The sequence below is a fragment of the Choloepus didactylus genome, chromosome 14, assembly GCF_015220235.1.
Source record: "Choloepus didactylus isolate mChoDid1 chromosome 14, mChoDid1.pri, whole genome shotgun sequence".
NCBI lineage: Eukaryota > Metazoa > Chordata > Mammalia > Pilosa > Megalonychidae > Choloepus > Choloepus didactylus.
In genome coordinates this window covers 77662673-77734761 of record NC_051320.1, presented here as the reverse complement: position 1 = coordinate 77734761, position 72089 = coordinate 77662673, and the positions used below count along the sequence as shown (strand labels likewise).

Here is a 72089-nt window from a genome sequence, read left to right as displayed (position 1 = left end):
ATGCATTAATGAAGAATTTCAAACACGCAAAATAAGCAACTATGATTCCATTCATATAATGATCAAAAAACAGGCAAAACTAAAAAATTCTGTTTGAGGATATATTCAAAGGTAGTAAAATTATAAAGAAAAGCAAGAGAACAATTAGGAAAAATATTCAGGGTAATGGGTCCTCCCTGGGAGGAAATAATGGGGATGTGATTGTGAAAGTTGTCCACATAAGGCTCTAAAGGTATTGGCAATTTTCTATTTCTTAATCTGAGTTAAATGAGTGTTTAATCTATCATTATTATCTAATCGGTATACACACATTATATATTCTCTTACATATGTCGAATGTATTTCAGGATAAATTAAATGCAACAACAAAATGAGGATTCAATGAACACTTAAAAGTCAAGATGGTAAATTATTATGAGAAAACAAGCCTGCTGATGTGAAAGAAGCACAGAAGAATGTATAAGGGGGCTGCCAGAAGAAGATCCTGGAGATAGGCAGGAGCCAGATCTAAAAGGGTCTTGTGTGCCCAGGGAGGAAGTTTGAGTTTTGTCCTGAAGATGATGCCTCTTAAATGATTCCCCAGGATACAGGCTCTTGTTTCACTTTGGCTTATATGCATCCAACAATTTATCTTCTGTATCAGTCAAGCTTGTATCAGATAAACAGTTAACACAGTGATTACAACAGTGTTGGAAGGTGGAGGGCGCAAAGGAGGAGAAGGTTAGATTACTGGTAGCTTAGCAACTGAGTAAAAATGCTATCCCTCTTGGCTGCAGGAACAGGCAAGGAGCTCCAGGATGCTGAGCCAATGGCCGTTCATTCTGAACTTCCGGGGTAGAGATTTGGACCTCGCATCTGTGACTGCTGTTGCCACTGGAGTCCCTGCTGCAGTGGCTGTGCCACTGCTGTCACCACCACCTCCTCTGTTGTTCCCACCAACTCTTTCAGGGCTGTTTTACAGTCCCTGCTGCTGCTGCAAAGGTTGCAACCAGAAACTGAAAGGAGGAGAGTTTTTTTCCTCCCATCCTCCTGATTTCTAATCACTTGCCAGTGCCTCCCAGCAACGGCGTCTTAAAAATCATAGGTTACAGGGGCCCAAACCCTCCTAAATACTGGCACACCCTCTTAAAGCACAGTTCCTGTTAATTTTTCCCTAAACTTCTGATTTCCTGCTTTACCTGTAAGTATGCTCATAGTCACTGTGGTGGTTTGGAACTGTATGTACCCCAGAAAATCATGTTCTTAAAGCTAATCCATTCCTGTGGGTGTGAACCTATTTAAGTACAACCTTTTGAGGAGGTTACTTCAGTTAAGGTGTGGCCTAGGTTGGGTCTGAATCGTTTTAATGGAGTCTTTTAAAAGAGAATGAAATTCAGAGAGAGAGAGAAAACTACAGAAGCAAGATGCCAAAAGCAAGGAAACCCCAAAGAGAAGGGAGAGACTAAGCAGATGCCACCATGTGCCTTGTCTGTGTCCCTTGCCATGTGGCAGAGGAACCAAGGATCTCCGGCAACCGGTCTTCAGGAAGAAAGCATTGCCTTGATGATGCCTTGACTTGGACATCAACTGTAGATAATAAATTCCCCTTGTTTAAAGCCAATTCATTTCATGGTATCTGTTTTCAGCTGCCTAACAAACTAAAACAGCCTCCTACCTGTGCATTTGTAACCGTGCATCCCACCTCTCAAAGCTTCCTTCAAATAATGTCTCAGCCATAAGATCTTCCCCATCTTGAAACTCATCTTTCCTGTCCCTGTTCACCTACTAGTTTTTGGATGATCTCTTGCAGATGCCAATTTGGCCCACATATCTCAACAAAGGGAACTAAATAAACAAGGTCTGTTCCTTTACGGAGATTCAAGTCTATATATGTAAAGAGTCAGAAAACTAAGGAAGCAATTAGTGTGTGTCACTTTTTATGTCAAGTGTATCAGCTATGATTAAGTTTAGTGGCATATAAGAGGAAAACCCACAAAGCTTTAAAAAGATATAAATTTGTTCCTCTCTCATGTAAAAGAATTCAGGATGTAGGATAGTCCAGGTCGTGTGTGACATGCCCACAAAGTTCTGAGGGATCCAGGATCCCTCTATTTTTCTGCTTTGCCACCTTTAGCATATACCTTCCATCTTCAAGGTCAAGTCATGGTCCAATCTAACTATTGGATCCCCTGCACATCTACAAGCTAGGCCACAGCAAGGAGGAACTTGAAAGGATAAAAGAACTCCTCCCAACCAAGTCAACTCCTTTAAGCAGCTTTCCTGAGTGTCCCATACAGAACTTACACTCACATTCTCTTGGCCAGAAAATAGGCACATGGGCACATGTAGCTGCAAAGGGTGATGGGAAATTTGTTATTCGTTTGTGCACACAGTATTAGCCCAAATGACATTGGAATTCCATCACTAAGAAGGAGAGACTGGATATATGTTGGCAATAAGTAGTGTGTCACAAATACAGAGGTTATGGGTGGCCAGAGGAGAGGTCAGAAGCCCAAAATCAGGAGGGCAAAGTAAGATTCTTAGAGAAAATAACTTCTTTCCTCACCACAGTTAGCCCTGATTTAGAATTACATGTGCATATGCTTATCTGTCCACGTGGCTGTGAGCTCTGAGAGAGCAGGCACTCTGTCCTCTACTTATGCGTAACCCCGCAGGGAGAAGCTTTTTACATAGCAAATCCTCAGCATTTCTTGCATGAATTGAGGCAGGTGATAAAATGTTTCTAAAGAGCTTTGCTAGAAATGTCACTGTCTTTTATCTTCTCAGAAATTGCCTCAGTCTTTAAATCATAAAGGCAACTTATATAAATAATACTTTGGAACATTTGCAACTATGTAACCCTTAAAAGGTCTCCTTACTAATTGCTAATCCAATATTTAGTCATCTCAGTGAGCGGAACTTCCCCTCTCTCCCTTCACCCCTTCCCTGTCCTAACATGCCCCAGAGCCTTAAAGACCAGCCAACTCCAGAATCGCATTTGATCATAGGCTTTCTGTAGGTTAGAAGCAGTGACTCAGGTTTACAGAGACCATGACTCGCTGTCCTTTCACAGAACACAGCTCTTGAATAGGTATGACCACAAAACCAACATTTGGACGTAGGTCGTCACCATAACTGATTCCCAGATGAATCACATTAGCCATTTCCGGATTTATGGGGTTATCTAAAGTTGAACACAGTAACTGCTACTTTAAAGAGTCTAAAACCTAAACTAAGAAATCCCAACCACCAGGAGAAATTTAAAAGCAGCTGCTAATCCACCTTCTCTTATTTCATCCTATTTGTTTTACCTGGTTTGAGATTATGCACAGAAAGAATGCCTCTGTGAGTTGACTACTGATTTACCCAGAAATGAAACATAACCTCTAACATCTAGTTACCTTCCTGTTTAGTTCTGTATTCTGTTACTAAGGAATGACAGTCTATGCACGTGTTAATTATGGCAGGGCTGATGGAAAGTTGGCTGCCTGGTCTAGACTCTGGCTGAGGCTACATCTGGCTAGAGACCTGGTCCAGCTTGAACCTGGATTATATCTTGACCCCCTGAATTGTCTGTTCCCACTTTCCAGTTTTGAGAGCCTGATATAGGCATGCCGCCAGTTGCTCTGACTCCAGCCTTTCCGCATTATCTATCATGGGGTGTGCAGGAGAGAAAGCAGACTGCACCCCCTTCAGATTCTGCCGGGTAGATATGGAGAGTCATGGTGGAATGTGGATTTCCAATGCAAGGATCCGAAGATGCGCTCTTAAGCACCCTTCAACAGATGAGCTTCTTAGAGCTTTTTCTTATCTCTTAGGGATAAGAAATTATTTCCTCTGTTACATTTCCAGTTTTCACATGTGATGATTTGAGAGGAAGCTACAAAGTCATGAGGTCCAGGGTACTGTTTAGGACAGCAGAGTTACTAAACAGGGCAAATTGATAAGCTGCCAAAGTCAGGTAACCTAAAGATAACTAGGAGCTTCTCATTCATCTCTGCAGCCCAATACTTATAATAAACAGCACCTCAAAGGAGGAAGGAGAGAAGCTGCCCTTGAAAACAGAAAGATGCTCCTTTCTCTAGGCAGGTCTCCAGAAATCACAGGTTCAGAACCTGAAATCCAGAACTCCTGATCTGTTGATGTGTTTAGTCGTTTCAGAAATGGATGATGGAAGCTGAGAGTGACAGATCACTAATCTCTGATGGACCTTAGATTTCTAATCCAACACTCTCGTGTTATAGATGATGAAACCAAGACACAGGCAGATAAAGTCAAAGGTTTCAAACCTGGTCCAATATAATGATTTGTTCATAAATAGGTCCTAACACAGTTTTTCATTGCCATCTTTAGCAGAAATGAGGCTGCATGTTAACTAAAACACAATTTATTTGCTTTTGACTAGAATTTATATCAGCTCAGTGTGGTCACATTAATTTCTTATGGTAAAATGAAATAACAGTATCTAATGAATGCAAAGTGACCTAATGGAAAGAGTATGAGTTAAATTCTGGCTCCGTTAATATTCAGTAAATTGGGCAAATTACTTAAACTCTCTGAGACATGTTTTTTTGTTGTTCTTGTTGTTTTTAATCTATAAAACAGAGTTAATTCTCACCTTGTAGGGTTGATGAAAATATTCCAAACGATGTATGGAAAGGATCCAACATGGTGCTTGGCACTGTTTGTGATCAATAAATAGCAATTATTATCGCTATTTTTATTAAATATAAGGAAGAAAAATTGCCAAGTTAAAGTTCAGAGGGCAATCTATTGAATCATTTCATTATAGATTGTGGAACGACCTATTGCTCACATTTGCAGAGAAACCTCTTCTCTGTTTACAAAGAAATCCTAGCTTGTCCATCTGGGAGCTCCTAATCAAGCCTCACTTAAGCTCTAGAATCCCCCAAGGAAATGCCCTTCAAACCTGCGTGGCCTGAAATACACTGTGTTTCTGGATACTCCTGCATCCACATACATTTGTTGTGTTTTGAATGTTTCTGAGGTTGCCATGGTATCTAATATTCGTTTCTAATCTGCAATAGAATGTCTGAACTGCAAGGTTGTCAGCTAAAGGGAGGGGAGGGGCAGAATTCAAAGCTTCATATGTAGTCCCAAATGATGAGTAAAACCTTATTTATAAAGCGGAATCATTATACCTGCCTCACACATTTGTTGTGAGAATCACGTGAACTAATGTATGTTAAAACATGTAGCATGCAATACATTAAGAGCTTATTACTTATTTATATTTTTTATCCCCTGTATATTGCATCAAAACCTTCTATTCCTACTAGTTTGGGTTATCTCACCCTTCCCTTGACACACAGATATCTCTACCTCTTTCCTCTGTACTCTTCCCAGCAAGTTCTCCTTTCTTACCTTTTTCTTAAACAATGAATTATGTGGAGTTGTGGCAAAGAATAAGGGGCCTTTTATAACTTTTTTTTTTTTTATTGCTACCCCCACCTAAACTCAGGCCAATGAGATCTCTTGATGAGAAAGAAGAGGCCCCACGAGAGATGGACTTTGTCAATCTTACTCATCTATGTAATTCTCCAGTGCCCACCATAGAGCCTGGTCTAGAGAATAACATCACTAATGAACTGGCTCTAGAATCTGCATTTGCAGTCTAAACTCTTCTCCTTGCCACCTTCTGATTACAGGCAAGTTTCTTAAACTTTTTCAGCTGTATTTCCTCACTTGGAAAATGGAGATAACAATAGAAACTTCCTCAGTGTTGTGTTGAGGATAACATGTAAAATGCTTAGCACATAATAAGTGCTCAATAAATGTTATATATTTATCAACAGTTATAATAATTAAATAGCAATTAGAATATCTCATGGGGCTAAAATAATTGACCAAAAAAAGTGCAAGTAATTTGATATACTCTTCTCTGTTGATCAAAAGTTAGAAGTGCAGTGAGCCCAGGGCCTCAGGACCTTCTGACCTTTTCACAAAAGGGCACTCAAGGCAAACTGCATTATCCCTTGGCCCCCAAACACGTGCCACATATTGCTATTGTGATCCTTTTGTGCATGTGTTTCAGTCCATTTTGAATGCCTCCTCCTTTCCTGTCTTTAGAAATCCTGTCTGTCATTCACAATACAAATTGAATACTAAATCCTCCATGATTTCATCCTGGTTCACCCGTTACCTCCCACTCACTACCCCCTCCTTCAGAATACAAGAAGTTTCATGTCTCCCCACCCTGTTCCTCCTTGGCAACCTGTTCACACCTCCCTCACCCCACCAGACACAATTGCCTGGCTGGCTCCGATGGTTTACCCCATTAGATTAGGAATTTCTTGCCACCAGAGTTTTCCTTTTTTTTAAATCTCCCACAGTGTAAGGAACAGAGCAAGCATCAGTTGGATTCTATTGGATCACACACAACTGAATTAGTTGGAATTGACAGCAGTTTATGAAATCATTCGCCTTTGCTGCTTCTCACATCCTTCTTAATTTGACAGTTACTCATGTTTCCTCTTACTGGAATTGTACTTTCAGTTTAGTTTCTTGAGATCTGTTTTAGTTTCCTCGTTGCTAAAGCAAACACGATGCAATGGGTTCACTTAAACAATGGGAATTTATTGGCTCATGGTTTTGAGGCTAAGAAAAATCCAAAGCAAGGCCTCATCAAGGCTATGTTTTCTTCCCGAAGACTGGCCTTCTGGGGCTAGCTGCTGGTGATCCTTGGTTCTTGGCTTTTCTGTCACATGGCAATGCACTTCGCAGCCTCTCCTGGTTTCTCTCTTCTCTTCTGGGTTTCACTGACTTTCAGTTGCTGGCTGCTCCCTCTGTGTGTTTTTTTCTCTCTGTGACCTTCTCCATAAGGCACCTAGTAATAGGACCAAGACACATCCTGAGCCACACTTTACCTGAAGTAACCTCATCAAAAGGTCCTCTTTACAAATGTTTACACCCACAAGAGTAGATTAAGTTTAGAACATGTATTTCTGGAGTACATAGCTCCAAACCACCACAAGATCCAACTACAACAACAACAACAACAACAACAACACACACACACACACACACACACACACACACACACACACACACACACGGTTGGCTGTGTTGGAGCTGCTTTAGGAATGATTATAAGGGATTTAAAAGCGGTACTGTGGAGACATGCAAACCAGTACTAAGAATCTACCCACTTTATTCTCAGAGTTTTGTAAAGCTCATATCCTTTTCTTTTAGAAGGAGTCAGCCTGAAGAACTGAGCACAAGGGTTGGTTTAATCAATAAGCTGAATGGAATACATATGAAATCCCCTCTCTGAAGAACTTTAAATTTGAAAGTATCTTCTGGGAGAGTCTAGCAGTATTCATAGGTTTGGTTTTGAGAGTCAGAAGCATGAAATGAAGTCTGCACTGTTCATCTGTGCTTGAGTTTATGTGCATATAAAAGTTTTTTAAAGCGTTTTTTTAAAGAGTTTTTAATATGATAATCATTTTTGTAAACACAATACCAAAAAAGAAAATGCTTAATGATTAAAAGATTTCTTAGGAAATAGACTCCCCCATTACATTTCTAAAAAGTATTTGTACATTAAAAATATCTCAATGCATGTTGGTACCATGCATTATTTTTTTCTTGAAAACATATTGACCCCTTTTATGATGCTTTTAAATATTCCTTAAGGCAAATATAACATTTTTATTAATTCCATACAAAGTTCTATATAAAATTTCCATATAATTTTAGAATTATATATCAATTCACTTAAAATACATTTTACATTGGGAAAAGTATAAGCCACATTAAAATTATGCAAATAATGTAAATGAATTTATCACACTTGAAGATGCCATGGGCTTTGAAGGCAGTTAAACTGTGGGTCTGTGCCCCTTCTTTCACTGTCGGTCCTTCGATACGCTCTCAGTCTCTCTAAATTTCCAATTCTCTGGGTCAACCTCCCTCAGAGGACTAATGTGAGGATTAAAATAGAAAATGCACGTAAAACACTTAGCAACAACAAATGCCCGGCAAATATTTCATTTTATCGTTAAAAAACATAGATTAAGTTCCACTCTGTTCTAGGCACCTTACCAGGCTGAAATGATATAAAGGTAGAAAAAGATTCCTGTCCTTACCTCCACTTCCTTGAGAAGAAACCAAGGAAGTTGAAAGAGTTAAGATTATCTCCTAACTAGTGACTCCAGGAAATTTGGACACTGGGAGTAAATAAAAATCTTTATATTTCTGAAACTCCAGCTGAGCAAAGCATTCAGTTAATTTTGATACTTAAAAGGCTGGAGATTCTAATTCCCAAAAGAAATGTATAGTCGAACAGTGTTCAATAAACTTCCAGTTTGAAGCTCAGATAGACTGGAGTTTACCCATGAGGAGGGTAGATAATTTCATTCTTTGAGTGCACTCTCTTAGATTGGAGCCTTTTGGACAAGCAATTTTCTCATCCTCACTTTGCCTCTCTCTTTGTCTTCAAAGCAATTCCTACTACCCTGCAAAATCCAGTTCAAAAGTTATCACCTCTATTTTTTTCTATTAGCCCATACACTCCCAGGGATAAATTGTTTTCTCTTGAGTGAAACATTTCCATTGCACTTTATTATATACCTCTAGTGTAGTGCGTAATATAAAATAGTTATACAGAAATGGGTTTATTATTATTCCCTAAAGATTAAAATTTAAGCTATTGCTTCTGGTCATATTATTATGTGTATCCTCACTAGATGATGTTTTGTGGGCATTTAATATGGACTGTCTGTTGAGGAGCCAGTGGACCTAGGTTTTGACTCTGTCACTAATTGTGTAACCCTGATCAAAGGAGCTAATTCCTAGACTTTAATTTTTTTAGCTACAAAATGTCAGTTTGGATTATATAACTACTAATATCCTTTTTGCTCCCCAAAATGCTATACGTTTGTAAATCAAGTAAAATAACTTGAAATTCTGTTCTTCCTTCATTTCAAAAATTAGAAAACTAGAGCTCAGAGAGTTTGAGTGATGTTAATGGTATTTAGGAAATAGAGCTTGGTGTGTCAGAGTGGATTCTGGACAATGCCTGGGTTTGAATCTTTCCCCCACTGCTTTGTGACTCTAGGTAAGTTGCTTAAACTTTAAGGGCCCCCGTTTTATTATCTATATAATGGGGGTGATAACTGTATTTATTCAATTTAGTATAAACATTTATATTATTTATTACAGAAATATTAATATTTTCATGGGGTGCTGCCCCAAATCCTCCGAGGATGTTGTTAACCTAAAGTACTAGATTGTTAGATAATATATACTGTTTGCATCGCGTTGTCTTTCTATCATTAAAAACTTCTAAATTCTATTTTCTCAGGATGATGGGAATGTTTTATAACTGTATTGTGGTGATAGTTACACAACTGTAAATTAACTAAAAATAACTGAATTGTATACTTAAATCAGGTGACTTTTTTGGTATGTAAATTATACCTTCAAAGGGCCATTATAAGAAAACATATGTAATTAATAGGAATAATAAGATTAATGAAAGTACACCTGTAATCTTTCAAATTTAGTATCATTACTGACTGTGTTTTAGACTGAAGCAGTGCTTAACTGGTAAAAGGATTTGGCTACTGTCCATATAGTGGTTTGGATTTGTAATGATATATAAGGGAGTACTTCTACAGTTTCCACAAAAGAGGAAGGGGAAAAAAAAAAAAACAAAATACACTGAAAAGAGCAGAAAAGTTAATTCATGAGAAATTAATGAAAAATGAGTCCAAATAGCACCTCTTTTGTTAATTTTTCTTGAATCACCCTACTTGACCAGAATTCATTTTCTCCTCTGAGTTTCCATAGAATTTGATGTCTCTATAGTAATGACTAACACCATGCTTCCAGTCATCCGCATCTGTCATACAGAATAGGAGGCCTCTAGAGACCAAAGATAGTTTTTGTTCTCTCTTGCATTATTCATGGTGCAGAAATGCTTAAAAAGGAATTTAATAAATATCTGAATTACATTGAACAGCCCTCAATAAAAGTTCACACATGAAATGTTTTTTTCTAAGTTTCCAAACATATCTGATCCCAAGGTTTTAACTAAGAGATTTTAGATCATAATTATCACATCACTTTTACAAAAGAAGCAACTGAAAATGGGAAATGTTAAGTTATTTTGGTCAAGAACATGCAGCTATTAAATTGGCAGAACTGGTATTCCAATACATGTCTGACAGACTTGAAACCCAAATCTTCAACTGCTTCTCTTGAAGCTATTTGTACTTGTGGGTACCATATTAACAAATAAGGGATCTTTATTTTTTTTAAAATCCCTTGTGATATATCAATGTTACATAAATGTAAAAATGTGTAACAGAGTTGGAAATTTTCTGAATTTCTTGGATTACAGTATAAACCTACTTTCTTTTCTTCAGAAGTTACCTGCTCTATCAGAAAACTCAAAACTTGTCTCCTCTGTTCAAATTTTAAGCATTACCTAAGTTAAACTCAACAGCCAGAAGTAGATATGCTAGTAAAGAAAAGAACGAAAAATGGAAACATTTCTTTCTAACAGAGTTTTCTCTTTTTATCAAGCTCATTAACAAATTATCTACCTATCTTCTCATGATGCAGTTGGGTCCCAACCATTATGTGAGACCAAAGGATCAACTGGTAGATTTGAAAAGCAATAAATACTGTGCAGTCCAGTTTCCTGGGAAAGATCAAATGTTTTGAGTTTGACTTCCTCTCTATCCCTAAAAACATTTCAGAAGGAAAAGGCTGATGGATTCCTCATTGGCCTTTTCCCTTTGTATGTTTTGTTAGATTTTTTTTAAAGCAGGCTGTGAAAAGTTGTTGTTCATTAATGAAACTCAGAAAGTAGTCAAATCCCTTTGAAGTTTAAGACAGCATCTGTTCCTCTCTCAAAAGAGAGTAGAGAAATTAACATTTCCATCACATGAGTTTCAATGTAATTCAAGTTTTTGCCACCCAGAAGTTGCAGGTGCAAGGATATAGCTAGCTTTGTTTTATGAAGCATATTCATTTGTGTGTGTGTATGCATGTGCATGAAAAGTAAGGATCTGGTCTCAGAAAATGCATATTTTTAAAGTTAACTTGCAAGCACACTGAGTTTAAGTCAAAATTACTCTTCAGGTGGATTTTTCTCAATTACCACCAAAAGCCAATTAGAGTTCAGTCAATGATAATCTAGGTCCTATTGTTGAAAATGTTCTAAGAGACAACTCACATTTTCCAGGCCAGATCATTGAAAAGGATGAGTTTATGAGTGGGAAATCAGATTCAGTCAGTATATAAAGGAAGGTCGGTTATCATCCCCAACCAAGATCAAAAAATTAAACTGAGTATTATAAAAATATTGATAAATATTACATTTTAGTTTTTACTTTGTGTATGTAATGCACATAAGTTTGCCTGTCTCTTCACGTATAGCCATGGCATTGGGTGTGTGTGTGTGTGGCAGGAGGCATAGGTCAACTAATCTGTGTCATCTGTCTTTTATAAACCATATCAGTAATACAATTTGTTTAATTAACAGTTTGGGTTTCCTTAGAGTGGAGCGAGAATCTAAAGACACTTGAGACACAATCTCAGTGAAGAAACCTTCAATATTTTAATAGTCTTTCCTCCTTACCTAATGTGACAGCAATTATTTCAAGCAAAGTTAATTTTCATAGACCCATTAATTTTATCCTCACCCACATGCATGTTTTGTTAATTTATGTATAATTTACTAAAATAAGTAATCACAGTAATAACTGTCAAAAATAAGACAGAGTAAGTTTCTACTTCTGGGAAGATGGAGTGACATACTTTTCCCTATTCCTCCCGTTAAGTATCACTAAAAATCCTGGACATTATATATAAAACAAACATAAGAATACTCTGAAAGGTGGAGAGAAGAAGGAAAACTGGCTAGTGATCTTAGTGATCTTGGGACCTAAGGGATTACATGCTGGTGAGTTTCTGGGTTTTCTTTTAACCTTATAAATTCCACACTTAGCGCTGAAGAGTTTGGCCATCCAGAAAAGCCAAAAAGCTAAGGAAAAAAAAAAGCCCCCATAAGGGCTCTCTCTCTTTAGCCAAAAGAGAAAGAAAGAGGCAGCATAATAAGACAGAAAACCTTTAGACAATAACCACTTTACTCCAGCCAAATAGCACAGACAAGACTATGACCCCACCACTACTGATGCCAGCAAAGGTTGAGTGGGGATCCTAGACTTCCACCCTCATTAAGCTCTTGCAAGGAGCCCTAACTCTCCCAATTCCTTGCAAGGATAGTGCCAGAGAAGACTGAGCAAGGAGCAAGCACTTTTATGCCTCCATGGTGGTAACAAGGCCTCTGTTCCCTGATGTGTCAGTGCAGACAATAAGGAACGTGGACTTCCGCCTCCATCAGACAGTAATGATGGCACCCTCCTACGCCACACTGGAGTGATGCCGGAGAAGGCCCAGTGGAGTGGAGATACAGGATTTTTACCACTGCTCAGTGGTAAGGAGACTAGATACTTCCTTCCCCTAATTGTGTCAGCAGAGGCTACACTGAGAACAGCAACTCACTCACTATCCCTCTTAGCCAAGGAGGTATCAGTGGAGACCTACTAGGGCCCAATAACTCCCACCCACACCAGTAGCAATGAGAAGGCCCTCCACTGGGTGTCAATGGAGGCTGAGTGGAGAACCTGGATGTCTACCTCCACTTGGTAGTAACAAGGCAATGCAAACTCTTTCCCTGCCAGAACAATGTCAGAAAAAAAGCATCTAAAGCCTGACAGAGATGTTGACTTATCTGACAAAGATTTTTAAATCTGTTACTATAAAAATGATTCAAGGAGCAATTATGACCACTTGTAAACAAATGGGAGAAACAGAAAGTCTCCGTAAAGAAATAGAAGCTATAAAGAAAAACCAAATGGAAATTCTAGAACTGAAAAATACAACCCAAATAAAATCCTCAGTGGGTGGGTTCAATAGCAGAATGGAGGGACAGAGTGAAGAATTAGCAAACTGGAAGACAGAACAATGGAATTACCCAATCTGAACAATGGAGAGAACACAGACTGAAAAGAAAAATGAAAGGTGACCTAGGGAAGTGTGGGATTATAACAGAGGATCTAATACTTGTGTAATTGGGGTACTGGAGGGAAAGGAGAAAGAGGGGATTCAGCTGATAAGGATTTAAATAAATAATGGCTGAAAACTCCCCCAAATTGGCAAAAGACATAATACTACAGATTCAAAAAGCTCAAAGAACTCCAAAGAAAAGAAACCCAAAGAAATCCATGCCAACACATATCATAGCCAAACTACTATAAATTAGAGAAAAGAAAAAATTTGGAAAACAGTGAGAGAGAAATGACTCCTTATATAGAGGGGAAATAATAATATGAATGACAGCAATGTCTCATCAGAAACCATGTAGGTCATACATTTTCAAGTGCTGAAAGAAAAGAACTGTCAACCCAGAGCCCACATACAGTGAAACTATCCTTCAAGGATAAAGGTGAAATCAAGACATTCTCAGATAAAGGAAAACTAAGAGAATTTGTCACCAGCAGAATGGCTAAGGGATATTCTATAAACAGAAAGAAAATGAAAACAGAAAGAATATTGGAACATCAGGTAGGGAGAACAACAGAAAGATTTAAAATGTGGGCTATGCAATTTTAAAAATTTAAAATGTGGGCTCGATCCGGGACTTGGGCGCCCAGAAGGCGGGTCATGTAGACTCAAGCTCGGTCCTCTCTCCGGCTCGGGCCATGGATCCGGGACCTGGGGTGACCGCCCCATTCCAACTGGACGAGATGCCACCTCCTCCCAACAACGACGGACAAAGGCCTTAAGGGGCCTGGAAGGTGAGCCGAGCCCTGGACGGCCACGGGTGGAACGGTTAGCGGCCGTAGGGCGGTTAGTCTTTGTTCTGCCAGACCTTGCTTGACATTGAAAGAAATGGTAGACTAACCTGCGACATTTGTCCAATAAGAAGTGCCCACCACCTTTTGGAAAGATTACTGGCCATTTATGGAAGAAGGCCTGTGTATATAATATGAAAAAGCTGCTCTCAAATTGCCCCCCAACCTTTTTAAAGAAAACTTTCGCCACATCTAGGCTTTCTAGATGTCAAGAGGTTGCCGACTTATGATAAGAGTTAGAAAATCACGTGTCTTCTAATGCCGATTTGTTAGGGGGAAAAAAAATCTTAGAAATGTCTTCTGGAAATGACTTTGAAATGGAATTTAGACTGCCTCTGGAAGCAACATCAGGAGAGACACACATCCATGCTTGTTCTGTAGGTTGGAGGCCGAGAAGCAGAAGGCTAAGAAGAGGAAGAGGTTCTATACCAGACTGGTCATATTTAGAAGATATTTTCATATTATAACTATTATTTTGTGTGTGCAATTTATTCTTCACTACTGTATATATAATTGACAATGCTAAGTACTTTTTGAAATATCTCCTCTTCCTAAATGTTCTGAAGTGCCTGACATATGTTAAAAGTAGAGGTAGTAGAATAACACATTTTGTAATTATCTTTTTGTTAAAATTCATATGAAATATTGTGGGGTTTTTTGGAATGGCCAAACCACCTCTGTAAGTTCACATTTTGTACACTGGTTTGCGGGAGGAGGGAGAAGGAAGTGCAAAGGGCTCTATGCCAGTGTGTTTACAATGAGACAAGATTAATCACTGTCCCTATATTTGTACATTTGGTTTTACTTTGCTATGTATATAGTATATATAATGGACGCACATGTCCTAATTTGCATCTAGTCTTCTAGATGTTAAGAGGTTGCCAGTGTATGACAAAAATAGAGTTAGTAAACTAGTACATCTTGTACATCTTGTGTTAAAATTTCTAAGAAAGATTGTCTTCTGAAATTTTGAGCAGTATAGCCCCCAGGGTTGGTGGAGGAAGTATAAAAGGGAAGGGTTCTAGAGTAGAATGTGCATATTTAGAAGACACTTTCTGATTAACTGTTGTTGTATGTGTGCAGTTTATTCAAGACTGTTCTGTATATAGTGGACAAATTAAGTCATTATTTGAAACATCTAGTCTGTCTAGATGTTTAGAAGTGCCCAACGTATGTTAAAAGTAGAAGTAGTAAAATATTACTTTGTAAATACTGTTTTGCTCACATTCATAGGAAATAGTATCTTTTGGAAATGAGAATGTTAAAACCATCTCTGTGAACAGCATACAACTGTCTGTATGCTCATTTAGTGGTTTGGAGGAGGTGGGAGGGAAGCAATAGCAAAAGGTAATATGCTAGTGTGTTCAGACAAAACTTTTTCTGTATGTCCTGTGTAGTTTATTTGGCTGTATATAATGGACAAACGAGTCCTAATTTTGCAGCATCTAGTCTGTAGATGTTAAAAGAGGTTGTCAGTGTATGACAAAGTAGAGTCATTAATATTAGCATGTTTTCTATACTCTTGTGTTGAAATTTATTGGAAAGCTTGTCTTCTGTAAATGACTTTTGGGTATGAATTTGTTCAACTGCCTCAAAGCATTACACTTGCCTGTACTTGTCTGCTGAACTGGTGGTGGAGAAAAGGAAGTCAGGAGGCTATGGTTGGAGACCAAGATGGTCATGTTTAGGCGATACCTCAGATTATAACCATTGTTATATGTGTATGGTTTTATTTAACAATACTATATATGCAGTGAACAAGTAAATTTTTATTTGAAATAGCTAGTCTTTTTTTAAATGTTTAGAAGTACCTGATGTGTTTAAAAATAGAGGTAGTAGGGTAACACTGTAAATAGCTCTTAAAAATTGATGAGAAATACTGTCTTTGGGAATGGAATTGTAAAACCACCTCTGAACATTGTACTTGTTCCTTGGTTTGAAGGAGGTGGGAGGGAAGAAATTGAAAACAGTGTTTTGCTAGTGTGTACTAGAACATTTCTGATCATCCATTGCCCTGTATGTTATGTGCATTCATTTAACTTTGCCGTGTTGTATATATTGTGTATATACTGGACAAATGAGTCCTAATTTTATAATATCTAGTCTCTAGATATTAAAGAGGTTGCCAATGTATGACAAAAGTAGAGTTAGTAAACTAACACATTTTGTACACTTTGTGTTAAAATTCCTAGAACGGTTGTCTTCTGAAAATGACTTTTGGAAATGAAATTATAAAATTCCATCTAAGTGAAAAAAAAAAAATGTTCAGGTAACCTACAGGAAGGAAGGAAAAGGAAAACAGATAAATGACAAACAGAAGAACAAAAGAAAATAAGAAATAAAATTGCAGACTTAACCCCTAATGTATCAATAAGAACATTAAAAGTAAATGAACTAAATGCACCAATTAAAATACTCAGATTAACAGAGCAAAATAAAAACATGACCCAACTATATGCAGTCTAGAAGAAATTCACTTCAAATATAACAGAATAGACAAATATAACAATAACAAAACTAAAAGGGTAGAAAAAGATATTCCTGCCAACATGAAAAGAAATCAGAGTGGCTATATTAATACACAGTAAAGTAGATTTCAGAGCAGTGAAATTTACCAGAGACAAAGAGGTATATCATATAATGATGAAAGGGTCAATCTGCCAAGAAGATGGAGTAATCCTGAATACATATGTGCCAAATAACAGAGCTGCAAAATTTTTGAAATAAAACCTGATAGAATTGAAATGCAAAATAGACAAGTACACAATTACAGTTAGAAATGTCAACATCCCTCTTTCAACAATTGAGAGAACAAACAGACAGAAAATCAGCAAAATAATAGAACTCAACAACACCATCAACTAAGAGAACCTAATTAACATTTATAGAACACTCCACCCAACAATATACTCTTTTCAAGCACCCATAGAACAGATAGGCCATATCCTGGGACATAAGACAAATGCCAATAAATTTTAAAAATTTAAATCATACAGAGTGACAAAGTGTGCTCTCAGGCCATAATGGAATCAAACTAGAAATCAATAACAGAATGATAACAAGAAAAATGCCAAAGACATGAAAACTAAATGCCACACTCTTAAATAATCCTTAATTAAAAAATTAAAAGAGGTGTCTCAAGGAAAATAAAAAATTGCATTGATCTAATGAAAATGAAAATACAACATACCAAAAAATGTAAGATGTAGCTAAAACACTGATGAGAAGGAAATGTGCTTATATTAAAAAAGAGGAAATATCTCAAATCAATCACCTAAGTTCCTACCCCAAGATCCAGAAAAGGAAGAGCAAAATAAGCAAACAGGAAGAAGGAAATAAAAAAGATAAGAGCACAAATCACTGAGATTGAGAACAGGAAAACAATAGAAAAATTCAGTTGAACAAAAAGTTGGCTCTTCAAAATAATATCAATAACATTGATAAACCGCTATCAAGACTGATAAACCAAAATTGAGGGAAGATACAAACTGCCAATATTAGGAATGAAACGGGAGAACACTACAGATCTTGTAACCATTAAAAGTGTAATAAAGGATACAAGGTTGTTTCAAATTGATTTGAAAATCAGTTAATATAATCTAAGATCTCAACAAGCTAACAAAGAAAAATCATGATAGTATCAATCAGTGAAGAAAAAGCATTTGACAAATTTTTAATAAAAACCAGAAAAATAGGAATAGAGAACATCCTTAATTTTATAAAGAGCATCTATTTAAAAACAAAACAAAACAAAACAAAAACCTACAGCTAACATTATACTTAATGGCAAAAGACTGAATGTTTGACCTTTAAAACTGGGAATAAGGCAAACATGCTGTGCTGGTTTGAATCTATTATGTACTCCAGAAAAGTCATGTTCTTTTAATCCAATCTTGTGGGGGCAGACCTATTGTGGGTGGGGTCTTTTTAATAGATTGTTTCCATGGAGATGTGACCCTGCCCATTTAAGGTGGGTCCTAATCCTTTACTAGAGTCTTTTAAGAGAGCTCACAGAGAGAGAGAGAGCTCAGAGAAGCTGAGAGAGACATTTTGGAGAGAAGCTAAGAGAAAAGCTAAGATATGTAATCCAAGGTTTGCCCCCAGGAGAAACTAAGAGAGAAGCCAAGACAGAACCCCAGAGATACTGGAGAAAGCCATGGAAACCAGAAGCTAAACCCAGGAGAGGACCAACAGACTCCGGCCATATGCCTTCCCATGTGACAGAGGAACCCTAGATGCCATAAGCCTTTCTTTAGCAAAGATATTGTCCTTTTGATGCCTTAATTGGGTCATGGCCATACAATTGTAAATCTGAATTAATAAACCCCTGTTGTAAAAGCCAATCCATTTCTGGTATATTGCATTTTGGCAGCTTTAGCAAACTGAAACACAGTTCACTCTTGCCACTTTGTTCTATATACTGCTGGAAGTTTTAGCCAGTGCAATAAGGCAAGAAAAGGAAATAAAAGCAACAAAAATTGGAATGGAAGAAATAAAACCCTTCCTATTTGCAAATAACATGATTGTCTATGTAGAAAACCCCAAGGAATCTATAAAACAAAACAAAAAACTCCTAGAACTAATAAGTGATCTCTGAAATTTCACAGAAAAAAGATAAACATTCTGTGCCAGTTTAGATGTATTATGTCCCCCAAAATGCCATTATCTTTGATGCAATCTTGTGGGGGCAGATGTATTAGTGTTGATTAGATTGGAATCCTTTGATTGAGTGTTTCCATGGAGATGTGACTCAATCAACTGTGAGTGAAACGTTTGATTTGATAATTTCCATGGAGGTGTTATCCCACCCATTCAGGGTGGGTGTTAATTGGATCACTGGAGTCATATAAAGGAGTTCACAGACAGAAAGACCTCAGAACAACTGACAGTGACATTTTGAAGAGGAGCTGCATCTAAGAGAGGACAAAATGCCCTATGAGCAACATTTTGGAGAACGCCATTTGAAACACCACCTGGGAGCAAGCAGACACCAACCACACACCTGCTGAGCTAACAGAGGTTTTCTGAACACCAATGGCCATCCTTCAGTGAAGGTACCCTTTGTTAATGCCTTACCTTAGACACTTTATGGACTTGAGTCTGTAACTTTGTAACCAAATAAACCCCCTTTATAAAAGTCAATCCATTTCTGGTGTTTTGCAAAACGGCAGCATTAGCCAACCGGAACAATACAAAATTCACATATTTTTATATACTGTCAATAAACAACAAAATCAAAACTAGAATAACATTTACAATACCTCCCCAAAATGGGAATCTAACAAAATATGTATAGCACTTTTTTTCTGAAAACTACAAAACTCAGATGAAACAAACCAAAATGATCTAAATAAGTAAAGAGATATACCATATTCAGGGATTGGAAGTTTCAAACACAGACCTGTATTAGTCAGGGTTCACCAGAGAAACAGGACCAACAAAATATGTACATTCCATCTCTTTTCCTGTAGGCTCTGTCCCTTCAGGTTCCCTTCCTGTGGTAGTATTACACTCCCCATCCAACTGATGTTGACTTTGGCCATATGACATGCTTAGGCCAATAAACTGAGCAGAAGGAGCTTCTGAAAAGAAGCTTCACAGGCCCAGACTGGTCTGCCATATTATCTTTAGCCTTTGGCCTGAGTGAAGCCACGTCCCAATGGTCTGAGAGAAGTCACATCCCAGATAGGAGTTGCTGGGTCAACCTGAGCCCCCAAGTGAAGAATCACAAAGCAAAGCCTCCAACAGTCACATGGGACACCAAAAGAAAATATTTTGATGTTTGCCTCTGCAAACGACAAGAATATTTGTAAAAGCTTGACTAAGCACAATTTATGCCAATTGCTTTAAAAAATTATCTTGAAACTATAATTATTTTCCCCCAATGATCCTAATCCTACCATTACCCTACCTCAAAAAAAATCTTAGCCTCAGATTAGATCCCATATTTCATAATATTAATAGGACTATTTGGAGAGAGAAAAAAGAAAAAAGAACTTTTGATAACTGATCTAATCTTAATTGCATTAGTCATTGTGGAGGTTATGAGATAATTAAAATCCCATCTATCAGAATAAAAATAAACCAATGACAGTGATTATTAAAGAAAAATTGTTTGTAGTAGATATTATCACTAGTTTCTCTTCCTTCCACCTTCCCTCCTTCCTTTTTAATAGAAATACTTGTTTTTAGAATTTGACACATACCAACAAGGCAGTGGGCTAGCTGCTAGAGTTTCGTCAGAGTAGGGCAGAATCTGTCCTGCTGTAAGTGAGCTAATATGCTTAGGAGATGGGACAATTCCTTCCTTATGCAAACAAATCATATGACTTTCAGAGATGATTCCATGTCCAACAAACTTGTACCGCCCACCAACTGGAAAAAAGCAAACAGGTTACTAAGCAAATCCTAAGCACCCTCATGTATAGCTTGATCTAACTCTATTAAAGGCCCCTGAAGAAATATAAGGTTGCATGTCTCATTCTCCAATTTCTGTTTTCCCTCTGGTGAAAGAAGATACCTGTTGTACAAACAGCTATTTTAAGAAACCAGTTGCTATGTCAGAGCTATTCATTAAGATGAAAAAATATAAAATAATTAGCTATGGAGGGTGTAATTGAGAAAGCACTGTAGAAAAAGGGAGTGCAATGCTTTTACTGGTAGGTAAGTCATTCTATTTGAGTCAAAGCTTGTGTATCTGCAAAACAGATGCAATGATAATAGCTTTATCCTCTCTTAGCATTGTTGGAAGGATCAAATTAAAACATGTGATTTCCATTGCAGCTCTCTCTTACTGTATTCCAAACCCTGTTATATATCTCCTTTACCTTCTTGCAATTATGAATCCAGACCAGCTCCTCCCATAACATCCTTCCACAGTATGGCATTAGGTCATTTATATGAATAGATACTAAGTAACCAATCACTAATCTACTCATGAATTTATTCATTCAGCCAAGGCTGATTAAATATCTATTTTTAAAGCATTGAATCAATGGCTGCAAAGACACAAAAATGAATCTAGGAATTCCCTTTGAAAGGACAGAAACCCTAGTTTTCAGAATTTATTGATAATTGTATTTGTTTGAAAAGTTGTAAAATGAAGGACATTTCTTAGAGTATTTTTATCATAGATAACCAGAAGTAAAATAAACAAAATTATCAATAAAGAGAGAGCAGCTAAATAAATTTTCAAGTATTACCAGCATAGAATAATATGCAGTCATTAAAAAAGACTATGTAGATCTCTTTATCCTTACCCCAAAACTATACAAATATAAAGTTAAATGAAGAAAAAGTTACAAATATAAAAGTTCCTCTTTGTAATTTCTTTATATCAATCCATGTGTCTAAATGAAAAAAAGGCAACTTTTCTGAGTTTTTACTATTTGCGCTCTTCATTTACAGTGAATAAGCATGATTTCTACAAAAATAATAAGATATTTTCAAATAATTGCAAGGAAGAAGCAAATGGCACAGGCTCAGTCTTCAGAGATTTCACAGCCCAAAGCAGGAGAGCTGGCATATGTAAAACGTAACTATAAAACTTAGTAAAGCATAAGTATGGTGTGAAAGGTAGGCATGGAGTAACCTCAGAGATTAGAGGAGGGAAAGATGAGTAAGAATATTGGGACTGGCCAAAGCTGAAAAAGAGTATTGTTGGCAGAAAGAACAAAATGGACTAAGAGGTACTGAGACGGAAATGTACTCTAACTTGTTTAACATAGTGTATTGTAAAAAGGAAATTTTGCAATCAGGTTGGAAAGTTTAAGACTAGATCAGACTAAGGAGTTGGGCTTTTGCTGAGTAGATAATGTAAAGTAGTGTGGCATAAGGCTGAAAATTAACATTATGTGCTGCCTTGACATCTAAAACCAGGAGGGCCTCAAATGATCTAATTGCAAGTCCCCCTACCCACTCTGCTCTTATGGATATGGTCCCTTAGCCAAATAACCCTCCTTATCACAGGGACTAGGCAAAGAACCTGCTTACCACCGAGTTGTGGGCTTCAGCTCCCTGCCTGTCTGTGGAACGGTTCACACAAGCCAATCACATCCTCCGTGGGAATGAGAGTTACCCCACCCTCTTGTTACTACAAAGCAGGCCTCCCACAGTGCCTGCTTAGTACTCTTCCTAACTGCAACCATCCTGTGGCCCTGCATGGCATGTGGTGTCCTTCTCCCCCAGGCTCTGAGTATATGTGACTAATAAACCACTGTTGATCTCCTCTGGCCAGCACTGAGTGTTGTGTTCGGCTATCTGCATAAAACTGGGGCACAAATCCCTCCCTCACCAATGGAGTGGAGAGGAGGTGTGTAAACAAGTGGTGCTATTTCAGAAATGGAAACATGATTTATTCATTTTGCACGATGGAACAATGGACGTCCTGGTATGGCAGCTGGCAGCACCACCCTTCAGCCTGGATATGAAGGACCCACTTATGAGGATACTTCCCAAGACCAGCATAAGCTTCTACCCTGGGTTTGGAGGACTCAGGTCCAAAGAATGGTAATGTATGGTTGATTGCAGAGACCATGGATGAGCTTGGATATGCAAGCTGGGGCATTCAATGCTTTTGTGCAGGGCCCCTCACAGTATGGGATGTGGCCTGGGTGGGAAAAGAAGAGGGATGGACTGAGGACAAGGGGCAAGAACCAGCACTGGAGGGAGGATGACAGGTAGAATGTTCTTGCACTGCTGTCCTGTCATGGAGTACTAATGGGTTTGAGAATTCTAACTTGAAAGTGGCCTTCCAAGTTTTTATGAAGTTATATTTGTCAAGGTAGAAAGAACTAATTATATTCAATACTTTGCCAAATTGTTTTTTTATAAATATTAGGTATTTAGATACATGGTATGTGAGCCTCTATTAGTAGTCTTGCATTGAATCCAAGCTTGTGCCTGGCCCAGAGTAGATGCTTAGTAAACTCTTGGTGAATGAATACATGGCCACAGGGAATAAGATGACTCAAAACGAAGAGAGTGGCAAAGACTGGACCAAACTGGTCAGAACTTCTAAGAGGTAAAGTCTTTTGCTATAGATACAATTTAATCTAGGTGGTGAAACAGCATAAATTCAGTTATTTCAAGGAAATGTGGGAGGCTATACTTGAGCTATTATATTTAGAAATATCTTCTATTTTATTTAGAAATTTAAATTGAATAAAGACATAAATCCTTGCTCTAAAAGTGGAGGCTTAAAGATTTATTTTCAGTTAACCATTTATTCTTGGACAGTCCTACTAGAGAGACTTGCCAGAAGCCCTGGCAAAAAAAAAAAATACATAAATACATAAATAAATAATTCTTGACTCGATCTGGCCTGAATCACAGACTCATTCTCTGACCTGGGGCAAGTCACTTGACCTCACTGTACTTCAGATCATTCAGCTGGAAACATGGGTGTAAAGCAAGAGTTTGCTGAAAACCAGATGCTATGTCTAAGTAAGTTTCCTTAGCTAAATAAATTTTGGAGAAAAAAGCATTCATCCTTTTCAAAGGAGCATTTTAAACGTAGCATTTAGGCCTTTTGAACATAGGTTGCCTATAATTCAGGTAGACTTGGTAAATATTCATAAAGCAAATTTCCTCTGAACTACGTACTTCCTGCTGGATACTCGGTATTTTATAGGAACATTCTTAGGAATCATAACCCAAATTTGTAGTTTTTAAATCTTCAGAAATCTGGCCAGCTTTTTTTTTCTCTAATTCTGAGCAAAACCTAGAAAAACACAGTAGCAGCAAGCCTACCAGAAGTTGAACATTTCCATTGCAACTGAGGAGTAAGTTCTTGGAGTGATGAGTGGTCTCATCTTTTAACCTAACAGTGTTTTCTCCAATAATTATACCTAACATTTTTTGAGCACTTACCAGAGCTTTAAAAGGATAATTTCATTTACTCCCCACAAGGAATTTCTATGGTACGATGTTATTGCTATTTCCGTTTTGCAGAGAGAGAAACCGAGGCTTTGAGAGATTAAGCAATTTGCTAAAGACCATGCAGATAATAAATGTGGGAGTGTCCAAAACAGGTGGTTTGAGTCCAGAGGCCTCACTTTTATACTTGATACTGCCTTACCTGTGATGGAAATCACAGAATTAATGTGCTGGCAGATAACTTACTGATGAAATGAATCCTCATAGTGTTGAAGAATAACACATTGTCATTAAAGAGAAAAATTCTTAGGAATCCGCAATGGTATTTTGCAAAAGAGGTGTGATTATTCTTTTGGTATCCAAGTAAAGTTAAGAGTAGAAATCCAATTTAAAGAGCTCTATGTTAAAAGCCAAGGAAAATCTCTTTCTTTACCTATAGTGTCCCTAAGGCAGATGCTCCCAAACTTCAGAGAGCAAGAGTCATCTAGGGGCGCTTTCAAAATAGGCATATTCCCAGGCTCCATTGCCTGCATATTCTGAGGCAGTGGGTCTAGGTTGGGGCTTGGGAATCTGTTTTTTGTTTTTTGTTTTTTTTTTAATCTTCATTTTATTGAGATATATTCATATACCACGCAGTCATACAAAACAAATCGTACATTCGATTGTTCACAGTACCATTACAGAGTTGTACATTCATCACCTAAATCAATCCCTGACACCTTCATTAGCACACACACAAAAATAACAAGAATAATAATTAAAGTGAAAAAGAGCAATTGAAGTTAAAAAGAACACTGGGTACCTTTGTCTGTTTGTTTGTTTGTTTCCTTCCCCTATTTTTCTACTCATCCATCCATAAACTAGACAAAGTGGAGTGTGGTCCTTATGGCTTTCCCAATCCCATTGTCACCCCTCATAAGCTACATTTTTATACAATTGTCTTCGAGATTCATGGGTTCTGGGTTGTAGTTTGATAGTTTCAGGTATCCACCACCAGCTACCCCAATTTTTTAGAACCTAAAAAGGGTTGTCTAAAGTGTGCGTAAGAGTGCCCACCAGAGTGACCTCTCGGCTCCTTTTGGAATCTCTCTGCCACTGAAGCTTCTTTCATTTCCTTTCACATCCCCCTTTTGGTCAAGAAGATGTTCTCCGTCCCACGATGCCAGGTCTACATTCCTCCCCGGGAGTCATATTCCACGTTGCCAGGGAGATTCACTCCCCTGGGTGTCTGATCCCACGTAGTGGGGAGGGCAGTGATTTCACCTTTCAAGTTGGCTTAGCTAGAGAGAGAGGGCCACATCTGAACAACAAAGAGGCATTCAGGAGGAGGCTCTTAGGCACAATTATAGGGAGGCCTAGCCTCTCCTTTGCAGCAACCATCTTCCCAAGGGTAAAACCTATGGTAGAGGGCTCAACCCATCAAACCACCAGTCCCCTATGTCTGTGGTCATGTTAGCAACCATCGAGGTGGGGTAGGCCAATACCCCTGCAGGGAATCTGTTTTTTAAAAGCACTCCCGGTGATAGTGATAGAGGCCACCCTTGGACCACACTTTGAGAAACACATACTTACTTTTCACCTCTGTTGCAATGGAGACACCTGGCTTTTCAAAACAATCAAGAAGGCTACTTCCCAAATTGCTTAATTAGAATCCTGACAGATTGAGAATGAACAAACAACAGGTGCTGTCTGCATGAGATGAGTCAGGAACAAAACTAAAATAGGTCTGGTTCTTCGCTCAAGGAAAATATATAGATGGAACCTTTGCATACTCAGTTCTCAGACCCACATAGATCTGGGAGGAATTTGGAAACCTTAAAACACTAGAAAGAAACTGCTATGGGAAAGAACATGTCTATAATTCAGGAAAATGTAATCCCTTTGATAAGCATCAGGATCATTTACTTTCATCTTTAAGTTACCCTGGGGTGACCTGCAAAGTAGTCAGGATGTGACTAATGCTTAAAGCCACACTTCTTAATGACATTTGCAGGACTGACAGTGGCAGTCCCAGCCCTCAATGGTAATTCTGCTAATTGGGTCTTGGAGCTCACACCTCTCTTGGAAAAAGGTAGGAAGTCTCATTTTACTGAATTGGTTCAGATTTTCTCCCCAAGAGTTTCTGCCACCTGTATTTGAAGTCAGGCTTCTTAACCTGAATGCTTGGAATAATTTTGGATTTTCTTGTTCTCCTTACAATACAAAATCAGGTTTCAATTTACGTGAAGAAAGGGAAACATACTAGATTTTTAAAAATCGTATATTCTCAGTTTCCTATTCCCCTTGAATAGCTTTTTCTAAAATGACAAAATTCCTTTAATCTTACATCCACACCCCACAACCACATTGATGAAGTTAAAAATAAAAATTAAAAAAAAGGGTGTAAACGAAAGGTTTGCTGAGGTTCCACACCCCTCCCTTTTTTCCTCTTTTTAAACTTTTAACTGTATGCTTGTGGTTTCTGTGTTATTAGGGCAATTTAGTGTTTCATATTTTCTTTCCAAAGACTGCACAATACTTCTCTTGGACAAGGGAGTTTTTAATCTGTCCATGGGCAGTTTCAGGGGAAAGCAGTCTGTGAATCCCCTGAAACTGTGTGAACATTTGAATGTATACTCATTTTTTTGGGAAGAGTCACACTTTCTCCCCAAGTTATCGAAAAGACTCCCTTTATCTCTAATAAGAAACTATTTAATTACAGAAATTATGTCCTTTTAAAAAACTAGAAACCATCTTAGGCTTTCCAGGAAGAAATCGATAGGTCCCATAATTTGCAAGTACTGTCTTTACTATTGCCACAATCAAGATTATTAGCAATTGTTTGTGGACAAACATACATTTCAAAATCTTCCTAGTCATTACAATAAGTACATTAAAATATCAAAGGACAATTAGATTACAGACCCCTGAGTTGAGTAACACTCTCTGCTTTTGTTCATTTGTCATGTAAAATATAAACCCTGGTTGAAAGAAGTTGTTGGTATTTTCCATAATCTGGGTAAAAGAAAAAAAGGAGTGATAAACATGTCATTTAGGCTCCATAAAATAACCGTTTCCCCTAAAATCTGAGAAGCACATGGATCTGGAGATAATTCTTAAAACTTAAGTAGTCCAATAATATGAAACTAAAGCAGCTCCCACCCGATTCCAGTTCTTTAAAAGTGTTGAACTGAATAATTATTCAGTGACTTAAGGTGAAGTTCCAAAACACAGACAGTTGTATTTGGGGATTTTGTTGTTAATCAAATCACAATCAATGACTTCAGATACTTATGGGTATACACATTTTAGGGTATAGTCAAAGTCATACAACATTTTAAGGCTAGTTTCCACATCTGATAGATACTTAGATATCTCCCTCTACTCACATTTCCAAACCTAGTTACTATCATAAACATCTTATTCCCACACCCTCTTCAATTTTTTGTCTAAATTATTCCTAGGACTAGAGGAGATCAATCTTGGAAGGGACATTAAAGGTCAAGTAGTCCAATATCCATGTGATGCTGGAAATCCCTTTACATCATCTAAACTGGGGAGCTAGAAAACTAAATTCCAGATCAATTCCTTTCCAGCTTTGCACAGCAGAGAATCCTATGAAATTTAACCAGTCCCAAGGAACTGAAATTTCCTGTGTTTTAATCCCCTCTGGTGTAGAGTCTGAATCTTCTCTGTGCCGTACTAAGCATTTATATTTCCTATATCCATCCCTTCTTCTTATCACAGGTTTGAGACCTGTGATTTTCCTCTTCTCACTGCCAGACCTCATCTTAGTGTGCAACAGCTTATCTATATTATTTTTAAAGTACAACACCCAGAATTGTACACTGTTTCATTTGTCATGCTCAATAGAAAGCAGTATTTCTCAAAGTGTGGTCTGTGGACCCCTTGGGGGACCCAGAGATCCTCTGAGGGAATCAGAGAGACCAAAAATAGTCTCATATATACTAAGACATTATTTGTATCATTCATTTGTTGACATTTGTAATGATGGTGCAAAAACAATGGTGGGTAAAGCTGCTCTGCCTTAACATGAAAGAAGGCTGTGACCCCAAACTGCACTAGCAATCATTGCATTCTTCAATGCAATGAATCAGAGGAAAATAAGAAGCCAGTTTCATTTAGGACATCCTTGATAAAGCAGTAAAAATTAATTACATTGAATCTCAACCCTTGAGTATGTGCCTTGATATTCTATGTGAAGAAATGGAAAGTACACATAAGATACCCCTGCTGCATATCAATCTACCATGGCTGTCTAGAGGAAAAGTTTTCACATGGTTGTTTGAGTTGGGGGCTGAGCCACTTTTATTGTGGAAACCATTTTTACTTAAAAGAACAACCAACAGGTAAAGGACTGCTACTCAGACTTGGGTATTTGGAAGATTTTTTTTTTTTTTTTTTAATGAATGAAATGAACCTATCAGTTCAAGGAAAACAACTGATAGTTTTTGATTCTACTGATAGTATTTGAGCTCTCTAAAGAAAATTAGAACTTTGGAAAACTTGTATTTGCTACCTTAAGAGTGATAGCTTCCCCAGATTTGATGACTTATTTCATGAGATTGGTGGGAATATTAATGTTCGTGATATTTTGCTATTGAATAATGAAATGTATGTCAACATTTGGAAAATCTGCATAACTCAGTGAATCACTATGTTCCAAACGATCAGTATATAGAAATAAAAATTCACGAATGGTTGTAAAAGATTCATTTACAGTATAAGATAGACCAAAGTTCACTGAGATAGTTTTAGATTTCACCTTTAAGACATTATCATTTGTCAAGCTTTGAAGTAGTATCAAAGAAGAATATCCTAAAAGACTATTAAAATATTTCTCCATTTTGGAATTATATATCTGTGTGAAGCCAGCTTTTTTCATATACTTCAATCAAAACAGCAGATTGAATGCAGAAGTAGATATGAGAATCCAGCTGTCTTCTAATAAGCTATTAGTAAAGATATTTGCAAAAAATGTAAAACAATGCCACATTAGTTGCTCATTTTTAAAGTTAATAATAGTTATTTTTACAAAAATATGTTAACAGATCATGGGTTTATTGTTATTTTAAAGGAGCTAAATATTTTTAAATAATTTCAGTGAGCTTTAATTTCTAATATTATAAATATAGACAGATACAGCCTATATAAACAAGTGTTTTGAAGTCCTCAATAATTTTTTTAATTTTTTAAACTTAGTTTTATTTTTTTTCAATAATTTTTAAGAGTATAAAGAGGTCCTTTAATATCAAAAAGTTGGAGAACCACTTGTGTAGAGAATTATGAAGGTACCAAATCCATGCTCTGGATACTTTATCTCAGACACATGAACACTCATTCTGTGCTGTCAGAGGGAGGCGATCAGCAAAACATACTGCTCATTCACATTGACCCAAATGAAAGTTCCCATGCCTGAAGTTCATTGCTCTGTATTTTATTGATATGGAGTAAGTGGTGATTCCACCCCTTCTTCTATTCATTGACTGTTAGGGGAGATTGTCTTGTATAGTTGAAAACATAGTAGGGATGGTTTGGCTAAGGGATGTCTTAGTGTGGGGGACTGAATCACATACCTCACAAAAGACACGTTCAGGTCTTCATCCCTGCTCCTGTGGGTGTGAACCCAATTGTAAATAGGACCTTTGAAGATATTACTAGATAAGGTGTGGTCTCATTTGTGAATAGAATCTTTGAAGAGCCTATTTTGGATGAGGCCAAATTGAATCAGGGTGGGTCTTAATCCATATGACTGAAGACCTTATAAAGAAAGGAAATTTGGGTGCAGTAGGTCCGAGAAAACCACCAGAAGGAGCCAGAAGTCAGAAAAAAACAGAGAGGAGAGAAAGATGGCCATGTGATGACAGAGGACTGCCATCACCAGAATGCTGCCTACCCCAGGGGAAGCATGGCCCAGCAACATCTTGATTTTGGACATCTAGCCTTCGAAACTGTCAGACAATAACTGCTTGTGTAAGTCACCTCCTTGCATGGTATTTGCCACAGCAGCTCTGGAAAACTGAGACACTTGGGATGTCAAAGGTTGAAGACACACTTGCCATCTTCTAATCCAAACAGCTTATATTTGAAATACAAAAGCTGAAGTTTAACTGTCCAATGTTAATCGATTGGTTAGTATCATAGCTTTTTTGTGAAACTAGGTTTCACATCATCTAATTTGGGGCTTTTTGTGTACTTTTTCTCTATAGATGGATGGTAGCAGGAAATTCAGGCCTGGGACCCAGGAAAGAAGTTGGGTTAAATGTGAAGATTTGGGATATATCCATCGACACATAGAATAAATCAATCTATTAAAGTCAGTTAGGGGACAATAGGAAGCTGAAGTAGGTGAAATAAGAGAGCATAAGACGAAACCATGGTTAATGCTTAACAAGGAAAACTCAAGGTATAGAAACATACTATGGATACTCACAATATTATAACAACTGTGTGAAGTATATATTTCCTCCGTATATCAATTAGGAAATGAAGGTTTAGAGACAGGAACCATGCTTCTAGGATCACACAAACTGTGAACATCAAAGATGGGATTTGAACTTGAGGTCTCCCTTATTCCAGATCTTCTCTCTGAGATATAAAATCTGAAGATACAATTCTCTGCCCTCAAGGAGCTTTCACCTCTGGCTTTAAATTGCACTAGCCTCTTCCCAGAAGTGCATGGATGTAAAATCAGCTTTTATATCCATCCATTTTCAGGGAACATGTTACTTTTGCTTTATGGGTCATGAATTACAGGTACAACAAAAGAAAAAACAAATGTGCTTTCGTTTAATAAAGAAACAGTTTTAATAAATGTTCTCATTTACTAAGCAACAGTGCTTGGCAGTATTATATGTAATGCAGGAACATTACATATACTATTCATGGAAGTTTAGAGCTGGAAGGTTAAGTGTTCCCCTGGGGTTTCACAGCTAGACACTGGACACCCCACAGTTTCTACCCTGTCCCTAAATTAGTTCAATCCACTTTAAATGTAAGAGTAAGGAAGTTAGATAATATATCTTAAATTATCATTTAGCATAAAAACTACTACAAAACTAAAAATCAGGAAGCTTGAGATGGATTAAATGGGGTGAAATGAAACTGTGCACTGAAATTTAAGCCAGTCCCTCAAGAGTTCAACTACCTAAGGCAAGGTTCAAACAAGGGTTGAAGCCTTGAAGGTTTGCTGAGGGTGGGGGTGTGTGGGGGTAGGGGGAATGAGTAAGTGGGTCTTCCCTGAGCAGTATGAACTCATGAGGCCAAGGTAAGGCTTCCCAGAGGTATAACTTGCGTGTGTGTGTGTGTGTGTGTGTGTGTGTGTGTGTGTGTGTGTGTGTGTGTGTGTGTGTGTGTGGAGGGCGGGGTACAAGGCACAGAAACTGGTGGATGCGGGTACTTTGCTGGTCTGCCCCTGGGGACTGGGTTGGCTGACTACCTGGCATTGCAATAACATTCTTGACCCCCAAATCACATCCCCCAACACCACATCCTGCCCGACAGGTTGAAAGCATTGCTCCCAGTTTACTGAACTTTTCTGTTTCTACTTGTTCATTATTGCCTAAAAAAACCTGATAAGGAGCAAGAACCCAGTTTTTAAGGCCTGGTCGAGTCTGAAATAAGTCCACGCCTCCGAGGAATCTTGGAAAGGAAAGGTGGTGGTGGCGGGACAGTAAAGAAATTTGTTTTACACCTTGATAATTTCAGCGGAATCTCCAAAAATCAAGTTAATTTTAAGCTCTCTCATTTTTTCCTAAGCAGTGCCACCTACTGTCGATTTTAAGTCACCAGGAGGATTGTTAGGAGGGAGGGAGAGAGAAGAAGGGAGAGAAAGAGAGGAAGTGAGGGAGGGGAGGGGGGGGAGAGAGAGAGAGAGGAAGTGAGGGGGGGGGCGAGAGAGAGAGAGAGAGAGAGAGAGAGAGAGAGAGAGAGAGAGAGAGAGAGAGAGAGAAATTCTTCCCAGCTTTGAGGCATTGGAAGAAAGATGAGAAAAGTCCATCTCCAAGCAAGACTAAGTATTTTGACTTACATTTGTAAAAGGCTCAAAAGAAGCAAAGGCCATTTCAGCCATTTCCTTAGAGATGGCTATATTTTTAAAGCAGGCTATTTCGAATCCTCCAGGGTCTATTTTAAATTTATTTCATTTTTAATGTCCCCTTTTTGCATATTTTTATATTAGGGGACCACTTTCAGCAAAAAATGCAATTATTTTTCTACTTTTTTCAGCCCACCCAAGGCGGATACTCCAGTGTAAAGAAAGAGCTTTGACACTTGAACTCAGTTGAGAAACTTCTGAGTTGGCGGGAGGAAAGAGTTAACAAGTGAAGCGGGCAGACCGGGCGCCTTCTTTTTAGGATCCCGGTCGGCTTTCGGTGCCTCCAGGTACACACGTCGATTCATACACACACACACACACACACACACAGACCCAAGCTGTCCTTCCCCAGAGCTGTAACTTAGCCGAATGACACCATTTGGTCTCAAATTACTTAAACACACCAGGGAGTTATCGCGAAGAGGGGATCCTTGTAACTCACACAGAGTTCAGGGATTTCTAAAAAGCGTGGCCGCCCGGCTCTGCCGCTGTAGGAGAGAAGGAATCAGGTGGTGGCCAGCATGTGTGCGCTGCATTTCTCTGCACACGTTAGCAATCAAGTTAATTGAATTCATTGGAGTTTAGAACCAGCCTCCAGCTCAGAGAGGGCTTTGAATGGCCAACTTCTCTCTCTTCCTCTCCCCCTCCCCGCCTCCCGCCCGCGCGCGCTCCCAGTTCCCTCCCCTCCCGGTTCCCCAGTCCGCACCTCCCTTCTCCACTCCCCTCACCCCCCACTCTCTCCTCGGCCCTATTAAAGCATCCACCGGCTTACTCGTTAAGACCCCCTTAAGTTAGAGGAGGCAGAAAGGCAACAAGAGCGGGGAAGGAGAAGTCAGGACGTCTGGAAAGAATTACCCAGTCCTGGCTTGGAGCAGCCCATTGAACCAGGGACTTGAACCAGCCTCAGCCAAAGACTTTCTCCCGATGCTTCCTGGGTTCTGTTGAGGCTTCACCGGGCTTCTTTTGATACGGAAAAGGGACTTCCCGATAGCGGGGCAGAGGGACTGGAGAAAAAAAAAATAATTTATTTTTAAAACACTTTTTTTTTCTTTTAAGAATTAAAAGACTGAACTGCAACGGAAATAATAAAGAGAATAACGGCAAAATCTTTTAAAGTGGGGGAGAACCAAACATTTCAGACTCCCCCCTCCCCATTCTTTTTAAATGTTGTTTTTAAATTTTTTATTTTTTTTGGCCGGTCGTCTCAAATTCATCTGATCTCTTATTACCTCAATTTTGGAAACTGCTGGCCACCGACCCTCCGGGACCACACAGACAGGCTGCAGACGACTTTATGACCAAAAGCTGAACAAGGTACGTTATACTGGCGCGTTTCGGTGAATGATGAGGTTCCTCAAACAGGCCAAGGAGAGGAAAGAATTGAGCCATATAAGTATTAAAGAAAAAGAAAAGAAAGTTTCCAACAGACGGAAAGAAACTGGATATTTCAGATCATTGTCAGGTTTAGCAACAGGGATGTCTTTCCCCATCCCGGCGGGGCTCCCGAGAAATCCGCTACATTTATTGGGGACAACAGGTAACCTCTCTGCCCAGGGAAGACAGCACGCCCCGGGATGTACTTTTCCGTTCTGCATCTTCCGGAGCCACCGAGGGCTCCGAAGTTAAGAAACAAGAATTTCCACTGAGAAAGGACAGTCGTCCCCTTCCCACTCACCTTCCCATCCCCTCCCTGCTTTTGCCCACATTATGTGCAGAAGAAAACTCTGGAACGGCTCAGCTTTTAAATTTTAAGTTGGAAGCCCGCTTCTTTCTTAGAAGGCAAAGGGTTAAGCGACCCGGGCTCCCAGCTCCCAGACGCTGGGACCCCGGAGAAGAAGGGCTCTTCGCCACCTCCTCTCCACTACCGGCCCCGCTCGGCCACTCCCCCTTTTCCTCCGGCCTGCCCTCCTTTGCCCTCTCCGGACCCCACTGAAGTGTTAAGCTGGGTCTGCCCGGGCTCTGCCCGGCTCCGGATGCCTTACTCCGGCCAGGGGTCCCCGAGGCAGGCAATGGCACCCGCGGTCGCGAGCGGGAGGGGGGCGCGCATCCCCGCTCCCTGTGGGGACCGCGCGCGGGGCGCGTCTGCAGCTGCAGCGTCCCAGGAGCCAACTCCGACGTGGCACGGAGCACGCCGGCGCTTCTTTCCGCAGCTGCAGCGCGGGGCACGGCCGGGTGGGGGTTTGGGGCTGCCGCCCCGAGCGCCCAGCCCCTGGGTAGGGGCGGGGGGCACGCGGGAGTCGGGGTGGAGGTGGACTAGCCAGACCTTGGGTTGGGATGGGTAATCAACACCTTGGGCGAATTCGTCACGCTGGTTCCCGCCCAGAGTGAACGAGGGCTCCGAAATGGGTCCCTGTGAACAGGAGGGCGGGTCTGAAAGGAGGGTCTGTGTGAGGAGGAGGACGGCGAGGTGAGAGCTTTCTCCTCTGGCCAAGGAAACGCAGCCGAGGGGAAACGGCGCTGAAAGGATAATTACGGCTGGAAAGAGGGGCTGGGAGCAGAGAGGCGGTGCCTGGAGAGGAGGGTTTACGAGACCTGGGTCCTATTACACAGCGGTGGATGCCAACTTCCTTCAGCGCCTCTCCCTCCATTTCCCCAGCCCCCCGGGTGGGGTGCTTTGACTCACCCGCCCAGCGCCTGCGGGGCGAGGGAGCTGCTACAGCCGCGCTCCCAGAGGGTGGGTGTAAGGAGCCCTATCAGCCCCTCCCTGAGCTGTTCCCCACCCTTTGGGACGGATGCTGCTGAATATGTCCCCGCAGCAGCTGCCCAGAAAAGTATACTCCACCAACCCACGTGGCTGGGCCGGGATTGCCTTTGACGTCACGCCCAGAGGGGGAGGTGTGATGCAATAGATCGGGAAGCCCTGATTGGCCACGAAGGGCTTCCCCGAACTGGAGGCCTGAGTATATATACACACACTTTCACTCCGGGTTGGAGGAAAGCGATGGGAGTTAGCAGCAAGGCTCGCCTGAAGAAGGGGGTTTGATAAGAGGGAGAACAACGTCCCTGCCTCTGGTCCATTTCAAGGCGTTTTCTCAGATTGCTCATTCCGGTCAAGGCATATAATATACCCTTGGAGGTGTTAAATGGATTAGGACTTTTTTTGAAAATCATTTTAAGAATACAGTTCTTAAAGGTCAACACACTTTCAGACATCTGTCAGTGCTGTGGGGTTTAAAATTAAAAATGAACTAGAACAAATATTTATGACCATCAGATTCTTATAGATTTTAAAAATTTACAGGAGAATTGAATGGAAAATAAATCAAATTCTAAACTTTTTCTTCATTTCATTCCAATATGTGCAAGTTGACTCATTCATTATATTAGTTTCATTGCATTTTTCTAGAGGGCTTAACAAGATTGCATATACAAGAAGAGGTAATGTTTTTTCAATAACCATCAGACTCCACCTAAGGTGGTCCTAGTATTTTCTTTTGCTATTCACATTGTCAGTGAAAGTTAACTCTTTAAAGAATTGCAAAGTATCTATGGTAGTATGTATATTATGTGGTCTATGTGTTTCCAATTCTGACAAAAATAAATATTTCAGAATTCTAACAGGACTATTTTGTAACTAAACTAGAATTCCTTCTATTATTTTTCTTACTTTAATATTATTTGAGCCAGACGTACTGAAAATATAGATGTATTGACAAATATATATTGAGTTGCTTTTATTGTAGGCTAGAAGTGAATCCTTACTATACCAAAGTTGTGCAATTTATAAAAATTCAAGGACCTAACAAATGGGCTACTAGCATCAAATTTGAATGTCATTCTCCGCTAAGCAAAGATGAGACTTAGTCACCTACTTTCCTGGAAGACAGGAGTCATGTAACAAATAAGAATGTTATTAGAAAGACGGGTAGCTTGAAGCTAATCATTTTTTCTAAGTCAATAGAATATAGCCTCCAATATTGAATTGCAAAAATATTTTTTCACACATGGTTTTCTTATTTGATACAATTATTTTTAAAACAAATTTTTCTTGAATTTTTAAACACACATTTTACAACTTTCATTCATTCATTCATTATCTACTGTTGGCACTGAAGGGAAAGTACATTTGTCCGTGGACCCAGATGGACAACCCCTTTGGTGAAGTTATGTCAGTTATATTTTTAATCTAAGAGCAAGTAGTTTTGCTCTTTATTAGCCTTCTGGCTCTTGCATGAAGTGGGAGAGATGAGCTGATGTCATGGGAGAACAGAGCATAAACCCCACTGACCCCTCCTGGGTTCTCCTTTTATCCCTATACACCCAGGTTGTGTTCCTTCTAACAGGCTGAAAGGACAGAGCCTGTGGCAGCTGGTATGACAGCTGAGTGGGGGAAAGCTTCCTGTAGAAAAATATCCATCACTCTGACTTGGTTTTAACCTTTGCTTCTTTAGCAGCAACCTGCATGGAATATCATGCAGTACATGGAATATCATGGTACAATATGTATCATACCACTGTACATATATCCTTAAATTAAATCAAGTATATTTTGAATACCATCTATATGGAGTTCAAATACACACACACACACACACACACACACACACACACATATATACACACTGCCTTGTCTACCATCTAGAAATATGTTAAGTGATATGAGTTGATTAGATAACAAGATCACAATGTTAAATATTTTATTATTTAAATTAAATAAATACTTATTAATGAATGCCTCTTAAGTGCATACGTCTATACTGAAGATGATTCAAAAATGAATAAGGTGCAGTTCGTATCTTCATGGAACTCATAGTACAAAAAGTGTACTCAAAGGAGTCTTTACATAACCATACTACTCTAAGGCAAAATCTGATCTGGCCTACAAGAAAATGAAATAATAGCTACTGTTCACCATATGTCTTGCATGTTTCAGGCACCAGCTAGACACTTTCCATATACTTTATATCAAATTCTAAGCTGTAAAGAGAATTTTGTAATTACAGGAACTTTACCTCAGTAAAGTTAAACAACTCACCCAACATGACAGTGTTAGGAAGGAGTGAAGATGGAATTTAATCCATGGCTTTCTGATTATAATGCCTTTGAACTGGACTATGCTACATTTAGATTAGACAGGTTTCATGGGAGCTGAACTGAAGAGAAATCACATCTGAGACAGACCAGGAAAGATTTCATGAAGGGTTTTGGCATTTGGCCACATATGGCTACATACGATTTTGACCTATAGAGAGAGTGCCCGAGAGCTAATATAGATGCATATAAAACTAGGATTCCATGCCAAGTCTTTTTGTAATTTTCCACTCTATTGCACTGTGAACTAAGTTTAGGATGGTGAAGTTCAGGAACCAACAGGGCAGTTGGGGGAATTAGCATCCTAGAAGTAACTGTTGAAGACAGATGGTACAAAGGAAGAGAAACCTAAAACCTGAAGCTCTGGATGCAGACACAGCTGAGGTGGCAAGCCTTTGAAAGGCTCCTATCCTAATGTTGCAAGCTTGGCTCCAGAGCCTCTGCTAGGATAACTGCAGTGGAAATGGAGAAAAAAATGCCCCCTTCAGAGTCTGGGAGGGAGAGGAGGTCAGGAGGCGAGGGGAGAGCAGAGCTTCCTGCTGAGGGGACTTCACTGGGTGCTTCTGCCTCGGATTTCCAGTCGGGGCCAAAGCTGTAGAGGGAGTAGGTATAAGGCATGTGTGTCCATGCAAACAGGTCATGAAAGACTTGTCTTTAACTCATTGATTCCCAAATTATGCACACCAGAATCACATGGGTGGGGTAGATTTAAAAAATCCTGATGCCCTGGTTGCACCCCACACAAATTAACTCAGAATGCTGTGGGAGCCACACATGGGTAATTATTAAAGAGTCCCAGGTAATGATGTTGTACAGCAAATCTTGGGAACCACTATTTTAACCATTTGATCAACACAGCTTCCTAGTGGCTGAAGGCTACCACGTGAAAATGCTTTTTTTTTTTTTTTTATGAAGAATCAGGTTTCCAAACTCTTTTCTAGTTTCATCTGCCTATACCTAATATTCCCAATTGTAATTATTCTACAAAATTGTCATCTACATATATTAATATGCTCAAATCTAATTATTCTACATATGATTTGAGGCTTATTCACCCTTCCTCCCATTCAGCACAGCATTAAGGGTAAAAAAAACTTGTGTTCTATAAACAGTTCTGCTATTTATTAGATATGATATTCGCCAATGTATTCATTAAACATTCTTTAAATGTTTCCTATCATCCTTTGTGCTGGTATCTGTTTGCATATTGGCTACAAATTAAAAGGACACTGACCTAGTCCTCAGAGGTTTTAGAATATAATGAGGAAGAGGGAAGTGGTGTTTCCAACTTGTTACTCTTCCTTTCTGTTAAGACAATGAAGTCACTAATAGTAATAGTAATAACAATAACAATAATGATGACAATAACAACCAATTATTGAGTTCTTACTATATTTCAAGTGCTAAGCTATATATACATTGTCCTTATTAGTTATAGCAACCCTGCAAGGATGGTATTAGTCCCATTTTGTATATGAGAAAAATGATGCTTAGAGAGCAGATACCAATACGAGTTGGCTCTCTGCTCTCATCCTTCTTGAAGTGACTATAATGAAGAGTATGGAATAGAGCACATTACATGACCTACATCTGTCCCGCTTACAGGCACTTAGCTATGAGTGGTAGCAATACCAAAATTAGTAAGACTTGCAATCCTCCTCCTCCCTCAAAATTTGAATTTTGGAGACAAGAGTGAATTGTCGAAGGACACATGGCTCATTCATAGACTCTGTAAGTGGTTTCTCTAAGTTTAGATAGCTGATATGAGGTAAAGCCTGAAATTGAATCCATCTCTTCTGATTCTCAAGCCTGCTGCTCTTTCCACCAGGCTACAGTTATCATTTGTTAACTAATGAAAGTAGATTCAAAAGGACAGTCAGGATGATCAGGTAGTTACTAGCAGGGAGCTAACATGGAGCTCTAACAGTTAATATATTTTTAAAGATACTTTACATGATGAGTTCCTTCTTTAAATCTCAATCAGTTTTGTGACATCAGTATGATTACTTCCATTTCAATAAGATGATGAAGACCACAGATGTTATATAACTTGTTCAACATTACTCAACCATTAAAAGGAAGAGCCAGGATTCTTTCACAACTGAGTCCGGTACCAGAGGCCAAGATTTCCAGATCTACCGGAGACCCACTGTGAGGTCAAATGGATGGGAGGTGGCAGAGCTGGGATTTGAATACTAGTGTATCTGACTTCATAGCTTTTGCTAATCTGTTTAATACCACATAATTTCTTCCATTGAACACACACATGTTTACACTTGTAAATCATTAAAACCAAAACACAAAGCAGTATATGGATAAATGGGCAATAAATACTGTCAGAGTACTGGAGTTTAAGTTGACAAAAGATGATCCCATTATACCTTATGCCCCCAACTTGAACCCTGAACTCATCAGACTGCTCAGAATGCAACTCACAGTTTCCTGGAAATGCTCTCAGGTACCATCTGCCTTTCTATCTTCGTTATCCAAAAGTCTTCTGGAGCTTGTGTTGGACTCCTCATGGCAATTATCTTTAGACAGCTGAGCAAGAAGTGATGGAGCTGGCTAAGAACAAGAAAAGAAAAAAAAAAAAACTGCTGGATAAGGGTGACCTTAAGGGTTGGCTTGGTCCCCAGCATGCATTCACTGCCCCTGTGGCCAAGACAGGGCAGGGACCAGAGTCCAATGTGCCAGGCCCTGTTTTGGGCACATGGATATGGATATAGCAGTTGATGGAGACATATAAGTCCCTGTGGTTCTGGAGCAAACAAAGGTGCTACTTAGAAAATAAAGCAGGAAAGGAGAGTGTGTGAAGGGAGGGGAGGGAGAGGGGCAGTGGAGTTACTTTAGAAGGGAGTAGAAAGCTAAGACCTCTGAAGAGGTATCAATTGACCTAACCTCTTCAGCCTTTCCCAGATGCTGACTCAGCTAATCTGAATTTGTGTCAGCTTCTCCCAGAGGGATCATTTGATGAAAGCCATGGGAACTCATTTCTTGCCACTGTACTAGGGCAGTGAGAGTGACTGTCATTCTCTCTTTATTTAACACTTTCCCCTCTGGCTAATACAACAAGGTCCAAGGGGAGGAAATGGCTCTTATACACAATAACCCATAGAGTGCTGTGTGGAGCTACCAGCAAGCCTTTATACCTGCTCCACAGGTGGAAGCAATGGGAGCAGTAGTGACTTTATCAGGGCAAAACAGGATTTTGGCTGCTGGCATTTGGAACAACATTGCTGTTGCACCAGCTTCCCTTGGAACAACCCCATTCCATGGCCCTTTAGGTAGTGCCCACAAGGAAAGTATGTGAACCCAGAACCTTTTCTAAGTGTTAATTGGCCTTGTGTCCATACCTAAGTGAATGCCAATTCTCTATCTTGATAATGGCAGGAAAAGGGTTTTCAAACTTCTTCAATCTTTCCTTACACATCACAGTTTTATTGGCCTGAAGCAAGAGGGTGCTACTTATTTTGTCATGAGAATTCAAATCTATTCAGCAAATATTTATTGAAAATGCCCTAATCACTGGCATTATGCCTTTGTGTGGATTCTACTCCTGGTTTTGTGACTTTGGTCAAGTTACTTAAATACTCTGTCCTGGTTTCCTCAACGTATGTATATGTCACTTGTAAAATGAGATTAATAGTCCATTTACAAATTAAAGTCATTCAATTCAGATAAAGCAATACAAAATAAACTAAACTTTCCCCACTGACTAGAACATAATAAATGCAGAATAAATGTCAGCTGCCATTATGACAATGATTAGGATGATGATTTTGATCAATAAAGTTATATTCATTCATTCATTCAACAGATACTTAAGGCAGTGTTTTATGTCTTCGGGGTACATCAATGAAAAGAGTAAAAAAAAACGTTCCATGACTTCGTGGGGTTTATATTATGGTATATTAAGTCATTCTTTAACACTTGGTTTGGCCTAGAATTCCATGGAAATAGTAGAATAATTTGGCTGCAAGCCCAATAGCAATTTAAGGGTCAATTAATAGGCTAACGTCTGGTAGGGCAAAAAAAAAATCTAAGTTTTATATTTTAAATGTTTATGGAATGTAGATTTCTTAATCATTTTCCTATGTAGCAGTAAACTCCTTTGATCTAGGGTTGTGCTAACCATATTTTCCAATTTGACAATAAAGGCACATGTGTCTGACAAGAAGAGTCTGCATATGAAACAGAGTATTTGAATTGGGTTTGTCTCAGAAACTTAACACTTCTGGTGCCCATATCTATGAAATCGCCCAGGGGAAAACTGTAAAGAAACACATCCTGTGTGCCTCTGAGATCAATGTATTCCTTCAACAAAGCTGACTCCAAAATGTGCCTTTTGCCCTTTGGTCTGAACTAAGATGCTGTGTATGTCATCCTAGACAACAATGAGATATCTTGCAAAAATCAAAAGGTTTAATTCCAGCCACATTGCTACAGCTTACTGGTAACTTTTCCCAGGCTTCCCAAGGACATTCTGTGGACGCCGATGATGTAAGCGGGTGTTCCCACTTTAGCTGTGGCCAGCAGATGCTATGTGAGCATTCTCCATCCACGTGTGCTGATAAAAGCAAGGAAAATGTGAATAATGGAAACGAAGGGCAGGCAGTTCTTTTGCTGGCTATGGTGATTTTAAAGACGAGCTAAACACACACTTCAGCTTCTCCCTGGCAAAGTGTTTTAGTCCCCTTGAAATTTTTCACCCTTGTGAGAATGATTCATGTCTTGGAAATGACAAGTTCCAAGTCCGGTGCTCCCAGCACGTCTATGCATTGGTTAATGCACTCTTTGGGAATCTCCAACATCCCATCAGTGGTGTTAATCAACAAGGGATGCTGTGCTCTCTTGCCTTTAGCTGAAAACTCAGCATTTCACTACTCCCCAGCATCCTGAGCTTTCCATTTGTGTTATGATTACCTTTATCAGGCTTACATAGTATATTCTATTAATTTCTACATAGCTGCTAGACGTGAAACACAAATACTGTTTTTTCTTTTTGCTTACAAGTTAGCAAATAATTTTAACTGCATTGCATTTCTGGTTTTGAAAAAAAACAAAGATTTTTCATTTGTTTCTCACCACAGACCTGTGAGGGGAGGGTTGACAAACACCATCAACTCCAGTTAACAGAGGAAAATGTTGCCCACAAGCTAGAATCCTGGTCTCCCGGCTGCTTTGCATTACCTATGTTATATTAGTTAGGGTCAACTAAACTCCAAAATGGGTAGTGGTTAAACAAATAAACAAAAACCAAGGAGATTATTTCTTACTAACACCAAGGCAGGTGTGTTCCTGACTGGCGGGTGGGTGCCTTCCCTGTGGCCATTTGGGGACCAAGGTCTTTCTAGCTTGGGGCTCTGCAGTCCACTGGGACCTTGTATTAAACCTGTGGAAGGGAAAGGAAGGTTGGAAGAGCCCCCTCCATCTCTCTTAAAAGTGCCTACTAGAAGTGTTGCATTTTAGATTTCCAAAGGCTGGAAACACTGTTACCCATGCCAGGTACTCTGCTCAGGAGACACAGATAACATTGGTGGGCAGCCACACTACAGTTCCCCCCGGGATCACCTCAGTGTATGAATACAGAGAATAGAATGTGTGTGGTGTCTCCTGGGACTGAACAATGTGGTGGTCCTGCAACTGGTAACAACCAAGATGATTTTAGGTGATACGTGGGCATTTAATTTAGTTTTCATGTGGATTAGTAAAATTCACTTATCTTATGATCTTATCTATGAAGCAGGAGACATGGCAGAGACAATTGCTTAGCATGTTTCCATTTAAAAGAATTCAGTTTTCGAAAATCAGTTGAGTTAAAGAAAAGGATTAAGAACAGGAAACTCGATTGTTGAAATTAAGCATGGCCTTATTTCATTAATGTGTTTTTCTACAAACATTTATAGTGTGCTACTAGTTCCAGGAAGTATGCTAGGCTAGAGGGATATAAAGATGAGTCTGAAAAGATTCCTGTTCTCCAGAGTCTTACTGTAGGGTGGTTAGTGATGGTGGATGGAGGAGACAGACACCTGATCAAAGAAATGCAACTCAGAATTACAGGGGCTTTGGTAAATGTTTGTGCAGGTTACCTAGAGATAGAGAATATTTTTATGCCAACAGGGAGTTTGGAAATAATTGGGTCTAAACTCCCTCATTAAAGAACTGAGACACCAAGAGAGGGAAAGTGACTCATTCAAGGTATTGCGGTGGTTAGTGCAAGAGCTGGAACTAGAATCCAGGTATCCTTTTCCCCAGTCTCAGCTGCTGGCATGGAAAGGATGGGAATTGAAGGATTTGCATTGGGGATGAGATGAAATTACACATGAGAAATTTAGCAAATTTCTGGTGAGTATTGGTGTCAGGAGGGTTGGGGCACAATACAGGAAAAAAAGACTGCTTTGGGAGTTCAGAAATTTAGGTTCTAGGTCTAGCTATGATCATAAATTGTAGGCTTAAACAAATGATCTAAGACACTGAAAATATATCTATGTTCAACACATAGTTTTCAGTAGTACCTTGCACCATCATCTCATTTGATTCTTGAAACCCTCTGAGGTGTGCCAGAAAGGCATCCTTATCCCCATTTTGCAGTTGAGCAAACTGAGATGCGGAAAGTCACCAACTAGCTAAGTGAGCAACTCATGGCTACAAGTCCTGAATACCTCAAGACCAATGCTCTCCCCATGAAACCATGTATATAACGTGTGGAACAAGAATGGTTAACCACGTGTATCTCTTTATTATATTACAGATGCATTGTGAGAGGTTTCTATGTATCCTGAGAATAATTGGAACCACACTTTTTGGAGTCTCTCTCCTCCTTGGAATCACAGCTGCTTATATTGTTGGCTACCAATTTATCCAAACGGATAATTACTATTTCTCTTTTGGACTATATGGTGCCTTTTTAGCATCACACCTCATCATCCAAAGCCTCTTTGCCTTTCTGGAGCACCGAAAAATGAAAAAATCCCTAGAAACCCCGATTAAATTGAACAAAACAGTTGCCCTTTGCATCGCTGCTTACCAAGAAGATCCAGACTACTTAAGGAAATGTTTGCAGTCTGTGAAGAGGCTAACCTACCCTGGGATTAAAGTCGTCATGGTCATCGATGGGAATTCAGAAGATGACCTCTACATGATGGACATCTTCAGTGAAGTCATGGGCAGGGACAAGTCAGCCACTTATATCTGGAAGAACAACTTCCATGAAAAGGGTCCTGGTGAGACGGATGAGTCACACAGAGAAAGCTCGCAACATGTAACCCAGTTGGTTTTGTCCAACAAAAGTATTTGCATCATGCAAAAATGGGGTGGAAAAAGAGAAGTGATGTACACAGCCTTCAGAGCACTGGGACGAAGTGTAGATTATGTACAGGTAGGTCTCCAAATTCCTGCCAGTGCAAACATACATTTAAATAAAGCAGCTTTTGTATCTCTCCAGTCATATGCTATAGCCCATCCCTGTCCCTTCTGAACACAGTAACTCCTTTCAGTTCATTTGAAAACAGCATGGCTGTTGAAAGCACATTTTGAAAGAGAGAAAAAAAAAAACCTTGTAAAACTGTTAAGACTATCTATGAAAATGCTTAACTAGTGCAGTGTTACTGGTTGGAAATCAGGATTATTTTAAATGAGACCCTTCCCTTCCTTCTCTCCCCCTCCTTTACCTCCTCTGCCCCCTTGGTTCTGCCAAGTCAAATCCAACGTCATTTTCCACCCTCTTAAACTCTCCAGCCTTGTAAGAAAACAGTGTCTGCCTGAGAAGGGTCTTGGGAAAATCTGAAGCCTGGAGGGAAGGCTATACAATGTTTTTCGCAGAGCCTCAGCAAAATGGGCGGGGTGTGTGTGTGTGTGTGTGTGTGTGTGTGTGTGTGTGTGTGTGTGTGAGAACAATGTTGATTTGAAAAGGTTAAGGAATTCAAAACTGAGAGAAAGAAAGAAGGAAAGAGAAAACGGAAAAAAAATTCCCCCAAAACGTCTACAGGCAAAGCCAAAGTAATGTTTACTTCACTCCCCAAACAGCATTACCTCACCCACTGCAACTTGACCTTTGAAAGCATTTGTGATGCTGTTTGTTTGCACAAAAATTAGGCAGCCTGTGTCCTTCATTAATTCCCTGACTGCTCTCTACAGGGTTTCTACTCTCCTAGTTCTCATTGAGGCTTTCTTCTTTAGGGCTTTAGTAGGGTCCCTGTGAGTTTTCTAGTTATATATTTCTGCAGAAACTTTAGTTACATTTTGGCTATGATGATACTGAGAAGGGAGACTTGTCCCTGGTTTAACAATTTCACTAGGACATTGTTCTCCTCCTCTTAAAAATGAGATCATGCTTTCCAGAAGCCCCATTATATTTTTAAGGGCCTTGACTGCCACAAAGTTGTATCCAGTGGGTCCCTCAGTGGGACTGGGCACTGGCTTTAGAGTCTGTTTCCTGAGGTTCTAATCACAGGTATTGTCTTGGGCAAGACCACTTCTCTGCCTCAAATTTCTGGATAAAGTAAACCAATTTCACCAGAATTTTGAGATAATTATTTCAAATAATGTATTCGAGGTGCTTAGCAAACATTGCTAATGATATTATTATTTTTCATATTATTAAAGCTGTTTCTTAATATTATTGTTATTCACTTTATCATCTAATCCTTACTAGAAAATTAGAGTGTGCCTCAGTTGCAACCACAGACTTACTTTTTGTTAATATCCAGAGTTTTGCCATATTTCTTCAGTGGTTACCAGTCTGGAGATTGATTTTGCTTCTAGGGTGATTGAGGGTTTCACTTCCAAATTTCTCCTAATTTCTCAACTGTTGTATTGTCACAATCATGGTTGTTGCGGGTATCTCAGGACCTCCAATATTTACATAGCGCAGCTTCAGGCCCAGAAGAGAGGATGACATGACAGTTTCAGTGGAAGGATGACTGGGGAACGTAGAGAGGATTTGAAGAATGAAGCTCTCTGCCTAAAATGAGAAAACATCTGTTTTGATATTTTGCCTTTAAGTCTAGTTAAAACAACTGCTACGTTTGCCATCTCTAATCAAGGCCTCATTGTGTGGGTTTTTTTGTTTTGTTTTTTTGTTTTTGACTCTGTTCCTCCCAAAACCCCTTCTCCCATCAGTCTTATTTTGAAATTTGTTTGTATCCTTGACAATTTTACAGTGCCTGTCCAGGAAAGAATAATACAAAATACAAAATGTTAGAATAAGCTTCCAGCTAGAGCCCTTGTCAGGCTTGGGAACTTGCCTTCCTTCCACATAAACTGACCCAAGCAGCTGATGTTCACTAAGTCTTGAACCCCCGGGACTCCCAGCCAGTCCCAAGCACTCAAACAAGGATAAGAAACTTCAAGCATTCTGAAACCTGTTAATTCCATCTTGCCATCCCTCATCAAATCTCCCAATAGTTAACCTTTTTTTGACCTACAAAAATGGCAATTTCATAAGTTTCAAATGAGTATACCCTCGTCTTTGATTCCCACTAACCCAGGGTTCAAGAAGTGCAGAGCAGAAGCCACAGAGAGACAAAGGAGAGGGGGGAAGGGGTGTTGGTATTGAGCATTACATAATGGAACTTGGGGTGCAGGTTGGTTAGGGAAGGAAAGAAGCAAAGTTTAGGTGAGAAAAATGGGGGCTGGAGGAGGAGAATTGGCTATCTGCTTAGGTAATTGCTAACCTGGCTGGGGAATGCTGCTTAATTGTGCAGAGAGATGGCCAAAAAGATTGGTTTCCAGTTGCAGCTGGGTTCTTGACACTGGTCAGCACTCTTTGCACTTGATCTTGAATAGATTTCTTGCTTATTGCTCTCATGACCTATTATTTCATACCTTCCCCAGTCTTCCAGCACCCTACCCAGACCCCTCCCTACTTAACTACTAACAGATGACCTTGCCTCCTACTAAAGAGAAATTCAAAATTACTGGTTGTGAATGCTGCCCAGATCTTTACTCTCCTCCTTACACACTTACAAGGGGACCACCTCACTTTCCTGTTTCAAGGTTAACTTTTCTAGCTATGCCCCTGCCTCTCTTGGATCTGCTCCCTCTGGTCTCCTCCTGAAGAAGGTTTTGTCAATTATACCCCCTCTGTCTGCTTTATTCTCTAGTCTTTTCTACTGACTATCTCAGCCTTCTAGCCATTCATATACTCAATGCTGACATGCAAGACTGAGGGAAGGTGTGCTCGAGGAGAAAGTCAGTGTGGTAGCAAATCTATCTGATAATGCTGGTGGCACCTTCAGAGACAGAGAAGACAGAAAAACAGGAAAGGAAAAATGAAGTGAAAAAAGAAGAGAATGAGAAATAAAGGGATGAATGAAGAAGATTTTCTTAATTCTGAAATAAGTTTCTTCTTATCCTTTATTGGAGGATAAGATTAAGAGCATGCTGAATGGGGAAACCTGACTTCTAGCGCCAACTCTATGGGCCTCAACTGAAGCATCAATTGAGCTAGTAGGACAGACGATCTCTAAGACCCCCTCCTACCTCAGTAGGTAGCTAAGAACTATTTTAATTTCTCTTGACATCTAAATTTCCTTCTAGCAACATTCTGAGGCTCTGGTAGAATGCAATCAACACAAAGCAAAAAGGAGTATTGGAATTTTCTTTTTATTTATACCTTGCTATCATGTTTCTCACTTTCACTTACAATCTGCTCCTTCCCCTAAAATTGGATTCTCGATATAAACCATGATTTAAGGCCACCAAAATGGGCTCTCGTGATTCTCTTCTTTAGAATGAAAATTTGACCATTTGGAATAAGGGTGTTTCTTGGCTTAGACGTCAGTGGTGACAATATTTGGTTTCCCACTTTTCTAGCTGGCTTGTCACCTTTGCTTTGCACCTTCTGTAACTTTCTTTCATGTTTAGATTTTCCTAAAGAGGAAAAAAGAATAACCAAATGGTTCCTTTTTTCATCTTAATGCTTGGAAGAGATTCTATGTTTACCAAAGGCTGGACTTATTTTATAACAATTTGGATAATTCATTCTACCAAGTAAAGCTTATCTCTTCCTAATTCTTTTAAGAGCAATAAAGAAGCACTAAACAGCTTTGGTTCCTGTAATGATATAAAGACTTGGAGGCTTCCCAGTGGCTAGACTGGAGATCCTATACCATAAACCAAATTACTATGAGAGGATCATCCTCCTGCCCCTCTCTCTTCCCTATCCCAAAACGAAAAGATTATCTTTCTTTTGAGAGCATGGTTTTTTTCCTTCTCCTTTCTGGAATGGTTTTAATTGTTAATTTCAAAGGGTTTTTGTACTTCAAAAACTTTTATGATTTGCGTTTGTCACTTTAATCAGATATAGGACTTAATATGAGGCTGGTAAACTTAGCTGTATGTCTATATGTAAATTCCATTTATCCAGAATTGCAATAAATAGAAAATCAAGAAAAATTCTTTATCAAACTAGCATGCTAATATTGATAATGTCTCATAGGTTTGTTGTAATTTTATTAATGACCATATACTGTGAGCTTTTGACTGCCCTTTATAAATGAGAAATTTTAAATTGTGAGCAGTATTCTATATGGTGAGTATTGTTCCCCATCTCCTGCATGTAAATGATTCCACACAAATTATATTCTTTTTCATCAGACAATGCTGTCCTCAGGGTCTAGATTAAAAAAAAACTTTAGTTTGACAGACACATTCACATACTTCTAAAATCAAAGATTCTGTTGCTGTTTTAATCAACAGCACATTTAACGGGTCCAATGTCAATGAGCAGATGCCAAGTCAAGTTTGGATGCAACATGCCATTCTGTAAGTTTCTATAGGTCCGGGTTCCACTCTTTACTAGATGATGAACTTTCATACCTTTTATACCAAGGGTATATTCCAGGCCATAAATGAAGCATAATCAGCCTAAATCTCTCTTACACACTTTAGTGGAGGGTTCTGTTTAGACTGAGATGGCCAGTTCTTCCCTATTGTGTCTTTTCCTCTTGCCATTTTCCACTTATTTTACTCAGAAGTTGGTGTCTTTTCTTCATCTCCTAGTGAGGAATCTTATGACTTGTGGTTTAAACAAATTACAAAGTGGTACACTCAGTGTGGCCAGTCATTTTGATTTGTTGTCTAATTGTTTCCTGTGTACAAATCATGTCCTGTAGTTATTCCCTACGTTAGGGTGAGCTCTGCATGGACTGGTGTTATGTTCCCTACAGATTCTAGCTAGGAGCTAAATAGCTGACATTCGTGAAATTACATACTTATTACTAATGGGTGAAGAGACAACCAGACATCCTGCCTCTACTATACTTATTTTAAGAAGCGCTAGAACTGCACTGTTTTTACACCCTAGTAAGTAAATACTATTATGCCCACGAACACATACGCTTTTTACAGACTGACATAGTCGGTGGCTTTCCTGTTGGCATGCCATCACCAAACAGCATGCAGAGATTGAACTTCTTTAAAGCTCTCAAATCCCACAATAACAAACCTCTTCCCAAGAGAGTTCTGAGAGCTTTCCCTTGCTGCACAGCTAAACCCGCCAGGAGGACAGCCTCTCTCAGAGAACTGGCATTTTGCTATTGGAAATTGGGAGGAGCAGTGACCAATTTAAATATGTAGAACCTCAGAAGTGTGATTCAAGTTTAGTCCTTTCAAAGAGGCAGTTCTCCAGCTTGCTTGTGCTTGCAAGCAGGCCGAGTTATTTAAACATTAATTCTGGATTGTCTCCTTCCTGTTGTCCTTAGTCTTATTTTAGCTTTCTGGTTTTACCTTTCCCGGCTTAAGTCAATAGAGGTGGGTGTGACCATAAACTCCCGAGATGCTGGATTCTAAAGCTGGTTTGGCCTTGTCTTCACCTTTCTCTACCCTCATCACTGTCTTCCTGCCCAGCCTATAGCCATATACTCACCAATGATCATCGAGCTGAGGAGAAGGAGAGCATCAACTTGGAGGCATTTTTCTAGGCTCCTGATGCTTGGGATACTTGGGTACATACTCAAGTATTAGCAAAATCCTATTGTCTACAATGAAAAACAAATGCCTGGCTTCTGCCTCATTTTTTTTCATCACATAAGTGAGGGCATGCTGGATCAAAATGCAATGTCAATAAGCTAACTAAACGTGCATGGGTGCTTCTAAATAAGCAAAATAAAATATAAAAATTCAAAAGTTTACCCCAGAATTGCTATAATAGTTAAATCTGAAGGCAGGGTAAGTTCACTTTTTATAAACAGATGCACCATATACTCCTTGAGACATAAGTTCCAATAATGCATTTAAATTTCTATTTTTCACCCACATTTATCATTAACATAAACTTTTCAGAAAAAAGTTATTACTAAAATTGAGACAGGGACATTTTTAGAAATGTTGGGTTCAATAGCTAATAATATGAGGGGCTCATGCTTCATATAGCTAAAGTCCCCTTTATGAGTCTACACGCTGTTAGTTTTATTATTTTTTTTACATTCAATAGTTGGATATATCAAATCCCAACTATCTTTATAAAGAGTAGTTTGGAGAACTGGTAAGATCCTTTTGATATAAATAAATAGACTAATTCTTGACTAAATCCAACCAGTGTAGCCAGACTAGATAGTAGAATGATAGGAATTGCAGATAGGTCCCCAGTCTCTGCCAATCATATAAATGGGTTCATCATGTGCCAACTCTGATCCATTCATAAGGACTGCCTGGAGGATTCTTAGGCCTTCCCCATTTTCTTTGGGAGTGGGCCATCTTCAACGAGCAGGCATTTGCCATATCTTTTGCAAAGGCATACTCTATATCTGCACTTCAATGCTGCCTGGGACTGAACAAGTCCATCTAATACTGGGGAAAATTATTATGCAGTCCGTATCTCCACAAATATAAGCCATTCTCCATATCATCTCCATCAGTATAAAGGTGATATTTTGGTTTCTTATCTGCCTTATTTTGTCTGTCTTACTTTTTCAATTGGTTTAGAAATAAGGTTGAAAAGAAAAGTACTATTTATAATCTCACTCCCTTGGATCCCACAATGAAATGTCTGATGGGGGTTTACCAGTGACACCCTTGTCTACAGAATGGCTCTCCTGGTCTAGATGAATGTACTGAAGGAGTATCTGAAGCAACTTGGAATTGCTTTTTTTTAATGGACCCGTGTAAATCACTGTTTTTAATATATTCATATAAAATATTGATATAGATCGTTTTTAAGAACAATGATTGGCATTTCTAGAATGGCTGAGGTGATACATATATGCACTTTTAAATATGAGAACCTAAATGAATTCTTTACTAATATAGAACAAAATGGTGTTCTGAAGGTCATCCTAGTTTCCTTCCTAATGCAATACCATCTGCCAAGCCCAGGACATGTTGCCATCTTGTTCCTCAACTACACAACCATCTGTAGAATGGGTGCTATTCCATCTTTTAGCCGCCATATTAAAATGGAAAAATAGTCATGGCAAGACATACCCCAAGTTCAATATTGTCATAGGATTTCTACATCATTCAGACCTGGGGGGTAAGTTGCCTAAAAGCCATATTAAAGGCAAATGAAAACAAAACAAAACAGAACAAATAATAAACACAGCATCTAAGATGACCAACAGTTCAGGTGTGCCTGGGACTGAAGGATTTCCTGGGATGTGGGACTTTCAGTGCTAAAACTGGGAAGTTCTTGGCTAGCCAGGATAAGCTGGCCACCCTACAAGACAGCCCTAGAATATCACTTCAGCTGTTCTGTGCAACAATGTCTTTATTTTAAATATTGAGCTTGCTGGAAACAAGGTCTTTTTATTGGCCAAGATATAAAAAACCCTGTGTCATTCCTGTGATACTTGCTTACTGAGGCCTTGTAAGTTTTGACTATATGGAGTGCACTAATAGTTCTTCCTTTTCTTTAAATCATTCTCTACTTTCTTTGCAGGTTTGTGATTCAGATACCATGCTTGACCCTGCCTCATCTGTGGAGATGGTTAAAGTTTTAGAAGAAGATCCCATGGTTGGGGGAGTCGGAGGAGATGTCCAGGTGCATATGGCTTCTCTTTTTGCTTCAAACACATTTACGAGCACCAAGTCTTATTCATTAATTTGTTGAAAACATATTCACTATGCACCATCTCTGTGCCAGATATTCTTGTAGCTGGAGACATGGTAGAATGTGCCATGCACCTACTTCACTGCCTCATCTCCTGTCAAAACTGAAATAATTTAGAATTTCCCTGCTTTGACCTGGGGTATAATTCATGTCTGTGGTGACTGATACGTTATATACAATATAAGCATATAATGATTTCTACCGTTATCTCCTTGAGCCATAACTTAATGTTCTCCTAAACTCTGATGTTCACTTAGTTGCATGGGTAAAGAAATGGAAATATGGGAGGGAATGCATTCTATATCTTAATACTTCTGAATTTAAAATCTGGCCAGTAAGTGATTGATCAAAAACCCAAACTGGAGAACAAAGGAAGAGAAGAGAAATAGCAACTCAAATGCATATTAATGAGAAAAGCAAAGAAACAATTAATTAATAAATGGTCTCTCCAATACGACCTGTCATTTGCTTTCAATGGAGAAAAGATTAGTAGAAGAAATAATAGCAAATGCAATTTGTGGAATGGAAAAACAAATATGTGAAAATATGTGACGGTTAAACAGAGTACCTTGCAAACATGAGGTTAGATTTTAGCAAAAGGTGAAGTGCATGGGGAAATTGACTTACAAATTTAGGTATTTCCTTGCTGTATATATAACTCATGTTGTATGTGCATGGTGATAGTGAAGGCATAGAAAATGCACTAGAGGGGACAGAAATAATCTGGTGATGAAAAGAAAGCAAGCATGCAAAATCCAGATGAAAACTAAACAGACTTTAAGAACACAGAGAATTTAAGAAATATCCAGGAAAAGCTGATAATTTTTAGTAGTCTTTATATAGACAGCGTTGTGTAAGGATTCTAATTTTGGGAGAACAGAGCAAACCGTCTTTATCACTGGCATTGCAGGAGAGTGTGGAGGAAGGAGCTGAAAATTAAGCAAAAAAGGAGGGAATATCTTTGATACTTATAGGGTAGGAAAGAATGTCTGGAAGAAGAATCTGGAGACTGAGATCTAAAGCTTAAAATCATCTCAATATCATGACACATCAAGACACATCAAGAACCAAGAAACCTTACAAAAAGAGGACAGAGAGTAAAGTACCAAAAAAAAAAAAAAAAAAAAAAAAAAAAACCACCATCAGAGAGTCCCTATAAACACACACACACCACCACCACAACCAATAACAACATATCAAATTAATATAGTAATACAGAATCAGAGAAAACAGAAGATAGTCATGACAAAAAGAGCAAGGAAGCCAAAAATAAGAGAATAAAAATAAGAAACCTCCAGGCTAGGCAATAACCTCAGCATGGTGCAGTTTCTATTGGTATCTTTGGCTGAAGCTTTCCTTTTATCTGTTTATTTTTTCCTTCTTGCAGATTTTAAACAAGTACGATTCCTGGATCTCCTTCCTCAGCAGTGTGAGATACTGGATGGCTTTTAACATAGAAAGGGCCTGTCAGTCTTATTTTGGGTGCGTCCAGTGCATTAGTGGCCCCCTGGGAATGTACAGAAACTCCTTGCTCCATGAATTTGTGGAAGACTGGTACAATCAGGAATTTATGGGCAACCAATGTAGTTTTGGTGACGACCGGCATCTAACCAACAGGGTGCTGAGTCTGGGCTATGCAACAAAATACACAGCTCGATCCAAGTGCCTTACTGAAACACCTATAGAGTATCTCAGATGGTTAAACCAGCAGACCCGTTGGAGCAAGTCTTACTTCCGAGAGTGGCTGTACAACGCGATGTGGTTTCACAAGCATCACTTGTGGATGACCTACGAAGCAGTTATCACTGGATTCTTTCCTTTCTTTCTCATTGCCACAGTCATCCAGCTCTTCTACCGGGGCAAAATTTGGAACATCCTCCTCTTCTTGTTAACCGTCCAGTTAGTAGGTCTCATAAAGTCTTCCTTTGCCAGCTGCCTTAGAGGAAACGTCGTCATGGTGTTCATGTCCCTCTACTCAGTGTTGTACATGTCAAGCTTACTTCCCGCCAAGATGTTTGCAATCGCAACGATAAACAAAGCTGGGTGGGGCACATCTGGAAGGAAAACCATTGTTGTAAACTTCATAGGACTAATTCCAGTATCAGTTTGGTTTACAATCCTCCTGGGTGGTGTGATTTTCACCATTTATAAGGAATCTAAAAAGCCATTTTCAGAATCCAAACAGACAGTTCTAATTGTTGGAACGTTACTCTATGCATGCTATTGGGTCATGCTTTTGACGCTGTATGTGGTTCTCATTAATAAATGTGGCAGGCGGAAGAAGGGACAACAGTATGACATGGTGCTTGATGTATGATCTTCCATGGTTTGCTGTTTGCTGTCACACATGCAGACACACACAACACCTTAGTTCCTCTAGGGACTGTAGAGTATTGTGGTATCAGAAAATGCCACCAAAGGAGACCTATCACTGCTGCTGGGACTTGAACAAAGACCTTTCTATGGGTTTATTTTGATTCTGCCAAAGTAAAATGATACATCAAACAAGAAGATACTCAGATTTAGCCTGTTATTTCTATGAAAATGGGATGAATTCTTTGTTTATGCACTTTGTCCTTACTGTGCATCCTCCTGACAGTGTTTTGTCCTATATACCTCATGAGCCATGCTTTATGTGGGTTATCAAGGAAGAAAAGGATTTTGGAAACTCAAGGAAAAGTTTTTTCAACCTATACAACCTAACTTATGGACTGTTTTGATAGCTAATTTTTTAAGGAAGGATTTTCTGTTTAACTGTACCAAATGAAATGCCAAAGGAAATTTTAAAGGCCGATGGCTGTGCTGTATTTTTATATAATTGTACTGTGTTTTTAAATTTTGTATGCCAATTTTTAAAACAAATTTTGCATACTCGATATTTTACTTCTCTGCCAAAATACACTTGTTCTTCCTTTTTTTTATAAAATAGGTTTTGAAAAAATTCATACTTAAAAAAAAAAACCTGCCCAAAATGTGAAACTTGGTTGACTGATGTTGTTCATGGTAGAAAGAATAAAATGTTTCTCTCTATATCTGCCTTTAAAAATTGAATAGTTTGTTTCTGTGAAAAAAGTATTTAAATGCTCAATATTTTAAACATCCCCCCCCCCATCTCTTTTAGAAAAGACCATATAACTGTCACACTTTGGGAGTAAAAATACGTATGTGTGCACACACACACGCACACAAAATCATTGAAAATCAAGGCCAAAGGGGTAGAAAAGTGCAATTTTTTCGTAAGATAAAAGGAAATGCTGGTCCTCAAAAGAAAACAGTAGGCATCCAGCACTGGACAAGACATGATACCAAAGATGAACCGTCTTTGCACTTCTGGCAGAGTTTTCCCAAGCTGAGTAAAATGGAAGGTGGGAAAAATTATCTCCATGATTTGGACAGTGCAGTTCATGAAAAGTTTTGTTTTGTGGCCTGAATTTGCCTGATCTTGCCTATCTATTGAACACGTTTTACCTGTCTTTTCAGTTCACTTTACATGTGAGATAGGGTTACACGGGTGAGCTGGATACATTATAATTAATATAAATCATACAGATTCAAAATTGGCAGAGTCAAGCCCCAAGTGTCCTCTTACTTCCTAGGGAGGATTTCTTCTGAGTTATACAGATAATGTCTTCATCTCTCCTGATCTTGGCTTACATAAATATGTTTACATAGTAGCAATGATATCAAGGTTTAATCAGTATCGGGAATTGGCACATATACAAATCAATGAACCAGGTACTCTGAACTCTGCTAAGTTAGCTACTCCAGGGCCTCAATTATCCAGTTTAACTTGACAGGATCAAGCTGGCCTTGTAACTGGTGCTGCATAGACCTGTGTTAAAAACACAATCAGAATACATGGATAGTTCCACAAAAAGCATTGTGGTGAAGCAGAGCCATGTGGAGAAGTCACCAATGTGTTCCCTGCTTTTCTGCAGACATCTATGTTAACGAATCCTGCCTGAAAAAAAGTTGCACATTCTACCTTCAGAGTACAAAAAGGTACATAGCATTCTGAAACTTAGGCTCTCGCAGATTGGAGAGCTTGTGGGAAACAAAAACACCATGCCAATAAATGAGACTAAAACTTGAGTTTGCCTTTTAACTATTTATGTTCTAAGTTAAGCTTTGATAACATTCAAATGTCAAATGCTCTCATTCTTATAAAAGGTTGAATTAATTGCCTGTATTTATTTTAGCAATTATTCAGTGTATTTCCAGCATAGGATGTATAGTATAATTGATTCTTTTGTAAATAAAATATTTTTGATAAGATTATTGCCTTTTTTTCTAAGGGAAGGGGAAATTTAAAACAAAACCTTTATTTCCTGATTGTAATGGTATGGATTTAAGAATGGGGTATGTTGAGAAAAAAATTGTTGGTCAAAGACAGAAGTCCTTTAGTGTTAGTTAACATAAGGTAAAAATCCCCCAAATTGGTATGGTTTGGAAATATGGAACATCCATGTGAGAGAGACAGAAAGACAGGCTCTCCCAATTAATATTATTTCCTTCCTATTTGTTTCTGAATTTCTCTTTCCTCTACTTTCCTTGAAAACAGCCCAAATTTAGATGAAAGTTTCATTATAGTAATTTATCATAGCAGGAGTAAGATAACAGATTTTCAGAAAAATTAGAAGCAAGTTTGCTTATTATATTTATAACAAAAACCTTTAAAATAATCTAAATATCCAATAATGAGAGCAATAATTAAATAAATTATGACATATGTAAACAATAGAATATCATCCATTAAACATCATTTTCTCAGAGAATATATGAGAATATTGGAAAAATGTTACATTAAAATATATAATCATTTTGTACAGTAACATCCCAATTTTGTAAAAAAAAATTGTTAAATGTGGGTGTCTCTAATATTGGGAATATGACTGATTTATATTTTGTATACAGTTTTGTATTTCCAAATACTATTAATATGTATTGCTTTTATAATCAGAAAAAAGGACAATAAATATTGTGTGGTTTTTTTTTTTTTTTTTAAATGTGGGTTGGGACATCTAATAGCATTTCCTGGTTTGGGCAGCTTTGATGGTTTAGCAGTTATCTGTCAAATTCATCTTATTTCCCAATTTTCCTTTTTATTATTGGTTTCTAAGAACCCTTCATTACTTTGGTACAGTTACATTATAATAAGTGATAGCTAATGAACATTATTGCCACTGCAGACCTCAGACATATTGATGGTACCAGTCCCAATAATTCATTGATAAAGTCATTTAGGGCTATATAATTGGTTGGAAACCTTTACGGTAAAGAGTCAGATTCTAGCATGTATTTTAGGCTTTGCTGGCTATGTGGTCACTGTCAAGACTATTCATCTCTGCTGTTGTAGCACAAAAGCATCCATAGACAATATGTAAACATGGGTGGCTGTATTCCAGCAATAATTTATGGGCAATGAAATCTGCATTCTATGTAGTTTTCAAGGGTTAGAAAATATTGTCCTTCTTGTGATATTTTTCAACTATTTAAAAATGTAAAAAACAGTCTTAGTTCATTGACATTACCAAAACAGGCAGTGGGCCACATTTGGCACACACAAGCCATAGTTTTCTGAACCCTGCTCTTTGGGCATCTATTGACTTATTGGTAACATTAAATATTCATTCTGACACCTATTTTTTGACCCATAGTATATGTCAGATACCAGAAGCATGTTTTATAGATCAGCTATTTTAGCTCTCATATTTGTCCCAAGGAATACCACTATTATTACCATTTTACAGGTGAGAAAGCTGAGGCTTAAAGAGGCAGTAATTTAAGATCATAAAGCTAGTAAATTGTGGCATTGGGATTTAAGCCCAGTCATTCTGATGTCTGATTTACCCCTTAAACCAGAGCTTCTCAATATGTTGTCCACTGACTAGCAGCATCAGCATCACCTGGGAGTTTATCAGAAATGCAGATTCATGGGCCCTACCCCAAACTTACTGAATCAAAATCTCTGGGGTTGGGACCGGGAATCTGTGTTGGACAGATCCCCAGATGATTTGCAAGCACATTAAAATTTAAGAAGCATTTTCCTAACCCCTCAGACTCAGTATAACTACAAAGGTAGCTTTCAAGTCAAATATTTGTATTCTCCTGTTGAACTTCTTTAAGTATGATTTATGGTTGTTGGCAGATATATTATTTTAATTAAGTTTATTGAGCACCTGTTATGGGTAAGAAATGAAGAGATGTATTATTTTCTCTAGGCTGAAAAACATAATTTAGTGAGAGGGATCTGATAATTATGCCAAGATTTAATGCAAAACAGAATAATCAGAGTATAAAGAGCAGCATGGGAACATAAAAAGAAAGAACATATGCAATTAGCTCTGTAAAGGTAGGCTTCATGGTAGTGTGGTGTTTGGGGGTGAGTCTTTAAGTACAGGTAAATTTGGGTGGGAACTAAGGACTTTCCAAGTGTTAAGAATAATACAGGCACTAGTGGTAGAGGTGTAATTTTGGGCAGTGGTCCTTTAAGCAGAATTAACAAGTTTAATTCAGGTCTGGGTGAGTTGAGATTTAAATCTAGAGAGTAAATTTGAAGGTGTATCATAGAAGAACATGACCCAACTGAGTGAAATAACAGAATAAGGTGTTTAAATTAAATTTGATAAATAATTGTAATTGCAGGTATTTTTGAACAGGATGCTAACAGTATTTCAAACTTAAACTTTTTGATGGTTTGGGTTTGAAATGTGATTTGGTCTGAGTGTGCTTGTAATAAACAGGTATTGTTCTCTTAGGACCTTGACTACATCCATCATATTCCCTCCAAACCTGCCTCCTGAGTCATATCCTCTGTTAATGAATGGATGCTCTCACCTTCTGCCAGTCACACAAGACTATCATCAGTGTTTTTTATATGCCCCCTATCAAGCTAGTCAGTACAACCCAATTTCACCTTTGCCATGACACTTATATCCATCTCTCATTCAGGTTAAGATCCTCTTGATCACTTACTTGAACTATTGAAAACACAACCTAACTATCTATCTTTTCCTCCTGCTTTTGTTTCATTCAATAAATTCTCCACATCTCTGTCAGAATTATCCATCTAAGGCCTAATTCTGAATCCAAAGGTTTAACTTCAATGCACTGTCATTTAAATAAAAGCATTATATCTTTAAGAAAGCATTCAAGGCTCATGATTAGCTGTTTATAATCTAGCTTGAAGGCCTTAAAGGTAGAACTGATAATTTCAGCAGTCTGAAAGAAGAATTTCTATCTTTACTTCAGCCAGCCAGCTTCTCCTGGGAATTCATTGAAACCGTCATCAGAATTCCAAACTTGCAGCCTGCCCTGTGGAATTTGGACTTGCCAATCCCCACAGTTGCATGAGCCAAGTCCTATAACGACTTTTCTTAGTGTGTGTGTATATATATATAGTTCTGTTTCTCTGGAGAGCCCTGACAACTGCTAGGACCCCTCTTTTAATATCTGTCTTTCTCATTAGAGCATAAGCTCCATGAAGCAAAGAACTCTGTGCGCATCTCAGGACTGTGTCTCCAGATCTTAGTACACAGTTGTCACATGGTAAGAACTAAATGTAAATTTTTGACCAGAATAAATAAATAAACAAGGGAATGAAACTCCCAATATAAGCCGGGAAACAGATCGAGTCAGACTTATAAAAAAGTCAAATTCCTAGCTTTTCCTTTATGACAAACTCCACTCCTGGCTAGGCTTATAACTTGGGATAACAGAGAGAAGATGGAGACAGTGGAGGTTTCACCAATTCAGGAAAGGAAAGTCTGTGGGTAGGAGGCTGTTCTTAAGTTGTGCAAAGGTGGAGTAGCAGAGAGTTCACTAGGATTTCCATCATCAGGAGGCACCAAATGCCATAAAAATGCACACTATGACTTAATAACTTAACTGCTAAATGCTTCATTTCCTATCTGGATTCATGGTTTGTGTTTTCCTTAGATGAAATTCGGATAAGTGTGGCTGACACATTACCCTGTTATCCAGTTTGCTGGAATATCAAACTACTCCTCTCATCTAAGAAGGGCATTTCTGAGAGTAAAATTTTTCTTTAAAACATAAAATATGTGTGTGTGTGTGTGTATTTGTATATGCTTAACACTTATTCAAATGTGGTACATGCCTATCTGTGGGGCCCTACTTTGTCTGGTTCACTCACATTTGCCCTTTAAGTCTCAGCTCAGATATTACCTTCACCATAAATCTTCCTTTACCCCCTTCTGTGTGTTACAGCACCTTATACTTACCCTTAGCTATCTCTCTTCCACATATAGCATCATGTACCATCATCTCATTCTAAACCCTCAGCTCTGCCACACCTAGTATAGAGGCTTTTAAACAGCAGAAGCTCAAGAAATGTGGTTTGGATGATGTTAGATGTGTTTCTATAGGAAAACATTTATTTATAGTACAAGTCTGTGCATTGCATTTCAATATAGATCCTTATTTTCTGTGACTTCATTTATTCATGCATTCACTTAACTTTGTACAGGTATTTATTAAACACAACGCTATATGCCAGACTTTTGTGCTTGGAAAAGGAATAATTTTTAGTACAGCAATGGCTTGCCATATCAGTGCTCCAAGGTGTTGAATGTTAGCCCATGAAATAAAAGGCTTCTCTTCTCAGGTATGTTCGGGAAGCAATGAGTCATCAGATTTCTCCATTGCAGAAATTCTCGGAAACCTTTAATGAGCTGATGAGCTTACAAGAGAAATCGCATGCAGAAATCCCCACAGTTATTTGACTATGGATCCTTGGATTAACATTCTTTTCCTGCATTCTTAGGCAACGCTAGTATGTAATTCCTGACATCATGAGTTCAGTTTATTTTCAGTCAGGATCTAGAAATAACATTCAGGACTTAACCTCGTTATTACTAGAGTAATCAGCTCCAGGTGTGGAGACCAGCAGGCCGAGAGGAAGAATCTTTCAGGTTCATTTGGCTCAGCCTCTGAGCTACAGAAACAGGCTCCTCGCAAAAGTTTGAATCACCCACTTACTGCCAGAAAGCTCTCCCCATTGCAGCTCAGGCAAACCCAGGAGACTTGCTTTAGCACCACTGTTTAGGGAAACAAGGAGCTGACTCCTGATATGTTGGGGAAATGTACAGTTAGTGGGCTAGCCTAATCTTAGAAATCACTTTGGCAATGTATGAAAAACACTTACCGAAAGAAGAAAGGTTGTGTTTTATAAAATAAAGATCATTCTCTATCTTGGATTGAGTTGATCGCTGAGTCAAAAAATCAAGCTAAGTTTTTTGTTTTTTTTTTTTAAATATGTGTCAGGATAAAATCCAAACACACTACACATGTTCAATCCCAGAAAGAAGAGACATTAGCACGTCACATGAGTAAATGATACGTTTCTTCTCTCCAAACCACATGTGAGGTGTCTCTTCAATTAAAAAAAATAGATGAAAGTTTTAAGGAAATTAAAATCCTAGAAGAAGGATCTTTGGAAATCAAAGTTGAATGGCTATTTTCATGTAGCTAGTAGCAGAATCACTGTAGACCGGAAATTTAAAGGGTATTTTGTCCAACTCACCTGCCTCAAATCCTTGTTGAATGGGGTAAGGCACAGGTACCTCACTGTGGGTTCAGTTCCAGACCGCTGTGATAAAGCGAATTTTGTAATAGAGTGAGCCACACAAATTTTTTGGTTTCCCAGGGCATATAAGAGTTATGTATATAGTATACCGTAGTCAATTAAGTGTGGAAGAACATTATATCTAAAAAACAATCTACATACCTTAATTAAAATGTGACACAGAGACACGAAGTGAGCACATGCTGTTGGAAAAATGGCACTGACAGACTTGCTGGACCCAGGGCTGCCACAAACCTTCAATTTGTTAAAAAAAAAAAAAAAAAATCTGCAAAGCACAATAAAATGAGGTATGCCTGTTTAGAGAAACAGAGTGGAGAAAGTTCAGGCTCTTTATTGCAAATGAGGAAACTGAGTTCCAGTTGATTGCTCAAGGAGTCACATCTGGGCCTCTTTTACCCAGATAAGTATTTTCAGCCTTTTTTTTTTTTTTTTAAATATATAGCTATATTAGAGATGTTGTAGGTTTATAGGAAAAATCATGCAGAAAATACACAATCCCCATATACCCCCTGTTACTAAGACCTTGCATTAGTGTGATACCTGTTACAATTGGTGAAATACATTATTATAACTGTACTATTAACCATAGTCCATAGTTTACATTAGGGTTCACTGTGTTGTAAAGTCCTATGTCTTTTTTTTTTTTTATATAATTTTTATACTAGTAACATATGTACAAAGTAAAATTTCCTCTTTAACCCTATTCAAATATATAATTCAGTGCTGTTAATTGTGTTCACAATGTTGTGCTACCATCACCATCACCCATTACCAAAACTTTTCCCCATCACCCCAAATAGAAATTCTGAACCAATTAAGCATTAATTCCCAGTTAATGCTTAGGCTTGCTTTTTAATGCAAAAAACTTCAAATTTGCAATTCTTGGGCTGCTTCTCTACTCTTAAACCTGACGTATTGGGACCACACTTAAATCCATTTGCTTCCAAAGGAGATATATGGGCTGCCCTGGACCTGGCTGGGGAAGCCAGTGAAGAGGCGACGCCCCATCGCCCAAGTTTCCTCCCTTCTAGGGCGAGAAGAATTTTTACACAACTGCCCGGAATTCTTGAGTTCAAAGGTGCTCTCTTTTGAGATGAGGCATTTTGATTTGCTATCTTTTTACCATATGTATTTGGTAACTGTTAAAAACATGCTCTGAAACTGCCAGTGAATTTATCTATTGCGGTTTTACCACAAACTTATCAGTAGCACCCCTGACTTTTTTTTCTTTTTTTTTTTTTTAGTTAGTTTTTTAAAGTTAATACCACGATGAGTTCAGGCTGATGGAGCCAAGAAAAAGTTACTTCATCCTACCAGGAAGAGCAGAATTTTTACTTGCTTCTTCAAGAATGAAGTGTTACAGACAGACAGACACAAAACCTGGTTAAAGTTCCAAATGGGAGTATAGGACAAGCTATCTGAGATCATTCTTTGGGACATTCAAGAATTCCTTCTGCAGAAGCAAGAAAAATCAAATTGGATTAGAAATTGTAGAGCAACCTCACACAGTTCTCATTGCTGATGAAAAGGATGTTGTAGAAGTAAATGAAAAACTCACAGAACTACTTTTGGCCATTACCAATTTTGAGGAGGTCAGCTTGTTTAAAAACAGAAACAGACTAAGTAAAGGCCTCCAAATAGCTGTGGACTGTCCCATGAAAGTACAGCTGAGATCTGGGAAAGAAAACTTTCTTGGAGTTGTGCCCTTCAGAGGACCCTTATTAACAGAAAGGACTGTGTTAGGGATATTCTTTGGAGTAGAATTGCTGGAAGAGGGTCACAGCCAAAGTTTCACTGATGGGATATATCGAGGGTAACAGTTTTTCCAGTGTGACGAATATTGTGGAGGTTTTGTTGCGTTGGACAAGCTGGAAATCATAGAAGAGGATGATAATTGATTGGAAAGTGATTATGCAGACCCAGTGGACACAATGCAAGTTGTGTCCCTTTTGGAAATAAACTCCAGAGTTTCTCTGAAGGTTGGAGAAACTATAGAATCTGGAACAGTTATATTTTGTGATGTTTTGCCAGGAAAAGAAAACTGGATATTTTGTTGGTGTGGACCTGGACAATCCTACTGGCAACTGGGATGGAAGATTTAATGGAGTATAGCTCTGTAGTTTTGTGAGTGTTGGAAGTACACTTCTCTTGCATATCTGTGATATCATCCCAGATAGTGTGACACAGGAAAGGAGGCCTCCCAAACTTGCTTTTATGTCAAGAGGTGTTGGGGACAAAGGTTCATCCAGTCATAATAAACCAAAGGCTACAGGATCTACCTCAGACTCTGGAAACAGAAACAGACCTGATTTATTTTGTACCTTAAATGGATTGTCTGTTGATTCACAACCACAATCCAAATAAAAAAATATACATGGTACATTGATGAAGTAATCGCAAAGTTAAGTGCTTTTTATAATGATTTTCTCCTTCTTTTAACTCACCGGAGCAAATGGTCTTTTCAACAATATTTGTAGTTTTCAGAAACAGAGTAGACCATTCTTTACTAATATGACTGAACTAAAACATTGAATACAATTAAGATTAATGAAATCTTTTTAAAAAGGAGATATAAAATGTAAGCTCTCAGGCTTCTGGCCTTTGATAATTATATTTTAAATATAAAGTCACCTTAGCAGTCTACTACAGTATCTGAAATTTTCACCATTGTTAAGAAATACTGTAATATATATACAAAAAAATAAAGGTCCCGAAGTTCTTAGCCGAAGTTCTTGCTTCATTTGTGCATAGGCTCTGAACAAATTTGGAGATATGACTTATGCATTTGGGCTTTGGTTTCAGATTGTCTTATTTCAATCTACTGTTCTGTCATTTACCAGTTGTATGAACTTGAAAATATTACTCCACTTCTTTGAGCCTTATTTTTGTCATCTGTATAACAATGGGGATGACACCTACCTTTCCGAGGTATTGTGTAATCAAGGTACCACCTGAAAAGTGCCTAGGAAAAATTCTTGTCACATCATAGGAGTTTAATAAAAATTTTCTTTCTTCCTTCCTTCTTCCTAAATGACTTCCTTACTTCCCTCTTATAATTTCTTTACTTAGCAAGCCAGTGGACTGAAGGCTGAGACATGCAAACTCTGATCCTAGAATTAGACAGAATAGTTCTGTGATTTTTGGTAAGGTGTATAGTCTATATAGAACCTTTATCTACCAAAAATAAGAAGCTTGAATTAAAACATCTCCAATTTCCTTTCTTTTCCTCTTGAGTAACTGTAAGTACTAAATACCAAGGAATTTCACTTCTAAAAAATACATTTTAGTTCACCCATTTGTTGGCTTCTATACAGCTTTAAGTTTTCACTAAAAATAAGGTGGCTTTCTCCTCCTTTATACCCAGAGCTGGTAAACCATTATAATTGCCTAGTGTTTTCTGAGTTTGAGAAGAACACAATTCAATGCAGACATTTAAGTTCTGGCTTCACAGTGTTCTGGTTGACTTTTAGTGGATGCCTCAATTTCTTCATTTGTGAAGATATAAAAACTCTCCTCCCACAAACCTCATAGGGTTGGTGTCTAGATTAATAAAAATAAGAGTAGGGAAAGGCCAACAGGAACTCAGAAAAACTCTTCAGATTTGAGTTACTGTTATTAGTTCTGAGCATTAGGAGACCTTCAGGTTTGTACCATGGCAGAGATCAGAAGAGGGTCCCGAGTCTTAAGGGACCCCTCCCTTCATTCTTACTACTTCTACCCCAGGCCAAGCTACCACCATCTTGTGTCGACTTTCAGAGCCTCTAACCTATCTTTCTTCCATGTGTGCTCCTGTATATTTCTCCAGAGAACAGCTGGCGTGAGATGATGTCATTCACCTGCTTAGAAGCCTTTGAATGCTTTCTTATTCTCACTTAGCAGACTATGCTCCATCAAGTCCAACACAAACTGCCTTCTGTCTGTTTCCATGACTTCCTGTTGAACTTCTCTTTTTCTTTCTCATGACACTGCAGTCACACTGGCATGCTTTCTGTTCCTCAGTTAAGTTGAGGTTGCTTCTACCTCAGGGACTTTATAGTTGCTATTTGTTTTTTCCTAAAATACTTTTTGTCAAGAACTTAGCAAGGTTGGCTTCCTGTCATTTAGGTCACCTCCTTAGAAAGGCTTTCTCTTCCCCCAGTCATTTACTTGAATCACATTATCCCTCTACACTATCCAATATATTTGTCATTATTTGAAATTATTATATTTATTCATTTGTTGCTTGGTTGCTATTTCTCTTAGCACCTAGAGTATAAAATCCAGGAATTCAGGGATATAATCTGTATCTCAAACCTAGAACAGTGCCTGACATATAGAAAGTTCTGAGCACATATGGTTGAATTAATGCAGATATAAAATAATGGTGTCACATGCTCAACTTCTGTATATGTGGTATCTGCTTACCCAACACTGAAGCATAGGAAAGGCTATACAAGATAACATGGGTTTACACAGTGGTTCATTAGTCATTCTTAAAAAAAAGAAAGGCTTTCTTTTCCCTCCTTCTATATTCCCATAAATCAAGAAGTTATCCCTACAAGCTTGTGGTGGCTTGGAGTTATATACCACAGAAAAACATGTTCTTAATCTTAATTCCATTCCTATGGGTGTGAACCCATTGTAAATAGGATCTTTTGATGAGGTTATTTTTACCTAAGGCACAGCCAACTGTATCAGGATCACTCTTGATCCTATTACTAGAGACCTTATAGAGAAAGCCACAAAAGAAGTCACTGGAGAAGCAAGAAACTGGAATTCAACAGAACACAAAAGAGAAAGGATAAGACACCATCATATGCCTTGCCATGTGACAGAAAAGCAAAGCAACCCCAAGGATCACCAGCAGCCAGCTCCAGGAAGCCACAGTTTTCAGGAAGAAAGCATTACCTTGATTTTGATGCCTTGATTTTGGACTCCTCCTAGCTGCAAACTGTAAGCCAATGTAAGAAACAAGCACTATTCCTAAAAAGGAATAAACGCTCACCCGATTGTAGAGAAGAAAAGAATTTATTCACGATCTTGCAAGAACGGGCGCCCAACCAAAATGTGGGGGGCATGGCGCACAGAACAATAGACCCAGCAGTATTTATTCCCTACACCTAACCGCAAGTCCCTCCCCTGTTTCTCCAGTGGTTGGATACTCCAGAGGTTACATTCTGTTCGACAAGCCTAACTAGTCTGCCCAAATTTGAAACATGCAGCCTGCCCAAATTGGAAACATTTGAAAAGTCTCCTGTGCGAATTTGCAACATTTGGAATGGTTGGAACAAATCTCCACCCCTGACTATAATGGTTATACCCAGGCCTCTTTAGAGCCAGTCTGGGCTAGTTTGGTAACAAGTTATGACGCTGTTTTGGGAACCTCTACCTGGAGTCTCCACCTTGCAAGTATAGTAGATAGTGGGCAGATAAGCAGGGGGACTGACTGTGGACTACAGTTTGTCTTTTTAACCTTCTGCCAATTCCTTAAATGCTCCACCCTGTCAGGCACACCTATCCTGTGTGAAAGCTAAACTTAATCTCATTCTCACAAATCCCCTCTCTTTCTTTTAAACTCTCTTTAGCTTTCACATTCCAGTCTCTCAAATCTCTGAAGAGCTTTCTCACATTCCTGATAGCATAAATCCTCCTCTCTGAGGGGGTATAAATTGTTTCACATGTACTGAACCAGCATTTGTTTGCTTAGGGCTGTCTCAATAAGTCTTTGAGTCCACCCTGGACACACGGAATGATGCAGCAGCCAACTGCTGTGAGTACTCCAGCTACAATGATAAGAGAGGTTAAGATGGACAATGCCACCCCTTTCCACTTTGCAAACCAGCTTTCTGACCATCCGGTGAGAGGACTATTAATACCTGAATTTCCTGCTAATTCTTCAGAGAAAGCAGTTAGACCTTGCAAAGCTTTGGTGATGGTTCCATCAGGTGCTGTATTATTTGGGATAAATGTACAACAACTGCCGCCAATCATTACACAAACGCCTCCTTTTTCAGCCAGCATCATGGCTGAATTTTGTTTTCCCATACCATTCGGCTAGTAGCATCTAGCTGCTCTGCGATGCCCTTAACTGCATCTTTGGTGTAATTGATAAACCTTTGTTGGTTATAATATATATAATTAATCCAGTCTACATTCTTATTAATCGTGACCCACCAGAACAAAAATGACTCAAATCCTGCAGCTATTTGATTCCTAGCTTTAAACTCATTTGGGATTTCCCATGGAACTCCTATACTGTCTAAATATATCCAGTCGTCGAAAGAACCAGGTAGACTCCTTTTCTCCCTTTTCTCTTGGGTTTTCACTTCCTCCCCTTTCTCAAATGCCAGGGTGACTGGGATGGCCAACTGGACCAGAGCACAGGTTCCTTTCATTTTTCAGGTAACACTGGTCAGAGGATGCCCTTTCTGCAGTACCACCAAAGGTCTGCTCGGGTTATGGTTAGACTGGGGAAACTGCCAGTACTGTCCTCAGTCACATCCACACTTGGGTACACGAGGCCATGGTCCCAAGATCCTGGAGCCCCTCACCCCATCTAGAGAGACAGGCAGAGTGGTTTCCTGGACCAAGGTGAGGAGCTAGCCTGGCCTTGGTGTTTCCTCTCCTGATTGGAGGAAAAAGGGAGGACAACATACTGCAATTTTCACCAGGAGTAGTATTCTGGAAAAGAAGCACCACACACTTGAACTTCTCTTGCTTTTCCACACCAAAGGGAAAGGGCATGATCTGAGCAGTGGGTCGGCCTGTTGCACAAGCTTAGCAGTTACTTTTGTCTAGGCTCTGGACTGTATATTTAACCCATTCTACCCAGGCATTTGCATCCCCATATCCTGTTTCTATTTCTATGGTTTGCTTTAAGTTCTCTGCTTTAATTATTCTAATTACCTTGGGATCATTCTGAACTGGGGAATTGGCCTCCGATTGGACTCCCTCCAGTGTTACTGAAGGGCTAACTGGAGAGAACGTGGTTAATGACAAGTTTAATGGAGAGGAAAGAACTTGTACATGGAATCTCCCCAGAGGATCTCTACCAGTAACCTTTATCCCTATGCCATATACCCCATCAACTCCCCCACTGGTAGTGGGTTGTTTATCAGCTCCTTTAATAGTTATTACCACTGGGTTGCATTGAAGATTCCTACAATCTGGCAGGGTGTTACTTTTGTAGAAAGTTATTTTGTCCTTTAATTTCCAGTGGGTCGGGAGGATCCAACTCTTATCTACAGTCCATCCCTTGTATTGGGTAGTCCACCAGACATCAGCCCAAGAGAGGCAAGGGGAGACTCAGCTGAAAACACTTCTTACCAGCTCTGGGCATAGATATTTATCCTTCCCACTCAGACACCACTGGTACTCCAAGTTCCCACAGTCCACTACCTGACGTTTCAAATTGCACTGTTTGAAACTCTAAGCCTTCAGTTATATTTATTACTAATTTGACAGGACTTGTTGCATTCTGAACTGGGAACATTATGACTAGCATAATTATTCCCATTCCGAATCTGAACTTTAGACCACCCATTCTTCAGTTTTCGAAAGCACCTGACCAAGTGGTATGGAGACACAGGGTTTGACCCCCCCCCCCACATTTTCCGATATTCCCTCCCAGCTATTGTCTTTTTAGAGTGATCCTTAAGGGATCTGAGGTTGGAGTTATTGTCCAAGATTTGGGCGGAGTTGCTGGGTACTTATTGTCTGGTTCAGATATCGGTCCCTTTCCTCGGGTGTAGTGAGTCCAGCCGTTCTCTGCCATCTGGACTGCTGTTTCAGTTGTTAACAAAACTTGATAAGGTCCCTCCCGGCCTGTTGAAGTCTGGACTCCTTCCACGACTTGATCAGGATGCAGCTGCCTGCCAGGTTGGTGTTGATGGACAGCAAATTCAAGAGGTGGAGTTTGGGCCAGCAAACCACGATGCCTGAGAGATGACAGAGTAGAAGACAAAGCCAGTACATAATTCTTAAGGAAGAGATCCTTCGAATCTAGGGAAGGGAGATTTCTAGTTTTCCCTGGAAAAGGCAAGCCAAAGAGCATTTCGTAGGGGGAGATTCCTAGTTCTTTTCTAGGGACAGTTCTAATTCTTAGCAGAGCAATGAGTAAACACTTAGTCCACGGTAATTTGGTTTCTAAGACCAGCTTAGAAAGATTTTTTTTAAGGTTTGATTCATTCTTTCCACCCTTCCTGAGGATGGTGGATGCCAGGGTGTGTGGAAATCCCATGCAGTACCCAAGCTTTGCATAACATTTTGCAATACACAGGAGGTAAAGTGGCTGCCATTGTTGGAATCAATATTCTCTACTAACCCATAGCGGGAATGATTTGTTCAAGGATAATTTTGGAAGTTTCCGATGCTGTGGCCAAGGTGAGAGGATATGCCTCCACTCACCCTGTCAGATGGTCTACAACAACCAGAACATATTTCAGCCGCCCCACTAGGGGCATCTCAGTGTAAACAACTTGAATACTTTGAAATGGCCTGAGGCCTGGTTCCCTTCCCCCTTGTACTTATTTCCTTAGGACTTTCCTGTTGACCCTTTGGCAAATAATACATCGTTCACATATTTGTTTAGCTACAGTATAAAGGCCCACACATCCAAAATGCTTAAGAACCAGATCACACATAGCCTGTACTCCCAATGACTCCCCTGGTGTAAAACTGCTAAGACCTCCCTCATTATTTGCTTATTTGACATTTGTCTGCCATCTGGGAGGAGCCATTTCCCCTGATTATCTAGGCTTGCTCCCAACTGCTCCAGTTCCTTTACTTCCTTCTCAGAGAATATAGGGACCCCAAACTCTTCGGGGATGAAGGGTATCAGAACCATTAACTTTAGAGAGGGACAGAGGGAGGCTTCCTTAGCTTTTTCATCCGCTAACCTATTGTCTTTTGCCTCAAAAGAATAACCTTTTTGATGTCCATTTATATGCACCACTGATATCTCTCTAGGTAAGAGTAGGTTGGCTAACACTTGTTTCACCAGTTCCTGTGGACCAATTCTTTCCCTTTGCTGTTAATTAATCCCCTTTCTTCCCAGATCTTTCCAAAGGTGTGGACTACCCCAAAGGCATACTTAGAATCAGTGTAGATTGTACCATCCTTTCCCTTTAACAATTTGAGGGCTTGATTCAGTGCATACAGCTCACAGGTTTGAGCTGACCACTCATTGGGCAGTCGGCTAGCATCCCTTACTGCACAAGTTAGCCCATCCACAATTGCATAACCATTGTGTCTTTTCCCCTCAAGAACCCTAGAGCACACATCTATGAATAATTTTCCCCCCAAATGCAAGGGAAGATCCCCTAAGTGGGGCCCAACTCGAGTTTGTTATTCAATTAAATCTAAACAATCATGTTCAGGGGTTTCTGCCTGGTGAGGCCCTTTCCACAGGAAGGAGGCAGGGTTTAAGCTATGATCTGTGGTTAAAACCAAGTTATCTTTTTCCATTAGGATTGCCTCACACTTCAAGATTCGAGAATCAGTCAGCCATCTCCCTGCCCTTTGAGATAAAATCGTCCTGACTTAATGAGGGATGCTGACCACTAATGCCCCTCCAAAGGTTAATTTCCTACTTTCTCCCACCAGGAGTGCAATTGCTGTGACAGCCTGAACACACAGGCCATCCTCTAGAGACAGGGTCTAAAATTTTGGAAAGAAAGGCTACAGGTCTCTTTTGACCTCCCCAAGTTTGGGTCAGTACCCCTAAGGCTGTTTCTTCATCCACTGAGACAAACAGGTGGAAAGATTTTTCGAGGGAGGGGAGGGCTAGAACAGGAGCCTGCACTCACGCTCTTTTGAGTGCTTGGAAGGCCTTTATCTCCCTCTCCTTCCATTCTAACTTGTTAGGCTCCTCCTCCAACAGTTTTTGGTATAGCCCCTTAGCTCGGAATGCATAAGAGTCCATCCATAATCTACAGTACCCCACCAATCCCAGAAATTTCCTTAATTCCCTTTTTGTCTGGGGGAGGGGTAGGTTAATTATAGCCTGAATTCTTTCTGGGTTAATTTTTCTTTTTCCCTCACTGATGAGATGGCCTAAGTACCGAACTTCCTTTCCACAAACTGTAGTTTACTTTTCGACACCCTCAGGCCTTGATCTCCCAGAAAGTTTAATAGGTTCTTAGTAGCTTGAGCCACCACCTGCCTTTCCTTACCCCATATCAACAAATCATCTACATACTATAAAAGGGTGATTTCCAATGGGATTGAAAATCTTTCTAGGACTTTTTCTAACTCCTGACCAAAGAGGTTGGGGGATTCTACGAAGCCCTGGGGTAGGACTGTCCACCGGTATTGCTGCCTCTGCCCAGTGAAGGGATTCTCCCACTCGAAGGCAAACAGGTCTCTACTCTCTGGATCAAGGGGACAGGCCCAAGAGGCATCTTTCAGATCTATTACACTAAACCATTTATGATGGTAGGGGATCTTAGTGAGGAGAGTGTAAGGGTTAGGAACCACAGGATGTTGGACCTGAACAATTTGATTAATAGCCCTTAGGTCCTGCACCATCCTCCAACTACCATCTGGTTTCTGGACAGGCAGAATAGGTGTATTGAAACCTTTGGT

The 72089-nt window shown here is 39.2% G+C and overlaps 1 protein-coding gene and 1 pseudogene across 1 annotated transcript; both read left to right on the top strand.

Moving 5' to 3' along the window:
- Positions 1 to 32943: 32943 nt before the first annotated feature.
- HAS2 (hyaluronan synthase 2) lies at positions 32944 to 54902 on the top strand. The gene is made up of 4 exons (XM_037802981.1): positions 32944 to 33153; positions 43622 to 44248; positions 51749 to 51850; positions 53307 to 54902. The coding sequence occupies exons 2-4, from the start codon at positions 43622 to 43624 to the stop codon at positions 54234 to 54236; spliced, it is 1659 nt and encodes a 552-aa protein (XP_037658909.1). The 5' UTR covers positions 32944 to 33153; the 3' UTR covers positions 54237 to 54902.
- A 7893-nt stretch (positions 54903 to 62795) lies between these two features.
- Positions 62796 to 69446, top strand: LOC119508882 (annotated as a pseudogene).
- Positions 69447 to 72089: the final 2643 nt, after the last annotated feature.

Coding starts and splice junctions, on each gene's coding strand:
- HAS2 (XM_037802981.1), top strand. CDS start 43,622: ATGCATTGTGAGAGGTTTCTATGTATCCTGAGAATAATTGGAACCACA. Junction 44,249..51,748: donor GAAGTGTAGATTATGTACAG/GTAGGTCTCCAA, acceptor CTTTCTTTGCAG/GTTTGTGATTCAGATACCAT. Junction 51,851..53,306: donor GAGTCGGAGGAGATGTCCAG/GTGCATATGGCT, acceptor TCCTTCTTGCAG/ATTTTAAACAAGTACGATTC.